We start from the raw sequence: 72,089 nt of genomic DNA, 5'->3' as shown, positions 1-72,089 counted from the left end.
ATTCTCTCCAGTGGTGATGATGTTCTTTGGTACAATCCCTTTTACAAAGAACATCACAAAATCATACGTTCCTTTGGTAGAAATGGGCAATTTTCTTTCTCATAGCTTCAGCCTTGCCATTCTGATGAGGCTTTCTCATTCTGATGATGCCTTAACAAAAATACCATTTCTTTTTTTCCCCCCCAAGCTATGAAAACCAGTGTTTCTCTGTTACACTCTGTTGCAACTAATTAATTTCCCTGCCATTGCAATTCTAACTAGTCCTGGTGAAAATCTTTTGGCTGATATAACATGCTGTGGTTTAGTTTGATGTTCTATGTTGTTTTAAGTCTCACTGTACAAAGGGATATTCAGCTGCACTGTCTATTTAGCTTGAATAAAGAGGGCTCATAACCACAGAAAATTTTATGGAATCTCTTAATAGCTATCTGGTCATCAAGTCTTGCTTCCAGCTCTGGACTCAGGAGGATCTGGCAGTATAGCAGAAGGAGGGAAGTACTTTGACTTGGGCTGGTCTCAGAGAAGGAACCCTGCTGCTTTTTTTCTGCAGATGAGCAGTTGGTGGGGGCTCAGTAGGTTCTACTAACCCACTCCTCCACTGTAGCATAACCACTTTTCTTTTAAGACACAGTTTGAACATTTCCTCAGGATTTTCTCCGAGGATGACCCTGCAGGCAAAGTCAGACTGGGACAATGTTTTGTACTAAATACAGTGCATGATATGTTAGGAATTTAGTGGCTGAAAGACTGCTTGTTCAGTTTTTACTGATGTGTGCTTCAGAGAAGTTGCTCTTGATTTATAGCTGGATAAGCAAAATCAGAACCAGACCCTTGCTGCTCATTTCCATGGGAGCAGGACTGGGCCTTACATGCTCTTGTGCTCATTATATACCTTAGTATCAAGTCTCACAGCTTTGATTCATAGAGTTCTCTTTAATTTGGTACATGCAGGCTTCCAGACTAGATCACATAGCAGCAGGATAACAATCCTCAGGAGAGCATTTCAGTTTGAGAAATTCATGAAGAGGGTGACTTTCCTGCTTACTTGCAATGACACTTGTGGAATAGGAAAGAGAAGTGAATGAAATGGAATTGCCAGCCTGTCTCAAAATGTATGCTCTATTATACAGCAGATGAAAAATAGCATCCTCAGTAACATAGTTCTGGTAGCTGTGCGAGTTTCTGTTGGGTGGTTGTTTTTTCCCCGCGCTACTCTGTCTTTTCACAATTAGGGCAAGGTTTTCTTACCTGTGTGCACTGCACACGGGGGCTCTGAAATGCCTTATGCCCCTTCTGCAGAGAAGGTATCCACAGGCCTCGCCTAGGGTGGAGGTAAGCAGGAGGAACAGAGCCTCTTTCTGCCATGCGTCAGGGAAAGACCTTGAATTTTCCCCTTTTCCCATCTCCAGCACTCTGAGCAGGAGAGAAGTCGTCACATTGTGAGATGGTACAGATCTAGGGCAGGTCACTTCCTCATGGAGCAAAACCAGGTTTCTTCCTGCTGCTTTTCTGAGCCATGAAAAATCATGTGTGCCTCCTTACACGGGAAGGATTGCAAAGCAATAACCTTGCCTTCTTTCAGCAGGAATAAGCCACTCTCTTACTGGCTAAGGCATTTTACTATCTATTTGGGTATATGGAAGCTGAGGAGAAAATATGCCCTTGACAGTAGCTACAGTGAATCATCAAGATATGTATATGTATAGAATGTCTGTAGGAGCTCTGCAGCAAGAGAGGATGAGAAAGTGTTCCTAAAAGAAAAATAATCAGCTTCCCACTTTGAGGACAGCAGGATTTTGCCCCTTTCCATGGAAGACTGGCTAGCTACACCAAGAGTACTGGGAACTGAACTCTTGATGCTTTTCACCCCATCCTAATTTCCACACAGATGCATATTTGCAAAGGGCAATATTGGCCTCTAATGGTAGCATGAACTGTCTTTGTATAAGAAAAATTACTTTCTTGTGACACTGAGTAAGGGATTTTGGTGGGGTTACCTGTTGAAAAGAGTTGGAGAAATGTGATTGACTGTATCCTAAGAATGGAACAAAGTGAAGGTACCTGACATACATCCTCCTCCTAGTCCATGGCAAAAGTGTCCCAGAGTATTCAGATCATGATGTAGGCTTTTAGCTGCAGTGAAGTAAAGAAGCTACAAGAAGCTACAAACTGAGGATCTATATATTGTAAGGGAGCGTGGAACACAAAAAGTGAAATGAATTGTAGGGTCCCATGTTCTTAATGCTATTGGGAGGTGTCCTTTAAATGTAATTTGCCTTTCAAAAATCCTGGGTTAGAATGCAATCACATGAGGGATGGGATGTATGTTAAGGAAAAATTGCAGTAATGTTTCTTCACTACTTCCAGTGAGATTGCATGACTGCTACCACATAAACCATGTTTGAATGGATATATATTTGGGCACTGCAGTCCAATAGATACCCAGGTACTAAGGCATCCTGATTTCAGAGTTAGTTCATTTGCTTTGGTGGGTTTTCATTCCATCCTCACTGCTTCTTTTAAAAGGGTTTTTTATTTTGTGCTGTATTTCATTTCAATGCCTCAAGCAATCCTGTATGTGTGTGTGCTCACACTGTTAGTGTCTGTGGGAGTATGCTTGAAAGTGGTGCTTTTAGTAACACAAAATAGTCATATGTGTGCAGATCCAATCATTTACTGCATTGTCCAAGAAATTACTTCGTTTCTGTTATCATCTGTTGCATCAGATGATCTTACAACAATTGTCATAAGTTATTCAATAGCAGTCATATTCATGCCTTTTACATATTTTCTTCCTGAAACTTTATAGCTCATTTGTGCTCAGAGAACTCATTTAGCAAACAGATCTCCAACAGAAATTTTTCAAAGCCTCCCTTAACCCTTTTTAGGGGCTTTATGTGTGTATATATTTATGTTTTGTGCTGTACTGTTGAGACTCAACAATGGATCATGAAGAATAATGATCTTGCTCAGCCATGCATAGTATGGAATATTATACATACAGTCACACTGAGACCAGTTATGCAGTAGTTCATGAGATACAAACAAATAAAAGTTGATTCAATAATAATAATGTGGACCATATTGGCCAAGTTCAATTTGTAATGCTTTGTACTGAGTAGAGAGTTACCTGATTAATCAGATAATTAAATCCAAGGTGAGACAGACAAATGACAATACTCCTAAAAGGGCAACTAATACTTGTTGCTCCCCACTTCCTTATTCCAAGGACAGGGATAGAAAAGCTTGTTATATGTACCTCAACAATGACCTGAATGAACTACAAGAGGTGAGAAAATAACCAGTCAATGACAACTCAGTTCTTGGATCCTCCTGTGAAGCCTGACAAAAATGCTGCTTGCAACAGTCACATACTGTCATTTGCTGGGACGTAAACTAAGATCCTGAACTTGTTTCTACAACCAACTGAACAATTAACTGTCAGATTATAACTTTTGGTCACTAGCCATCCTGACATCATGATAGCAGGGATGAAGATTTGATGCTACACTTCTACCTCGTGGGCTTCATAAATGTCTCTGTGTGCAGTAGCTTTTGGTCTTTTAGACTGTGATCCAAAGTCAATGGAAAGACCAACTGCTTTAGAACTTGTGTTCAGTAAATGTTAAACATCCTTTTCCAGAAAACTCTGTATTTAAATTCAGTGAAGTTCACGTCCATGAATCGTACACAGTCCTTCTAGCTCTATGTTGTCTGGACTTTGGTGACCTAGAAACTAACAACTGTCTCACCTCAGTAGCTCTGTGGAAGCCTGTTGCTAAGTACCATGCCCAGGTGTTCACACAGTGGTTTTTATCACAAGCATCTGTTTTAACACTTAATCCATCCTTATTGATGGGCAGCCTTTTGAGCAGGAAGCTTCAGGTGTTGTGCTTACTCTAGGATGGAAGCCAAGTTCTGTCATCCCTTGGCTGAAAGTGACTGCTTGTCCTAGGCGAGACTACAGGATTTGCCCCTTAACTTTATAACAGTTACATAATTAACTTGTAACAGAGTTAAGTGACTATCCCTAGTTTGAGGGTGTAGTTTTTTCCCATCCTTCTTTTCACTTTTCTCAGCTGTTAGCACTGCGCTGCATGACGCAGTCACTTCATTGCTTTCCCAGTCTACAGCAGCTAAAGCTAACGGCTGTTTAGCATCATAAATGAACCCCTTTATCTGTCCTGCATAATCTTATAACCCAAGGGCAGATCCTAGCCCCCTATATCTAAATAATGTATATGTTCACCGTTACTCTTAGTTCATGTTTTCTTTAAACCTTTCATGAAGTTACTTCAGTCATGTAATTTTGAATTTTCTAATGCACTGTTTCATTTTTAAGCTCTAAAAAGCCTCTCTGAAATTGTGCCCACTCTACTTTTGAAGCCAGTTCAGGGACTCTTATCAGTCCTTCTTACCACTCAGTATTCCCTCTATTCTTCCCATGACAAGGTAAATAAATTGATATTAATGCTACATAAAGGATGTCAAGGACACACTACAGTGGCCTGATTTGCCTGAATGTAGTCTTTCTGCTACTGGCCTTCCACAGAAGGTCCTGTTAAACTCTATGGACATTCCATTCAACCATGAGCATCAGTGCAGATTTCCTTCCTTTACTAAATTTTATTGAATAAACAAGCCACCTAGAAAGTTTCATGGCCTTTTACGATATGTTCAGAAACACGTAAGATATAGCTATTGCTTAATACTGATACTCACTTGAAGTACCATTCTTGCAGGAATGAGAGGTTGACTTGTTTCTTCCACTGCAATAGCCCTGACCCAAATCCCATTGAAGCCAACAGACTTCTTTTTCTAACTTGTGGGATATGGCTCACACTTAGCTTAAGTGGCTCACAAGGATTTAAATTATCTTTCTGATTTTGAAAAATAAGCCCAGTCACAAGTAGTGGCACCTTCTTTAAACCTGAATTTTCCCAGTGATGAAGAAGATTCATAGAGTGGATGTTGAAAGAGCAGGCCCTATCTACAGTTTAACTCTCACAAGTGTAGAGTGTGATAGCAGTGGCATATATTTCCTAAGAACTTTACCCTGCAACAACTAGAGATGACTTATCAGAATAAACATTGATGGGACAAAGTTTCCATCTAGTAAGTCTATGCCAGCCAGGAGCCATGACATCTCTTATAAAGCAACAAACTTATTTTTTCACTTCTGCACTTTTCTGCAATAGTTTTAACAAAGAATACTGGTTGGCTGCCTGTGCAAATTCATTGAAGAATCAAAGTTCATTGTATAACACTGGAAGGAAGGAAAATGGTATTGTACTGTAATGTCTTTCTGCAGAATGAATGGTGGTTAAAATGTACTAGCCAGGGCTTTTCTTAGAGTCTTTTATCAGTTTGATTTACCTATCAGCAATGATGGAGGATTAGGACAGGTTGTAATGAAATGTGGTTTAATTTCTCCGCTTTTATTGTGGCATCAATGCTGTAAATGTAGCATGCTTATTAAAAATAACATGAGTACTGCTATTTGATATTTTAACTGGAGGGGTAGCTATGTGTTCCAGTTTAGCTACATGCTTTGAAAGCATAAATGTCAGACCTGTCACAACACCTAAAAGTGGATATATATGCTTAAGTTTGCAATTGCATTAATGTCAATAATGTGTATATTTTGCATAAATTTAGACATGACCATAAGTCATTGCAAGATTCAGGCTTACGTTGGAGCAATAGTACAATTTTTTTAATTTACTGCTAGTTTAACAAGCAATAAGAGAGGGTGGTGGGAAGATTCAAAGGTTATACTGTGTACATGGTGAGGCCTGATTATGTACTGCACAACCTAGTGATGATTCCTTTTACATTTGTGGAAATACCTGAAAGAGACTACAGAGCGATTTCAGTAGAAGGAGTTCAGGTATCTATGGAAGCTCCTTGTGTTGGCCTTATGGACTGCGTGAGTTGAACTCTTCCCACACTGCTTAACTTCTTCCTTACAACCTGCAGGTATTGACTTATGCAATTCAGCATTGTTGGTTCTTGTGATCATGTTGCAAGTTCTTTGACATTTGATGTTTTTCCTGGAATCCAAATTCTTCAGGCAGGTAAATCTATGAGAATTTCTCTTGGTAATCCTTTGTGCTAATAGGGGAGGAGTGAGTTAAAAAATGTGGCCTGAGTACAGCCCTAAAGCTCAAGCCAACAGAACAGATAACACTGAGAAACAGTGCTCTCATTTAAAAAAGGAAAGTCCATTATATTTTCACTTACAGACTTTGCTTTTTCTAGACCTGATTTTTTCTTTTAAATTGGTTTTCTTCCTGAATCAGTTAGTTTGGTTTTAGCTTGTGTCAAAGGTTTGGCAACTGTTTCCCCTCATTTTTATTTTAATTAGACTCTTACAGATTTTTATATTCTCTATTAAAAGAATATTAAAAAACTGCAAATTCCACAAGGCCTACTTTCCTGGTCAGTACAGAGTACCTTCACATCACATTGCTCTTAATGGAAATTAATTGTATTGTGCCTATAGACCTTGGAGCAATTTTGTAGATATTAGACTCTTAGACGTCTGTGGTGTTTTATTATTGATTAAAGAATGAAAGGAAATCTGATGGCTTAAGAACTTGTGCTGGGATTTATGAATTACTTTTTTTCCTGTGTGTCCCTTGTCAGGTCATTGAATCTGTCTTTCAGTTTCTCATCCATGAAGCAGGGAATAACGATGATTTTCTGCTGCTGCTCTTTGTCCAGCATGCCTACTTAAATAGTTCACTCTTTGGAACAGGTCTTGTTACTTGCTAGTGCAAATAAATCTCATTCTGAGTTAGGATCTGGAGCTGTAATACAAGTAATTAATATCAGCATTAAACAGTCAAAGGTGTTACATCCAAGATGCATTTGGCTGAGGCCCACATAGTTCTTAAAATGATGGATTTTTAATTGATTATTTGGAATGAGACCTTTTCTCAGACTAGCTAAATTGCTTAAGACCCACGCACACTAGCTATATTTAGAGGCGAGGAGGTGGCAGAGTAATTCTTAAAGTGCTCTGTTTCTAATAACCCAGGTGAGTGACAGTCTGTGAGTGCTGCCTCTTTTAAAGATAAACATGACTCACAGCCCCCAGGTGGCAAGCATGTGCAGGTTAGAAATTGTATTGAACTGTCCACATTCAAGAAACAATGAAATACAGCCATAATCATAAACATTTAATTTAATAATTTCAGGTTAGTACAAGAGGGGAGGGCATGCTAATGGCTTGGCATCTGTGATAGCAAAATGCTAAAAGGCCATGTAAAATCTTTGTTAGGGGTTTAAGGTGAGTCTGGAGTAAACAAGGCACAATATTTTCATCCCACATCACAGCCTGATGCTTTTAGAAAGCAGAGATGTAACTGAACTATCAGGCATTGATATCAATTCTGCATAAACTACATCTTTACAAGAATAAGATTATCTCCAGTGTCCAAATCAAAGGCAAAATGTAAATGGCCTTCTAGATAAATTGATATTTAATTTTCATTGAAAAGGACCCCCACACATATGGCTGTTTCCCAGGTATTTCTTGTCCCAAACAGTTACTAACGCCCATGTATGATCTTGCTCAGAAAGCATACATGGTGAAATGAAGCTATGTCCTTAGAAACTGCCAGGGAAGCATGTGGGAAGAGTGTGTACTACCCTAGTGTTTTCACATCTCTGATGAATGTTAAAAATAAGCAGCAAAATAGGGAGAAGCTGGATTTCCAGTGGGAGAATACTGCTGTCTTCTTGAAAGATGCTTTATGTCACTCATGCTTCTGGGGACAATGAGCCCAAGTGATTCTTATTTTGTGTCCTTAGCTTGTCACTGACCTCGGCACCCAGCCACATGGCACTGTTTTCTGTGAGATTACCCAAGGCAAGTTCATCTCTGGGAATCTAAGACGGTATTGCCAGGAACTCCCACTGATGCAACAACTTTCTTTCATCACGAGCTGCAAAGTTAAAAGCATGCTTTCGTCTTAACTGCAGTAACAACACTCAGCCAGGCTCTGGAATAGCTGCATCTTTGTTCCAGCACATTCTTGGTAAAGAAGTTAATGGCTACACAGAAAATGAAGCTAGTTCTAACTACTTACTTTCCTAAGGTAGTTTCACTAGAAATTAGATATGGTCCTTCTTGTCCCAAATCATTGCCTCTTTTTTAATAGTTCCCATGTTTCGTTTCCAAGAATTTCAGTGAGCATGAAGTGACATTTTTGTGTAGTTTGCCAGTTAGTGCAGTACAGGTAACAACACTGAAAACAAGTTAGGTCGAAGACACAATGCAGAGACTTTGGTTCAGAATTTCTTCACCTCCTTGTTTCCTTTAGAGCAAAGAAAATATTGATTTTGTATTTGCTTCCTAGTTCTGTTTCTCGGCATTGAACTCAGTGACAGGTGAGAGCTAGGCATAATACCTGCTTAACAGCAAGTGCACACCCAGCTCTGCTATTGCTAATGAAAACTCCTCATGTCAAAAAGTCAGGTAAACATTGCTCAGTGGTTTTGCACCAGACTAGGAATCTGTGCATTTTAAAACATCTTCTTCACGTGGACTTGAGGGAGCCTGACAGCCCTGGAAAATAAAGACCCAGCACCATGTAGCAAGGGGTTGGTAGTGGAAGCTGTTCAGTGTCCTCCCGCCTATGTGCAAACATGCCTTTAACTCTGACCCGCTTTACTGGGTGGTGTCTCATGTACTCCTTTGTGTTTTTAAGATTTACATGTGTAAATAACTCTATAATGCTTATATATAATCTCTTCCATCAATGTAAATAGGCTGCCAAGCTCTGAAACTGCCAGGGCGTACTAGATACAAGGTTCACCTGGTTCCTGGGGGTGTTGTACAAGCTGAGATCAGCTTAATAAAAGTACAGGATGACTGAGAAGTAGTAATATCTGCGATGTGTAGTGTTTATGTAATATCACTTTAACTGGCAGTATTTCCTTCAAGTTATTGCCTAAGATTCAGATTCTGTTCTACTTTCAGGAGTTCCTTTATTTCCACACCACTACAGTTAACTATTTATTTGCGGCTAACCAAATAGAACTACTCATTGTCTTTGTCAGTTTGGACTGGTCAGTTTACAGTTGATAAATATCTGAAGTATAAAATTTAACATTTTTTCCAAACATTTCCTCCTCAGAATTAATAATTCCATTGTCTGCATAAATATCCAGTCCCTTTTTGTATCTTGTCAAGTTCTTGCCTTCCAAGAGAAATTAATTTTAAAGTCCAATTATGTGCTGGGTAAAAAGGTATTGTTTTTTCAGGGTTGGATTTTATTCTTCCTAATGGCATTGAATTGAATTTGTCTTCTGATTCTGTATTATGAGACAGTGAGAAAATAAGCTCCCTATATCTTAGTTACTGATACACACTTGCAGGATTATCCGTTTTGTAAAGGACAGTCTGATTATCCTTATTTAAATAAGAGACAATAATTTCAGGGATAGATGCTGTGATTAGCAGATGAATCATACTTACATTTCAAGTTAATATTCTCAGGGTTTTTTTTTTTCTTCCTTAATATTTGCTACTGTCACTACCAACTCCTAAGAAAGGCTTTCCATCTGCTGCTTGTGGAAGATGCCCCCCACTTTACCTGCTATACTGAACCTTTCTCTTCCAGCCACACTGGCTCCAAAGTCCAATAGAAACAGTGGAAGATTCCTATTGATTGCAAAAAGCTTGTAATTAGGTCATGGTGAAGTGCAGTGTTAAAGGGACAGTTTTCTTCCCCCCCACCCCCAACCCCCGCTAACTCACCCTGGGAAGATTTGGAACTGTTTCCAGACTGCTTTCTGCCTGGGATTTAGTTCTATTAATGTATGTAGAAAAAGTATAATATGCAAGGCTACCTTTTCCCCTAAACCTGTGACTCTTTCAGTGCCTGTTTATTCCCTTTCAGTTTCCACTTAATAGGCTGCTGTCCTGAGTTGTAGCTTCTGTTTCCAACATGAACTAACTTGCTTCATTTGTCTGTGGTACAGGACTTTTCTCCTGAAATCATATCCCATATAAGCCATTAATCTAATCAGTCCAACTCTTGAGGAAGCTGATAAATCAACAGTAATCTAAACCCCAACTTCCCTTCAAGTGCCAACCTATGTCAGAGGGCTGTGGAGTTCATGCCATTCTGTGCAATGAACTCTGCACTGGGAGGACAGAGAAAATATGGCTTGATAGCTGATGATTTCTCCTTCTGAGCAGGATTGTGATTTTCCTGCATTTCAGTAAAATGCTTAAAAGCTAATTTAGTCAGTGTGTTGGTGGTGGTTAGGTGTGGATGCTTGACCACTAAAAACTGAACTGGCAAGCTACATGCTCCTTTCTCCTTAAAGTCACTTAAGAGAAGGGGAAATGATTATCTAGAGTGAGCTGTCAACCTTTATGCCAGCTTTCCTCCTGATGTGATTTATAAAACAGCTAAGATAACCTCTTGGGGGGGAGCTTTGCAATGGAAATAGCAAGTGATTCTTATTCTAATGAACATAACTGTCACAAGTTTAAAGTTCAAATCTGAGGTACGAAGGTTTGGGGGAAAAAAAGAGCCCGTAAAATATGAATGTGACAGCATATGTGTTCATTGCCTGCACAGTATATGAAACAGGAGAAATAGGCAAACTTTATTTTTCTAATGAGGTTTAAAATATTTTTCAGTCTTTATCAGGCAGAAGTTCCTCAATACTAGTTGTTTTTTGTTGCGTTTTTTTTCTTGCTTCACACTCTCCCCAGTTGACACAACAAGGCATTTTTCTCAGGGCAAGTTGTGCGCCCTTTGGTCCTTCAGCATTGCAAAATGTACCGTCACAATTGGCACTCAGTAAATAAGGCTTTTTTGGTAGCTGTGGCCAACAGGCTGAAGGCTGAATGCACTACAGGAATTTAAACTCCTGGAGAGGGCTTGTCCTGACCAGCATTTAGAAACACCAAATGGGGGTTTATTGGAGAGCTTATTTCTTCCCATTTTGTTAAAAAAAAAACCCCAAGGAAAAGAAAGAATCCCATCACTGTCATTTGACAGCTTTCATTGATACCTAGCTTACTTCGGAACCGCTTTAAAAAATAAAAACAGACCCCTTTCTAGAAACTTTCATGCAAAAGCAAAAAACAATTAGGATGTTTATAAATCAATGGCAGGTTCAACCATCCCTGAACTTACCCAGCGTATTTCTTATGATGAGAGCTGTATGAATGCAATTTAGATAGTCAATGAACCATAGTATCTGCAGGTTTGCTGAGGCCGATAGTTTTTCACTGTCTGTCAGTATCTTTCTGTCCCAAGGCTAGAGTTGCACTAGATCCTTGCTATCAGCTGAAGTAGGAGGAGTCAGCTGAGTAGAAAAGGATAGTGAGCTAAAACTTTAACAAAGCTGTAAAAACACAGTAATTTTGCTTATTAGCCTCACTTTCTGAAGATCAATGTCACCTTGAAGCCTTGGGAGGCTTCAAAGGCTGCCAAGGGAGTAGGAAGCTCACGTGTTGTACTATCTTCTGGGTGCACTGCCCAGTTGGAAATGGTGTGGTAGTGTCTTGTGGGGTTCAAGAATTCTGTGTTGGTCTCTTCCTCAATGGTCCAGCTACCCCCATCCAGGTACAGGAGTGGACAACGAGCACGTGACAAACTCCAGCGCAGTGGAAGCATGGAACTTTTCATGGGGACATCAGTTGAATGCTTATGACCTGGAAGCAATATTGAATGTATCAGAAATCCAAAAAATCCCTTCTGCTGGTTTGGTATGGTTTGTGTTTGTTGTACAGAAGGTGTTAACAGCCAGTAGAAGTACATGCCACTGCCATGCACTTGATTGCTATGGAGTCCTGCTGTGATGAAGTTCCATAGCTAGCAGGAATATTAATTGGATCCCACTTATTTCTCCTTCTCACACATGTGCTGTATACTTACAAATAGGTACTTAATAGCCTGAAGACATAAAGAGTTAAAAATGAGGAAGTGTAGAGCTAAATTATATTCTCCAATGTGGCACGTGATTGCAGCTCACTTTATTGTGTTGTGAAAAGTAGAATGTAGTCTAAATTACTTTCGAAAAAACAAAAAATATGCTTGGGCAGTATTTTCTTAGGCCTTATCTGCTTAAGTAACTAACTGGTGGGACTACAGATGGCAGAGAAAAGAAAGCTGGAAACCCCAACATCCTCTCTGAATTTTTGAGGAAAGGGAAAACGAACAGATCCAGATGGAAAATATCACACACCAGCTGTTCCCAAATGGTAGACACTATCACAGCATTAGGAGGTTTGTATTTACTCTGGGAACCTGGTTGCATAAGGGACATACCTGACATTCAGGTAGCAGCAGCCCGGTGACAAGTACCCTGTCCCTCAGTGGCACAAAATGCACACTGAGTGGGGACAACATAGCTCAATATTTCTTTCCACAATAATGTCTCCTGAGATATGGTCAGTGCAGGTTTGGATTAGGGAATACAAAATATCACAACTTGCTGAAAAATCAAGAAAACACTGGAAATTCTTTCTCTTTGCTTTTCAGCAAAGTTTGCATTTCAACAGGGGAAATAAAAGCAGTAATTCCTGATAAGTACCAAGCTTAGTATCAAAAAAAAATTAAGGTAATAAAAATAAGCAGTCTTTCTATTTTCCATTAACAGGTGTCTGAAGCCTTGTTGGGTCTCTTACTGGCAGAGAGATGCTAAATGCAGTATTTTGCCACCATCATGGGATGATTTATCTATGGAATGTAATTTTTTATGCAGCTGTTATACCTCAAGTGGTAAATAAGGCTTTGTCTCTTCTCCAGAATTGTGCCACTTTAAATATACTACTGTAGTTAAAGTAATATAACACATTGGTTGTTGTTACAGCCCTGTAAAATAGCATTCAGTCATGTAGTTGTCCCTGTATAGCAAGGGGAACTATCTGTGGTGATTTTCTACTGCATTGCACTCTGAAGTTTTTATTGGTGTTATAGTAACAGCTGTTAGAAAAAACAAGAAAAGAAAGGCAAAAAAAAGAAAAAAAGAAGAAAAAAGACAACCAAAATGTTATGCTGGAAAGGTCTTGAGTGCAGACAAGGGCAAATCAGAAAGTTGTGAGTAGCTTCAGGTACAACCCACATTTTCCTGTGGTCAAGGATAATGGTAACACATTGTGGGCTGTATTAAATATCATTAACGGTGACAAGAGTGTGGCAAAAACATTTTGCTGGGCCAGGAAAGTAGGAGAGTTTTGACAATAGCATCAACAGCTTTAAAATTGAGAACAGAAGAATTTCTCAGGATCCATCTCTTGTGCAGAATGAGACCATTTTATGTCTGGTGACTATCAGAAGTCACAGTGTCACCACCACTGTTACGAAGCTGCTCCTAAGAACTCAATAGGAATCTGTGCCATTGTAAAAAAATGCTAAATATCTTGCAATACTTGGAGTATAGTATTTGTTTTCTGATTTCAAATAGACAGTGAAAAACAATTCTTGCCAAGGGATCCAATAAGAATTATAGCTACGTAAGGCTTATTTTAATGCCTGATTTTGGAAAAATCAGACTCACTTAAATTAATTGTTTTTTTGCAAGACAGAGCAATTTAGAGAATGTTTGCCTGGAAATATTCTGTGGGTTCAGGACAGAAGTTATTCTCCCAACAAGGCAGACATCAGCATAACGATCAGTACCAGTGACAGAAAGGCTTTATGCAGTGTGCCCCACACCATCAAGCCCATGATCTGATTGTTACACTGCTGGATATTTTCCCTCCCATGTTAAATTTGGAATGGCTTTGATTTCACCCTTGTATAAGTAGAGTCATTATTTAGGAACTTAGTTTCTCCTCTGATCTTATTTAGGATTCTTCATTTCTATATTTGGCCCTGCTGTTGATTTGCAAGGGGGCCACAAATTCTCTGTATCATAAATGACCCATCTCTAGTGTGGCAAATAACATTACCTGCCTAGCTGACAGAAACGTGCCAGACTTAATTAGCAACAGGCAATGTTTTCAAAGGTAACTACTTAGAGATATCCTGTGAAAATTGAGACTCTTGAAGACTATCAGGTTGAGCCTCTGGTTATGCATTCACACACAAAAATTCACAAATAAGTTGTCAAAAAACAGTTGGTCCTCTGGTAAGATGCATTTTAAACACACTACTATATGGCAAGTATGTTAATGGATACTTTAATATACATATTCTGAAACCTAGCTTTTACACTTTCCCTTATTCAGTACCAGAAACTTGAAATCCTACCGACTCTTGCTTGATATATTTCATTTTCTCTCACAGAGAAGGGCAAACTTTGCCAGATGTACTGAGGGTTACCTGCAAAATCCAGAGGTGAAACACACTACGGACTATAAGAAAGAAGTTTTAAAACTTAAGATTCAAGCTTAGATCTGCTCAGGATTTCACAACCCCATGAAAGTCAGGCAGTGTGACTGCCAAAATCTTTCACTGTGAAAAATACGTGTCATGATTTCATCACCAAACTGGAAGCAGTGGCCACTTGCACAGCACATACAAGTGCTATACAGCTGTTTTCATTATGGATCTCTTGCTTGCTGACCTGATTTCAACTGGTGTCAACTCAACACAACATTGTAAACTTCTTTAGATGATTAGAAAACATTCCTCTGAAGTATGTGAACAAACATGAGCTGCCAGCTCTGTATTGGAGATTATCTTACAAATGTAACATCTCTGCAGTGGTACTGTGTAACTATGCTATTTTTTTCTTCTGTCAGCTGCCTGAATATTAAGTTAGTTGCAATCATATTAAACATCTCCCTGACTTTTTTTCAGCAAGAAGCGTGATTCTTTTCCTTTGGAAAGAGCCAGATTAAGTTATGTGCTCTATCAACAATAAGTAACCAACATCTTCAGAAGATTCCCTTTGCACAGAGTATTCTCCATCCCCTCCCTGCTCCTAAGCGTGTGCCAGACTGCAGACAGCAACTGCATACAATTTTTCTGGTTTTAGTGCTTCTGGCCATCAGAAGCTGCTGGGGCTCTGGGCGCTGGAACAGAAGAGGAAAACACCATTGCCCAACTGTCCCAGCTAGCCCCCATGCAGTCTGCAGAGTGGAGAGGGCTAAAAAAATAATAATTCAACTTCATGGAGTTAATCAGTATTTCAAAATTGTTTTTGTGGCAGTTAGGAAGAATACCCAAACATTTTAAAGTTCTGGTGCGTTCCAGCTGTTGGCCTGAAGGTCCCAGCCCTGGTAGATAGTTAAAGAGATGTAGGCTCTGGAGCATCTGTCACTCCTGACTTGAAGGCAGTCCAGGCAGCAGGCTGCCATGGGAGTGGCAGACAGCAAGGCAGACAAGTTTTGCACAAGTCTGGCCTGACAAGCATGAATCTGCCAAATTTGTTGCTAATCTGGACCCGTGTAGTGTAATTGTTCAATTTTTAAAGAACTGCCATATTCTAAGAAAATAAATTCTCACCAACTTCTGGGTTTTTACGTCTCTTTTTACCTCTCTATCCCCTTCAAAGAAAAGGCAGCAAAACTGTAGAAAGGGAGAATGAAGAAAAAAGTTGTCATAATAAAAAGGAGTCTGGGAACAGGCTGAAGAGGAATAATACAGAAATCTCAGTTCCTGCTGCTCTCTGCAGAGGAATAATAAGAGTGTGCAGGGATAGAAAAAAGTAAATAAAGGCCGGGTTAAATGGGAGATAAGTAAAAATAGCAGCAGGGCAGAGAAATGGAGAGGATGTGGTGGAAATTATAGCAAAACTAAAAAGGTGGAGACTGGAAGGTAAAGGTGGAAGCCAACCTGATTGCCTTAGCTTAGCACTTGGGGTTAGTAGGTCTGTAGAGGTCCGTACCTCTACTTCATCCACTCCACACTTTCCACACAGTGCAAAAAGTAAAGACGAGTTTTACAGAAACTCTCATTTCATGGCAATTATGCCCAAAGTAAATCCATCTTGTGCTTTGAGATTATTAACAAATTTTATTTTTTAATTAAATACTTCTCACAATCCAGGAGAGAGAAAAAAAAAAGACTGAACAGATTTGCACAGATCATCCAAAGTTTAACACTTACTATTTTTAAAGTACTTAAGTCTTACTATTCTTTCAAGTATGTTTGTGGTGTTTTGTTTAGGAAAGGGGACTGAAGGGAATTGTGTATAGCAGATAGAGAGATACCATGGCAATAAAAACTAAATACAATCTTTACTAAAACTCTGCAAGGTGTTGAGGTGTCGTTCCTTTTACATGTGTGCAGACTGATTTCTTGGGCCACTTCCAGGCTTTTTTCTGTTGCAACCTGAGGTCTTCCCTCCAAAATTTATGCCCACTGTTACACACGGAGAAAGGCAAGCATTTTGGTGATATGGCGGTATCATTGTTAAACAGTGTAGCTCCTGTGGTCCCCTTGTGCATCACTTGGCACACAGGCCTCTCCTTCACCATTCCAACTCGGCCAGAGGAACCGGGTGAGGAAATTAGAGTGTCCCTTTGCTTTTCTTTTCCTGTCAGATCCTGGTGTGATAACCAAAACCTGGTTTGCATTCCTCCACCTTCATCTCTTCTGCCACAAATATAATTACTTGATGTATGTCTCGCTAAGAGATTTCAAACCTAAGATCTTCAAAAAGTCTGTCAAGGAGAAAGCAATAGGGAGGAAAGCTGAGAAACTCAAATGTGGTTTGAGGTCAATGTGTAGTATGAATGTGACAAAACTTTACTGATGTACAAATGCTTATGTATCTAATGTAAAATCTGAACACCTAATACCAAATTTATTTCATTATTATTCCCTCTCTGTCTTTCTTTTTGAGTTTAGCCTTTTTTCCTCTAACAGTATCAATTATTTTTCCATAGGGTCTTGCATCCCATTCTTTATCATCTCTTTTTCAGTACTACCCCTTCCTCTGCTAAATCATCAAAGATATTTTTGTTCTTTTACCTATTGTGGCAGAGTCTGTAAACACAATCTTACAAAGAGAATTTCTAAGTGTAAGCATTTGTGATGCATTTGCACTAAAAGCTTTGAATTGCTATCTTTGATAAAGCTATTTGGCCTGATTATATTATTTTGGAGTCACACATTCAAGCGCACCTCTCTGAAAAATTAATTTTTCAAAATGTATGTCTCAAAATGGGGGAGGATTATTTTTAAATACTGTGTAATCCATTTAAACAATTGTATTTCTATCCTGAAATTCACACGCCAGCAATTAAGAGTAAAATTTAAAGTCCATTGTTTAAAAACTAACAACTCCTAATCTTAAAGATGTATCAGATATAAACAAAGTTCATTTCAGTCTTATTCTCTTATTCTGGTTTTCAGTCTCTTAAGTTGCTTCTGTGCTTTGAAGACTGGACAGACAGATATTGCAGGTGATTCTTGTGTTGAACATGACAAGCATTCTGCATGAGCACAGAGTAGCAGGTGTAACAGCCATTGATGGTTGTAGTGTCTTTTTTAAGCAGGAATTGAAAATAGTATTTCCAAATACAAATTCAGATCCCATAGACTGGAATTTACCTGGGAGTAATTATACTTTTGGAAATTCAGTGATGTCTTTAAAATGCCATAAACAGTCAGGAAAAAGTGTATTCAAGTCATTAAATATCAGAGGCCCAGAAGTACAGGCAGCTATAAAGTTACACAATATATTGATCTCAGCATCTGAGGCATGGGCAGACATTCCCTTCATAAACCTCTGCAGCTGAAGACATCACTACCCTGGAACAGACATCACAGCACCCCCCAGTTCCATCAGTGGAAAGGATTATGTGAGCCTTCTTTAATCTGTTTCAGTCAAACTCAGTCAGGTTAAACAGTAACTGAAGTTGAAAAAAGTTAATCCACTATATTCAAGTTGAAGTTAATCACCAGGATTTTTTTTTTTACCTGCCATGTTCAATGGCAAGACATCTAGAGCAATTAAATATGGATGCTGCCCACACTTACATGTTAACAAAATCTATTTCCTTAGTCTCATACATCATCAGTGCAAGCCACTGAACACCTTCTGAGTCTATTGATTTTCAAAAGCGCCTTCCTGATGGAGCTGAGCACCCTCTACTGAGAGTGTCAGTGGGCCTTTAAAATCATTCTTCTGCAATGATGATTCCTTAGCCAGGTTCTCAAAAATCTTTTTTTTTATAGAAATGTACTGATTTCATTCTTTACTAAGTTGGTATCTGGTGTCCCTCTCCTTCTTCTATGTATTGATGGTTGTAAAACAAGGAACAGAACTGTTTTTAATTAAAAAGCATGCTTTGTTTGAGATGATAGCCAAATCACTTATAACATGACACTAGTCTGTCTTGTCTCCAGTAATAAATCAGTAACATACATGCTACCTTGTGATATTTAAAGATAACTCAGGGTAATAAACTGTACAGTGGTTTAATACTGTGTTTTACTCCAGCTAATTAATGAAAGTCAGAGAGAAAATGAGTGAATCCAAGGTTTCCTTCTCTTTTTGCCTATGTACAGTGTACTTAACCTCTCCATTGCATCTCTTTGAAAGACTGTAGGAAGAAAGTACTAGATGGATTCAGTGGCAGCATTTTAGTGCATCATTAATGAACCTTATAAGCAATCAACTGAGGAGCTGGGTTGTGTTGATATCTGGAGGTATAGGTGGCAGAAGACTGGTGTCTGAGTACATCCCATATCTCTCCTTAGGCACCAAGCAGCCATACCTTTTGTGGATTGACGTAAAGACTGGAGGTGCTGAGCACTTCTGATAAGGCAAGCCATCCTTACACTGAGACTTATATCTGGACCAAGGATTCTGCCCTTTGCTAAGGTTCCTGTGTGCTGCTGAACTAACATTTGGAGACTGTAAAAATCCTAGAGGCAAACTGGTGAGAGCTATGCCTCTGTGCAGCCCCTTTCTCAAGCTCTGGTACAAGGGTACTGGGAAAAGGAACAACAAAGAGAAGACAGAGAGTTTATGGCCCATACCACTGACTGAAAATTATATGCCATCCCAAGCACCAGCTGGCTTCTTTGGAAACTAAATAAAGCAGTTTATGTGATCTGCTGCTGCACAAAAGATTTTCAGAAGTGGTGCATGGAGTTCCCCAGAATTATTAGTAAAATATTGACTGCTTGTCACCTGCATTTGAAAATCAGCGTTCAGAAGAGCTGATTCAGGAACACAATGAGTACATGTATGTCTGCAGACCAATATGCTTCAAACAGCCATATGATGAGGGTGGCCTTTAGTCACTTTTATGGTCTCACTATGCCATACAGGGAGAAGGCAAGCAGAAAGAAGGCTGATGATTAGGATGTATATAGGTCTACATCTAAACACATGGAAATAACATGATAAAATCCTCCTCAGCAAGCAGGGAAACTCTTAATGACCTGCCTATTTCAAATTAGGCCTGAGCCTCATTTCCAGGTGTTTTAGATGTAGAATTCTTATTCAGGTTCATTTTTCTTCACAAAAGTTTCAAAAGACCAGAGAAAACGTAAGAGCTCCACGTGGATTGTATTGTCTGTAGTATCCTAAGAGACCTTTGGTTTCTTATTTCCACAATTAAAAGTACAACCACAGCTACATACTCATCTTTCCTTATGTTGGATTCGATCCTAGCAGTAGCATTTTGTACTACTTGTAGCTTGCTAATTCAGTGTGCTGGGACACCAGTCAAAGGTCATTAGAATAGTTAAATGCAGGTGACATAGAGGCCCTAATGTAGTTGTGTGCCAGAGAAAAAAAGAAGCAACATGTGGCTTCTCACTTTAGAAGATACATGTGGCTTCCACATTGAATGTCAAAGATAAGAGAAAGCTTAAAGAAGTGCCTGCACTTGGGCAATCACATCAGGATCCAAACTTGCCCAGACCTGTTCAGACTCATGGTTTCAGTTCAGTTCAGATCCACATCTAGAAGTTATATCCTGAAACTCTTCACAAACAAAAAATCTGGTTGGATCATGCTTGGTACAAGATTTCAACCAGTCTTTACTTCAAGAATAAGAGCTAATTTTGAAACAATTCTACTGTACATATACCTAGGTTAGGAGTGTAACTTCAGTTTCACTCCTTTTAGGCAAATTGCTGACAACAGAGGACATTGTACTCAGTATTCCAGACATCCCCTCATCAGTGCCAAACAGAGTGGAAGGATCACCTCCCTTGACCTGCTGGCAATGCTGACACCTTTCATAAAGACTCAAAACTCCATTTAAAAGCAATTTTAATGAGAAAATATTGGCCCTTACAACGAGAAGCATTTTCAGTCTGACAGTTTCTCGCTCAATCAAGCCACACATGATGTTGTAGACAGGGTCTGTAGTAACTCAAAAAGTTTTCAGCTTGTGGACATTCAAGTTTGCAGCTGAATATATTAAGTTATTTTACACTCTTTCCTGTACCAGTTTACAAGGCAGAAATGTGCATGAACAGATGAGGGAAATAAAAAGGTTTCAAGATGGCTATCTGAAACTTTCTGTTATCAACTTTTATGCGATCATCTGTTTATGAGAATTTTATATGGACAGATGATCTGGGTTTCTCTGCTGGGTTTGTGTGGCAGGGTTTTGGTGGTGGGGGGGCTGCAAGCATGGCTTCTGTGAGAAGCTGCTGGAAGCTTCCCCTATGGCCTATAGAGCCAATGCCAGCTAGCTCCAAGATGGACCTGCTGCTGGCCAAGGCTGAGCCAATCAGCAACAGTGGTAGCACCTCCGGAATAACATATTGAAGAAGGAGGAAAAGAAACTGCAACAGCAACTGCAGCCAGAGAGAGGAGCGAGAATGTGTGAGAGCCGCAGCCCTGCAGACCCCAGGTCAGGGCAGGAGGAGGGGCAAGAGGGGCTCCAGGTGCCGGAGCAGAGGTTCCCCGGCAGCCCTTGGGGAAGCCCATGGTGAGGCCGGCTGTGCCACTGCAGCCATGGAGCTCCGCACTGGAGCAGATCTCCACCTGCAGCCTGGGGAGGACCCCACACTGGAGCAGGTGGATGCACCCAAAGGAGGCTGTGACCCTGTGGGAAGCCTGTGCTGGCAGGACCTGTGGCCCCATGGAGAGAGGAGCCCAGGCTGAAGCAGGTTTGCTGGCAGGACTGGTGACCCCGTGGGGGACCCAGGCTGGAGCAGTCTGTTCCTGAAGGACGGCACCCCATGGAAGGGATCCAGGTTGGAGCAGTTTGTGAAGAACTGCAGCCCGTGGGAAGGACTCACATTGGAGAAGTTGGTCAACTGTCTCCTGTGGGAGGGACTCCATGCTGGAGCAGAGGAAGAGTGTGAGGAGTCCTCCCCCTGAGGAGGAAGGAGCAGCAGAGACAGCATGTGATGGACTGACCACAGCCCCCATTCCCCGTCCCCCTGCGCCACTCAGGGGGAGAGGTAGAAAAAATCGTGACTGAAGTTGAGCTTGAGAAGAAGGGAGGGATGGGGGCAAGGTGTTCTAAGATTTGGTTTTAGTTCCCATTACCCTGCTCTGACTTGATTGGTAATAAATTAAACTAATTTCTCCATGAGTCTATTGTGGCCATGACAGTAATTGCCAAATGATCTCTCCCTGTCCTTATCTTGACCCACAAGCTTTCAGTTGTATTTTCCTCTCCTCTGTCCAGCTGAGAAGGGGAGTGATAGAGTGGCTTTGGTAGGTACCTGGCATGCAGCCAGGGTCAACCCACCACAGTTTCATATGATCATTTGCCCATGCTATGAAAAATTGTGAGATTCCAAATATTATTTTGTGACAAAACTGAAAATTTTAAAGTATTTCTTTTCCCTTTGTAAAAGGATGCTCTGCTGGCTCTCTCATTTTCTACCATTCTCCTACATCCAATGTGCCAAACTGTGCTTTTCTCAGATAGTGCTTTCTCGCTTCTGTCTGTTGAGGACTATCTATGTTGTAGGCATAATTAACTATTCATTGACACAGAGCCTTGAATTTGCTTCTCTCCAAATTCCAGGAGAGCAGCCCTAATCTCTAGGTTACAAAGTCAGCTTCCCTATAGCTCATAAACCTTTACACAATGTGTTACAGCTCCAGCAGGAGATATTAAAAAACTATCTAGGCACTGCAGTGGTTGGAAAGCTCTTCAGTGAGGTGGGAGATCTACTGTCAATCCCCTGTTCTGATGAATATTTGCTTCTAAAAAAGATGCTGACATCTTTTCCTGGCTTCTCTGAAACCAGTTACATTGGATCAGGGATGAATTTAGAGCAGAAACTCTGCCATCACATAGTACTTATACGTGTATTTTAGAATACTAACCACAGCCTACTAAATGGACTTGAATATAAATGAACTGTGACTATGGGAGAATAGTTGAAATCATCTTGGATGTACAGATAATATTGTCTCAACTGTGAACCCTGCTTTAGAATCTCATTTCAGTCTCTACCTAAAAATCTATATGTCAAAAGAAAATATCCTGAGTGCCATCTACAAACTATAACATGACACAAAAAAAATCTTTCTATATGATAGAGCTACTTCTAATTTTCCCATTAGACCAAACGACATCATAAAGAATATCTGCCAACAATGTGATATAAAACCATACCATGCATCATGAAAAATAATTGCAATTCAATTACTCCTGAATTATAAAACCGTCAACTAGATGCAATAAGACAAAAGCCTTAGAACATATGAAAAACTGCTTAGCATAGATAATTATATATGTTTGAACAAAATCCCCAAAATAAAACATGTGTGGTTTGAAGGAACAGGGTAATCATGCCAAAATAATTCTCATTTATAGCAAAGGTTTGAGGATCAGCAATTTTAAAACCATCTCCCTGAAAAAAAAATTATAAAAGTAAATTAGCAAACCTTTCTCACTCATAGAGGGTATACCCAGCAACTGGGCAAAAAAATATTCTTTTTTCCTCTATCATCTTCTTGCTTAGATTCTGCTTTGGCAAAGTAGTTACTGTTGCTGCTCAGAATCACAGAATGGTTGAGTTTGGAAGGCACCTCTGGCAACTGTGTAGTCCACCCCATTTACTCAAAGCAGAGTGACCTACAGCACGTTGCTCAGTGCTCTGTCCAGTTGGGTTTTGAGTATCTCCAATGGAGACTCCACAACCTCTCTGGGGAACCTCTTCCAGTGTTTGACAACCCCAGAAATTTTTATTTATGTTTAAATTGAGTTCCCTGTGTTTCAGTGTGCACCCATTTTCTCTTTTCCTGTCACTGGGCACCACTGAAAAGAGCCTGGCTCTGTCTTCTTTATACCCTCCCTTCAGGTATTTTTATATATTAATAAGATCCCCCTGAGCCTTCTCTTCTCTACGTTGAACAGTCCCAGCTCTCTCAACCTTTGCTTATACGTGACATGCTTCAGTCCCCTCATCATCTTCATGGCCCTTCACTGGACTTATGCCAGTATGTCCATGTCATGTACTTTCTTGTACTTGCACTTGCTTAGGTACTGTGGAAAAAGCTATGGAAGTTTTGCTTCCTATCAGTTCTGTGGTTTAGTCACACTCTCTACTTGAATAGGAGAAAGAGAGAGAAAAAAAATACATTGGGGAAAAAGTAAGACTCGGGGAGAAAAGGCTACAGCAGTCTTTTGTAGGACAAGCAGAGAAGAGAAAGCTTTTTGCAGAAGAGGTCCTGTCTGTACTCTTCACCAGGACCTCTTGGGCATTCTTGGGAGAGGGATTTGATTCTCTTTCCTGGTATGGTACCTTTTGGCAGAATACAGAAGAAAATGGCTTTCCCACATCGTGTTTAATTATAACTACATGAGGGTAAATAAACATACACATCTTAAAATACAGCTTTTCCCTAAATTAAAAGCCTCACCCTCATCCTGGACTTTCACAGACAAAAGTTGCCATGGAACAAGGCAGGCATTACATCTGTTCTGCAGCAAAGCAGAACTGGGCTAAGGTTCCTGGTTACATCTGTCTAGAGTGTGGAAGGTTTTGCAAGAACACTACCAAAGAGAGAATAACATTATTCAAAGGCGATGTGGTACCATAGTCCCAGAACTTCCCAGAGAATTTCGTATATAATCAGTAATTTTAATAACTAGTTATTTCATAGATGCTGTTTTCCAGCTTTTAAAGTGTACTTGTATAACATTCAATAGGTCTTTATAAAATATAAAACAATTTTATTTGCATAGATTTGCTAATCTAATAGATTTCACAAATAAGCTTTATCAACCTCCTGATGACTACATTTCATTTTCTTAAATGACTTTTTACATGATTCACAGAGCACTTGTGTATTTTTGCTCTTCTGATATGTAGTCAGACAAATATTAGTCAGCATTTTTACTGATGTTGATGAAGTTCTTCAGAAGCATTAGATACAGGTTTCAAATGCTGTGATCTCCAAAAGAAGCACCATCATATTCTGTCCTACTTCTGATTCAAGGCTATCTGCGCAGCAGCCATAGTACTCTGAGACTTGTGTATTTTTGCTCTTCTGATATGTAGTCAGACAAATATTAGTCAGCATTTTTACTGATGTTGATGAAGTTCTTCAGAAGCATTAGATACAGGTTTCAAATGCTGTGATCTCCAAAAGAAGCACCATCATATTCTGTCCTACTTCTGATTCAAGGCTATCTGCGCAGCAGCCATAGTACTCTGAGACTGCAGTGACAGGCAGTGCAGAAATCACTAAAATGGTTGAGGTAACATTTTAAATAGAATAAGTTTCATTATTCATCTGTGAAATAGGGTATAGGACATAGAAAATAAAACACTGTCTGAAGTTACACCTAAAGTTGAAAAAAAGGGACAAAAACCAAAAAAACCTGACAGAAAAAGACAAAGAAAGTTCATACTAGAAGTTAAATCTATTTTTTTTAATATGAACCTTTGCTTTATCCCTTCTGTGATTGAACTCTGTCCTCACAGCTATTTTGAAGTCCTGTGAAACACATTCACAAGTGGCAGTTTATCTCCAACCTGTACAAGACCACAGCTTGTAGTGGTCTTCATATTTTTTATGCCTCAGAAGACTGGTAATTTGCATTTGTTGATTTCCCCCCTACTATCGATGTAACTGCAGGGAAGGAAAAAGTGAGAGAAGGACATACCTAATAGCAGAGTGCCTGACCCTTTCCCTGAGGCCACACATTGCCCTGTCTATGAGCAGCACTTGCAGAAAGCAATGGTTTCTTCAGCCTTCAGCCTTTGCTGGAGGACATCCTACAGGGATCAAACTTGGGCTGGTAACTGCTATTATGTGTTAAATTAAGCATTTCTCATACGCATCAGAGAAGTAAATTAAAGTGGTGATTTTGAAAAGCATGAAGTCTAGTCTTAGCCTGTGCTTTCACCACATCTCTTTTTTCTGTCACTAACCTTCTAACTCTTCTAATTAGTCACCTGGAGCTGTAGCAAGACACTTGGTGCCAGAAGCATTTCTCTAAACTTGTTTTGGCAGCATTTTCCTGCTTTCTCCCTTTCTGTCACCCAGCTTTGAGCTGTGTTTCTTTATTGTGGCTGCCTGCTCAACCTACCACCTTGGACCTGTTTTTACACCTAATGGTAAGGGCAGCAAACCCCAGGCATGTTTGTCCCTGTTTGGCAATGCTCTCGCCCAGAGGTTTTGCTCTGCCTGTCTTCTGACTTTGAAATGGCAGCCCTCAGGTCAGTGGTCATTGAGCCAACTTTGCAACCCATGCAAGGTAATGAGAGTCTTGGTGCTAACTAGAAAGATTTGACCCATGTAATTTTTTATTTACAGTGTCAAAACTGTTGTGTTGCATTGTCAGTCTTGTGCACATCAATTATGCTTCTAGCCCAGATATTTAGCAGGAACCACAGCTGCTACTATGATGAAGGGTAACACCTTTCACATGTTCTTTAAAAGAGTACGAGTAAAGCTGAATTAAATTTGCTAAAACATTAGAGAGACTGAACCTTCTAGAACATAAACAGTGGTCTAGAGCTACTACTGCCTTTTAGCCAGAGGAACTGTTGCACTGGACACTGAAGTTCTGCCTCTTCAATTTCAATAAACTACCCCCATAATAAAAACACTGACAACTGTCCCTTGTCAGAAAAAATTAGGAGAAAATTTCAGTTCCACCCTGTCCAACTTAATTCATTTGCCTAATGCTCATTTACAGGTTCCAGTATGAGTAGAAGTAACCTTCTACCTCAGGTGTTAGGCCACCAAATAGCCAGACCTCTAGTGAGCTGACACCATCATGTGAGAGCAAGTATTTTTATACACCTCTCTCCAAGATCTGACTGTTCCATTTTGAGAGCTCTACTTTAGAGAAGATTTGTTAAAAAAAAAAAAAATACAAATTCCTTACTGGCAGCCAGAGGTACTGCCAGACGGGCTGGATTTTGAACTAGTGATTTGGTGCAGCTAGTTTCTAGCTGTTTCAGTATATAAAAAGCTCTACATATGTTAATAGAAATAACAGATTTTTTTCATCAGGCATTATGCCGTCCTACTGCATTGTGTATTAAGAATAAGCCAAGTGAATGCCAGGTGATTCAACTAGAATTCAACTAAAACCATGCCAAGTAATTAGATAGCTGACCTATAATTGCTGCAGAAATGAGTAAAAAAATAAATGAATAAAGATTGTATTGTTATATGAGGTTGTACATTCTTGAGCTTATTAACTCATGAACTGATTGTGATCTGTGGCTATTGTAACCACCACACCCATATTAGTCACATGCAAAAGCAATTCAAAAGTAACAACAAAAATCACCCACCTCCTCCTTTCTATGGCATTTATAAGTCTCAGTCAATTATTTCTTTTCCCTAGCTTGTAAATCAAAATTAGGGTGAATGAAACCACATGTGAACTAAGATACAGTCATCCCAGGTAGTAACTCTGCTCTCTCCCACTTTCCATGATATGATTCACTTTGAGTTGCTAGTACCCATGAGAACAGGTAAACTTTGCACTCTTTAAAGAAAAATAATTTGTATGAAAACAAACTATTTTACATTGAAAAGCTTGTAGGAGCAAGAGTGTATTTATCCTGATGTTTTCTATCTGATTCTAAAATATAATTGTATTTCCTTTTAAAAAAATAAAAAGGTTAATTTTCTTTGTGAACAGTTAGGTAAGAGTAGCTTCATGTAAAGCAGGATATATGTGCCTTTTAGGTAAAATACTATGGTCTGTCCTATTTTGATTTGGGATTGGATTCATTAGGATTTGATAGCAAAGCTATCTAATAAGTTATAAGTGATTTCCAGTTTGGATTTCTCTGGTCAGTTTGTCCAAATGAAAGTCATTTTACCTATCATAGATCAGAAGACAGAAATAATTCTTGGCATGCTACAAGTCACAGCTGTTTTCATCCCCAACTGGATGTCTCTGAAAACTGTAAGTTCTTTGCTGTTGGAGTTCTTGCTTTAGACTCACACTAGATTAAAAAATACATGTTTCAGAATTATTTTAGGGAGCGATCTATTACTACTTAGATTTAAGATTCAGAGCTTCTAGGCTTTGTGTTTGAATCAAACTTGCTTTTTTTTTTTTTTGAGGTAATATTGGAATCTGTCTTTATCCATACTGGTTATATACTATTGCACATCTGTTCTGGGATGTAGTTCTCATATACTAAATAGACCTGAAGAGGTAAAATTTGAGTAGTTATATGGACAGATGGAAACAAAAAGCAGAGCCTATGTTTCAAAAAATGCCATCAGAGGCATTGAGAGCTCTATTTAGAGAAGCAGACCTGATTTACTACTGCCTTGTAACATGTGTATGCATTTATGTTTGTGCAAAATAAATGCAGAATGCTTCTCATTCTTAGTTGAGAGTATTTTGAATAGGTGTTAGTGAATTTAATGAGCTCCACAAAATGGAGGAACTGATCTGGGAATTCAGCAAAATTCTCTGTGGATCAGGTAGTGGGAGCATTATAAAGCACTGTAAGTTTGTCTCTTCCTAATCTCTTTTCAAGCTTTTAATTGCTTTTGGTTGGTATAAGAGAACACATCATCTGTGCCCTTGCCCCTCATGACGCATTGTAGCTGTGGTGCAATATCTGGCTAGAGAAACAGTTCTGGTTTAGGTTGCTTTTAGATGGCTTTTTTTTTCTTTGCTAATACATTCAACTTACTTTCTTTTAAAATTTTCTTTTCTAACTTAAATGTAGTAGCATTACTTATTTTTATAATTAACTTTATCTGAATTTCAACCAAAAATAACAAGAAATGTGATTATGATTAGATATTGTTAACCTTAAAAACAAAAAACCTTCTCTTTATCTTTGCTTGCAGTTTTTCACTTGTTGCCAAATTAAAGTATCAGATTATTTTAACCAAATTTTTTCTTGATCTATTATTTAAGCTCTGAAAACGTTAGCTTTCGTGTGTATTTAAAACTTTATCTTTAACATACAGATAAATTTGCACATACAGTATTGGATTCACATAATTTAATAGGTAATATAATTCTGGGGAAAAATCTTGTTCACCCTCAAATGGAATCATTAAATAAAGTGATCGAGTTCCTGAGTGTTGCTAAATTCAGAAGCTGAAGTGTTGATATAGCTCTTTGATTTTTTTTTTTTTTTAATACTCTCTGATCCTATATGTAATGTCACAAAAGTGACGGGTGCCCTAAGAAATTGTAGTACTGAAGTGTGGAATTCAAAGAGAGAGTCTTACCAGTTTGCTAATTACAGTGGAGGAGAACAGAAGTATACCTGTAACTTAAGCTGCTCTACTCAGTCGTACTCAAAGCAGACCAGTATGCCTGGTGCAGACAGAAGAGGTGTACAAGAGAAGCAACTTTTGAACCACACGGCTGACAAGGAGCAAAGACAGTTACCTGGGAGAGGCAACCATGCTGGAAACCTGTCTCAGCCTGAGAAGAAACTCCAAGAGGCTATTTGTGTGCTGCTGGTGGAGCTGTGCGAGCGATTCACGTTCTTTGGCATCGTCTGCAACATGATCCTCTTCTGCACTGTCAAACTCGGCTATCGCAACTACCAGGCGGCTATTGTCAATATGTGCTTTGTGGGCACCTCCATGTTGACGCCGGTATTGGTTGGCTGGCTTGCCGAATGCCTTGTGGGGAGGATCAAGCTTGTGTGCATCTGCATGTTTCTACACTTCCTAGGTAGGTGACAGCCTGCTCGCTCTTTCATGTTTTAGTAATTCTGTTGCAGAAGTGCATTACTGAGCATTGTGTTTGAAATCTAACACTTTTCCTCAACACCTTCTCTACCAGCTAATTACTTAGTTTCTCATCCACAAAATGCACTGCAGTATTTTTGCCTATGTGTTTTTGTGAGGCAGCGCTTTGAACAAGACTAAGGAACATTTCATTTGTGTCTTGTGGATAGTTGGTGCACAAACTTGACTCCTCTAAAGCCGCTTAGCTATTCGGAACACTGATGCTCAACTCTTTTAAAATTGGTCCCTTTAACAAGCATCTAAGGTTATTAATGTTTGGGGCAAATATGAGACTTTAGTCAGAGAGATAGTTTGAGAGAGGTTTTGGGAGCTGTTTCCCAGCTATTGATAATAAGATTTTATTGAATGTAAAGGTACGGGACTTTTGGATTTGGACAAGAGGGAAAGATGTATTTAAGCACATACCTATGTAAACAAACTTTGCCTTAAGTAGAGAGGACGTATCCTAATACCTGTATTGAGAATCTACTTTCTGTTAGCACATTCTGAATCTTCCCCATGCATTGTTCTGGATATCTTTTACATAAAAGCACTGTTCAAACTACTACATGTGACTGTTCTGTAGCAATTGGTGCATCTTACAGCTGGTGGTTATTCTGTCAAGTTAAACCAAGCTGATAGAAATACTTTTTACTTGGACCAGTTGTTGAGCATAAGCAAGTCTGATTTCTGCAATAGCCAGCCACGTTGTTATTTAGACATGCAACAAAATAAGGAAAAAAAATCAGAGTAATTCCTGAAATACTATTGAGCTGATTGCAAAATGATTGTACAAGCAGCTTGGAAAAATGATCGCTATTATATTCCACTGGTTCTCCCATGGGCTTCTGGTTTGGAATCTCCTTCTGCCACTTGTCCTTTCAATACATATCTTAAAATAGAAGTCTGGTGACAGAAGCAGAATTTGATGTATTTGGCTATTGTTTTAACCAGAACTTTTATTTTTTATAGATCGCTAAACACACCTGATGTGTTACGGTCTGATGCGCAATTGTAATCTTAGTCATGGCTAATGTTGGTGGTGTTGACACATCCATATATTTTGAGTTTAGTCTCCAATTACAACTTGGAGAATCTGTAGCTGATTAAATCTGAAAGACTTGCTTTGCAGACTAGAGGTGGTAAAAGCAATTCACCACAGTGCTTCTATAGGTGAAGTTTCTGAAAATCATGTATTTTCCATGAAGCTGCAGCACAACAAAAAAATTTTCCACAAAAGTTTTGATAATTTATTTGTTAAATTATGACTCCCATTACAATTCTCATGTTTAAAGAAGATGCAAAAAAGGCTACACAAAAACCACCATGGGGTGGTTTTTTTGGTTGATTGTGGTTCATCATGTGAAGTTACATGTTTTAACTGGTGCCTTCTGGCAAGTGGAGAGCTACTGCCCTCTATACTGCGTAGTATGGAGGCAATGGGGAAGGTCAGTGAGAAGAGCTATGTTTTCAAAGTGAACTCTTTGATTTATTGAAGAACTGGAATCCTTACAAGCATTTCAGAGGAAGATTGCTTTCTTGGAGGCCCTTATTATATAATAGCGACATCCAGAAAGGTTCTGCATCTCCACAGAACTAAGACTCTCCCTCTTTGTACTCCTTTGTTGTTTATCTTTGATTTTTCTTCTGTCTTTTGAACATAACTGCTTAAAAAATAGGTAGTTCTTATTCATCAGTCTAATTCTAATCCATTTCAAGTGAAAATTTTCTTTCCAATTCCAGGCACAGCACTATTACCTGTTGTGGCATTCCCCTTTGAAGATATTTACATTGACAGACGGCATATTCTTCATACACTAACCAAAAGGGAGCAGAAAATAGTATTCTACTTTGCACTGCTCACAGCCAGTCTGGGAATAGGAGGCATAAGAGCTATAGTTTGTCCATTAAGTGCATACAACCTTGAGGACTGTGGACCAAAGGAACTTCTTTCTTTTTTCAACTGGTTGGTAACTCAATGTCAGCTAAATATCTGTTGGGGATGATGGAGTATTGCCTTGAATTTCACTGCTGAAGGCAGATTCTTCAGTTTCACAAGGCAGATTCTGCAGATGGTGGTTTTCCTGTTGGTTTTTTTTTAACTGAAAAACATTTTGATTTTGGAAGAGTTTCCAAGAATTTCTGTAAAAAATTTTCCTAATAGGACCAATAGGTGATCATCTATTTTGGCCTCCTACAGAAATCTTCAGTCAGAATTAGGATGAACTGATTTGTCCAAATGCTCAAAGACTTGACAACCTAGTTGCTGTTAGAACAATATATTCCATTTGGTTTTCTACCTTATCCTAAAGGGATAGCCATGGTAATTTTGCTATCACTCTCTAACAGTGGAAAAAATCAATAATATATTAGAATTTACATCACAGTAAATTTTTAGCAATGGCAACAGTAGAGTCTAGTCTGCTGGAAGTGGAGATTGCTAGTAATCTCTAACTGCTAAGATCAGTAGTTGGGATCTGCTGTATTTTTTCAGCTCTGTTGCTGTGAAGTTTTGGCATCACATAAACCACTTGACATTTGTGTTTTGGTTTGAATATTTTAATTTTTTTAAGAAAACTTGGAAGACAAATTGCTCATAAAAAATCAAATTCTTTTCATATTAACTATTTCTCTCAGTGCATCAGAGGGGTCATTTTTGATTGTAAGCTTGCCTTTGTATAGTGCTACAGAAGTAGTAGAGTGCTATACACATTCACCTATACTTTCTGGTTAAACTATGGAGTCGTTTAACCAGAAGTCACAGTGGGAACCTCCAGATTCCTACTTCAAGGCAGGGTGAAATAAGCTCTAAACTGCCCCCCTTTCTCTCCTTTCCCTATACATGCACAGTGATTAAAATAAAAACTGAGTACATTTGCATATTAACAATGCAATGCTGAAGAATCAGTGAAGATCTTGGTGAATCAGATCTCACCTCCTTTGGGGATGGCTTTTCTGGCTATTCTTTTTTCCTCCAATTATGTTAATATCAAAGAGTTTTGAATTAAATCCAAACTTCAGTGAATAAGGCAGCTTTACCAAAGGTGGATGAGACTGTTTAGTTCCTTAGAACAGACTCTGCCTCCTTGACCTGCCCATAGGAGAGCAGGAAAAAAAAAAAAAATCCTTCCTTTTTACTTTATTCTGAGTTTTAATCCTTAATTAGCAACATCATTTTGATTAAAAAAGACTCTGGGGGATTAAGACTGGAGAGCAATCAGTTGCTCTGAAAGATAGCTCTGGAGAATTTATTGTACTGTGGTTCTTAGCCATTCAGAATTGTGTTTAATCAAAGTGACATTTCTCAGTGTTGATTACAAAGGAGATATAATATGAATAAAAAGTTCCTTGGGGGAATCCAAATGGGTCAGGTTTTGGAACTTTGGAAATATCAAGAAAGGCACATGTGCGATTAAAAAAAATGTAATTTTTGCAGTGGCATCCAAAGGGGGGCTGTTCGATTGCAATCTCAAGATTAAAAAAATGGGTGTTTCCTTCTTAGCATTCTTAATCTCATTAAAACCTCTCAGAATACAATCACTTTTTCTTGGTAGGCTGTTTTCACTTGGTAGAAGCTTGTCATAGGATTGAATATTAAAATAACATAAAGTGAGGTGGTTGCATACTCTTGATCAGTTTGAGTCTGTGTTCTTAGCCAAGTTCTATTTAAACAATCAGAATTATTGGGTTAAAGACTGGGTTGAAAGACCCTGTAATCACCTGTTTTCTAGTTCAATCCCTGAAGAAGACTACTTTGCACATCTGGAGTGTGGTTCACGACCATAGTGAACCTAGTATGAACTACGACCCTGGCCTTTTAAATAAACAGAATATACCAGTGCTAAGTGAAGAAGGGACTTGGATTCTGCTGGACTAAGTTTCCCTAAGGACTTCTGCTTTTCTAAGGTTAAGGTTATGGACTTGTACTATTTTTTTTGCAGCAGGAGAAGTAAATTCTGTCTATGGGAGCAGAGAATGATAGAAAAGGCTACAATCCAGACAGGGGATGAGGGTTAGCAGTATTGTGTCTTGTCTTACTGATCTGCTGTTAAAAAAAAAAAAAAAAAAAAAAAAGCCTTGAGTGCCTAAAGACTGCTTTCAGTGGAGAGGAAAAGTCCATGAATCTGAAGAGTATCATCTCCTGAAAATGTAAATTAATTAAAGGAAACAGTAATTGGTTTGGAACTTCAGACATGTCTTGGTGTGACTTCAGAGAAATGCATGAAGCAGGAGAGCTCACTGCTGTGCATGTCCTTGCTGGTTCCAGGAGAGCTGCTGCTGCGTGGCTGTCAGCAGCACTGACTTTGCCCTGGTGGAGTATATTATTTTACTTCTGCCACTTGCCCGGGGTCCTGTGAGGCAAGCTGCATAAGCGTGTTCCCATGCCTACTGCTGCACAGCCCTGTGGTCATTTCCCATCTGTGGGAGAAGGATGGACTCTATGAGAGTTATATTCCGAAGCCCTTATGGTCTTGTCTGACTCCAATATATATCATAATCTTTGTTTAGTCACTGCACACACACTCATGATTGGTTACAGCTTGTTACACATGTTATTGCAATTGGCTATATACAAAATATCATGCACTGTCCATGTGCCTCTCACACAGTCAGGATTCACTGCTTGCAGGTGTTCCTGTACTCCTTTGCTTCTTCTAAGTTGTTTACCACAGCTCTTTCTCCTCAAGGCTGAGCTGTGCAGGTGTCCAGCTGCTTACCAGCTTCTCAATGCTACAGCTCCTTCTCCTTAAGGTTGAGCCGTGCAGATCAACGCCACAGCTCCTTCTCCTTAAGGTTGAGCCATGCAGAGTGATCCCAACACCCATCCCTTAGCAGGGTGCGAGCGTTGTCTTTGTGAGTGAACAGACCTGAGTAGCATTACCAAGGTCCTCAATTCTGACAGGATAAACGTTTTGCTTTCTTGGCACTAGCTAGATGTGATGTAATGGGCAACGTCAGAACAAGTGGATGGAGTAGAACAGGCACTTCACTCCTGTAACTTGCAATATGACTATTGTTTGTCCTGGCAACTATGGCAGGCCACCTAGGAATAATTTTAGATTAATGAAATGGGGTTGAGGAAGTCTCCTAGGTGTCAAAAGAGACTTGCAATCCCCCTCTTAGGATTTTCAGCTCAAAACATTTTGCTGTGATTGTCGATACAGGGAGCTGCAACGGTAGGCTGATACTTCGCTCCTGCCCTACCCACTCATTTGCAGATGAGGAAGGATCAAGCTGGAAAGCTTGGGAGTTGGATAGTTGATGGGTAGCTAGTCTACTACATGTTAAGATTTTTCTTTTATTGTTAAGAAGGTGATTCTGAATGAATTAGGAGACATAAATGCTAAAGTCAAAGTAGCATACATGAAGCAGAAGTGGCACCAGACAAGAAAAAAAGCTTTGCTTCCTCAAGCAATATATATTAAGCTATATAATTATGTATCAATGTATATTTCACTTTTAAAGGGAACCATTTTTCTAATGTTCCAGCAAAGGTGAAGGAATCTCCTCTTGCAGTTCCTTACAAAATGTAATCTCTGATATATTGAGGTAGCACTATTCCATTATTGATCCCTTTTCTTTGTTTAAAATACAGTTGTCTTTAAAGCCAACATAGGACTTGAAAGCTTAGTCAAAGTTAAGAATTTTAACTTAAAATTTCAAAGGCTAGGTCTGCAAGCCAGAGGCAAATACGCAGCAAAAATTGCTGAATGACTGACTCTGACTCTTCAAATGTAGTATCATACTGATCCCCGACAGTATTTTTGGAAACTGTGACTCCAACAAAGTAGGTCTTCCCTAAATCTGATCTCTCTGCTCTGAGATGCTGAATATTCATCAAGTCTGCTCTGTAGACTCAAATCTCCATTTTGTTTGAGAGTTGTGGTTTAAGGGAGACCTTGGTTAAAGCTCTGCTGAAAGCAACAAGACAGCCCAAGTGGCCTGAAGAACAGTGTAAGGGGAGCACCTTCTAATTTAAAAGAAGTTAGAAGGGTTATAACTGAAACACTTGTAATTGTGAATGGTAGAGTAAAAACTGGTCGGTCATGTTGTGAGAAGAGGGCTATGCTATGGAAAATTAAGCAGTATGTTTTGTTTCATTTATGTTTCACTTTAAGAAATAGCTATACAGTTAATTAACTTCTTGAAAAAGCTGAATTTTAGAAAAACTCATGATTTAATGTGTTATGTAGGAGTCAGAATCCAAGGAAAAAAGTGTGGTGACAATATACCCCTAACTGTTTAGATATAAACTCATTTGTTAGGATTAAGAAAATAAGTAGTTATCCTTTTTCATCCTATCAGGGAAATGCATTGACTTGGCATTTTTCATTTTTTGGGGTTGCTTTTTGCTATCCTTATAATTCCTTAAAGCATATTTATTGTGCTATTGTCAGGGGTTCCAAACTGCAGTAGGCCTATCACTAGTGGTATGGCATCTGCTTCCAATAGTATGTGATTTTCATTTGAATATCTCCTGTGCATAGGAGGGGCTCAGCACTTACTTGGGAAGCACGTCTACTGCCAAAGGCAGACTCAGAGCAAATTATATTGGGAAACCTCCTTATCAAGATATTTCTGTAAGCCAACAAAAATTCAAGCTGAGCCTTGCAACTAATAGAATTTATCAGAAGGGATGGCTTTTCTGATATTTCTTAAACAAGGGATGGTGGCATTAAGACATTTATTTCTTAAGCTTAAAGTATGTAATTTGATGATATGGCATACACAAAACTTATGTTATTAGATATTAAATGCGTAAATGGTAAATGTTGATGTATTTAATTAGTCTGATCCACAAGAATATTTCCAGTACTAGATTGATAATTTGTTCAGATCTACTGCCTTAGTACAGTTACTTTAATCATACACCTCTTGGAGCTGAGACATGCAAGTGAAATTTGATGTGAAATGCTGCGTCAGTTTGTGCATGGTACTGATGCTGTCCATGTTTACTGTACTTACCATGCCTTTAATATAATGTTTTAATCTTCTGTAAGCCCTTATATTATTCAGCCTCTCTTCTCTCCCTTGTCTGTGTGTATTAGGTTTTACTGGCTGGTTAACTTAAATTCAGCAGTTGTCTTTGTCAGCATTTCTTATATCCAGAAGTCTGTTGCCAGGAACCTTGGTTTTCTTATCCCATTTGTGTCCGTGCTTATGGCTATGATCACAATTCACATGGTGCGGGGTGAAATGATTTACAAACCCAAAACAGGTAAGAGGCAACTGTATCTTAAGAAATATCTTTAGAGATTATTTTCACAGAAGAGATCAACTTGCATGTTTAAATAAATTCTTCCACAACACTGCCCTGATTGGTTGGAGATATTTGGGTTTTAGCTCTACAAGGTCTGTGTGTAGGAGACATCATCTATCCTCGGTAAAGATAGATCTGGAGATTCTGGATGGGCTGAAAAAGTGGAAAGCAGTCTCTGGTAAATTTATGTACATTTTCTGTCATGTCAAGGCATGTGTCAGCATTTGCCTGTGTTGGAAAAGGTATAATATGCATGCTGCTGGTGGACTCTATTTTGTCATGTTTGGTTCAACCTATGCCCAGTGTGTTTGGGTCAATTGCAGACAAGTTTGAGCCTATGCTAAGGCACCAAACACATTTGTGTTTTCTCCCTTAAGTGTGCTCAATTGCTTCACCTGAACTTGCACCTGGGCAGCCAGACAGTGTGGTTAGTCAGCTACACAGGAGTATGCACTAGTAGCAAAGTAGTTTTATAGTGCCTTTATCTTGCAGAACATCTGATGCTTATTGTTATTTCAACGTGCTTGCTTATACAACATCAACTGTTTTTATACATTTGAAAATAACTAGAAATACTGAATAGCTCTAAATAGTTCCTGTGCAGACTGTGCAGATATTTTAAAACTGAGGAAGTTCTTACACTTCTGTGGCCTCACCAGTTAGTACCTGAGCTCTACAAAATCCTTTGATGGCTGCTACCCCTCTCCATTGACCAAGCACAGAAATGTAAGTAGAGCCTAGGTGACTTAAATAAGTCTGCAAATGCCCAAACCTTGCTCTTCTTTTTTCCACTAGAACCCAGAAACTGAAAGCAAGTTGTTATTTCAGTATTTTGTTATGAATATAATCTAAGCCAAAATATATTAGTAGTGAGGGAATGAATGCATAAATTAAGTGCCTGGGGATATTGTAGTGAGGATGTCACTAGAGAGGTTTATTCAAAACAAACAGAGCCAAAAAGATGCAACCCCTCCACAGTGACCCAGAAAACTCATGATGAGGTCTGCAAAGACTAACATCAAATTAGCAAGCTTCTGATGGAGAGAATGGTGGCTGGCTGGCTTGCTGGGGCTCACTACAGGTTTTACAACCTGAGAAGGTAAAAACATTCTTTAGTATCCATTCCTGGGCTGGACTATTTCATATGGACTAAACCTGCAGTTTAACATCTAACTAGTTTAATTATACTAAGTGGAATAACAGATGTAATCTACAAATTTATATCTTGGCCACCAACAAAACTAGCAGAGTATGTATATTCTTTATCAAGTGTTTTTCCCTGTAAGTGTTGTTTGGTTTATCATATATTTTCCAAATCTTTGCAGAATGCCAATCTCTATACTAACAGCTGCAATGTTTTTTATCTCTTTAGTCAAATAAAAGATAATATACTTCATACCTTCCAGTGAGATGATGAAATTGGAAATCCTTCAGAACTGTAATTCAAATCTATAGGTGACCTTAAATGATTTTTATATATGCTGCCTTTGTTATTTTGAGGTAACTCTTCAAATATGGATCATGCATTCAATTATGTTTAGCTGTCAAGCATGGACTTCATTTGCATTTCTTCACACTGCTATAATTTTGAGGACTGGCAGGTGACCAGAGATGAGGAAAAATATGTACCTACCATCTAGGGTGCAATGTAGGCTTTTTATTGTAATTAGGTAGCATAGATATTCATGATTAGATCAAGGTCAAAGTAGTCGAACATTGGAGCCAAGGGCTGAAGTATAAAGGAGAATGAAAATCACTTTCTGAATGTTGCAGTTTAATATCTATACAGATAGATTCTATGTTGGTTTTTTTAAGAAAACATTAGAAATACATATAGGATGTTGATCTGCACAATGTGCACTGATATAAATATTTATGCTTTTAAACATGTCTCTTACTAGATGATCGGATTTGTAATCTGAAGAATTCACCACTATGGAGTTCTGTGGGTTGACTTCTTTTAAAGAAGTGATGAGATACTTATTCTAACTACATAATTTGCAAAATCCTCTTGATATTGATTAGGTCTATGTATCATTCAAGTTGCTTTTTGAACTACAACTTCACGCAGCTTTGTCTTCCTAGTTTACTAGATCTTATAATCTGCTGGAATTCCATGCTGAAAAATACAGCTAAATAATGTATTTCTCTGTTTTGCCTCATACAAAACAATAGTTGAATGAAACTACATTAAAGAGTGCCTCAGCTGATCGATTAGGAAAGGCAAGGAAGTGTCAGGATTTGTTGTCTATTTTAGTCCCTTTTTTTTTTTTTTCTTCAGTGAGAGTAAGAAAGAAGAGTCTGTCCAACAACTTCCGTTCTGCCAATGAGTTGAGCCGATACTGACTTTTCTACTACCTTTTTTTTATTTCTGAAAAGAACTCTGCTTTGACAAGAGCCCCAAGTCCCACTTGTTTTCTGGTTAGCTTCTTTGTCAGGTCACTCTGGAAGCCTGTAGATTTTTATTTTAATGTTTAGATTTGGTCTTGAAATAGTCTAAATCTTAAACTTAAACATCACTTACAATGAGTGGTAAGAATAATTGCCTAGTACAGTCATACAGAACAATAAAAACTGTACCAATTCTCTGTGTTTGTAAGCTTTGATATGCTATTTCACATTTTATTTGATAGTGCCAACAGTCTACAGGTCAATGCTAAACAGCAAGAGAGTTTTAAATGTTAGGTTATCTAATAAAATGCCCTTTCTTAGCACTCTAGGGCAAGTGCTTCCAATAGGTGTCAATGGATATTTCTAGAAAATAATTTCCATACCAGAGATAGTAGGGAGACATTTTCCCTCTGCAATCTTAGTTCACCTTAGTTTTTGGAAAGTATTTATTTATAGATACCCAAGTTAATTTAGTGCTTCAACACTCCCAGAAAAGAAGTGATATAACCCCTGTTTGCATGGATGGCAACTTACCAAAGGTAAATGAATCTGCATTCCCAAGCCTGAAACAAACAGTTTTGTCCTCATTTTACTTCCATTTCCTCTGAGTCTGAGAACCAAGTTAGCAATTGCTGAACCCAGTAATCCAGTAACTTACCCAGTGGTTAAGTTTCAGTATGCCAAATACTAGATTGGAAACATCTCCTCTGCCACAGCATGCTACTTGGAAGTCCTGAGATAATGTTTCTGGCTTTGAAATGCATCCATGAAAATTCTCTTATCTCATCAGCCCTCTTTTGAGCTCCATTTCCTTCTCACTTCTTTACCTCTACCCTTCCCTTGCTGCTGGACTCCAGCAGATATACAATATTTCAGTACTGTTGAATTGAAAACTAATCTCATTCCATCAACAGAAAGCAAAAGCAAAGGGAAGTAATAATCTACCTGCTCAACCAAAGCAACAAATTGTGGTGTATTAAATAACCGGTAGCAAAAGGAACTTTTCTCTGTGGATGTTGAACTGGATTGCTTTTATAACAATTAGGTTGTGAACCAACTGGCTTCCAAAAAAGAATGTTTTGGAACAAATCCAGACTTTTATTGCCTTCCCCCTCCCCAAAAAGACATAAAAGTGAATATATCGGGTCGTATTTTCCCTTCCAAAGTGTTTTGTCTTGTCTTGTTTATTTTGGCAGCAAGTAAAAACATACCAATGGTTAATGTCTCTGATTGTTTGCAGGTGGTTCCCTTCTGACGACTTTTGGGGTAATTGCTAGTGCACTGAAAACGTGCTGCGTGCGGTATCGCTACTTTAGCGGAGGCATGACAAACTGGATAGATCATGCCAAGGAAAACTATGGTGGTCAGTACAGTGAGACTCAGGTGGAAAGCACAAAGTCACTTGCCAGGCTCTTCCCATTGTTTGCTTTCCAAATTCTATACAGAACATGTATTATGCAGGTGGGTTTTAAACAAAAATCTTGAAATATACTGTGACGTGTTTACTACTATGTCTCTAGGCATGGTTTTGTTTTTTAACTGTTGCTTTACCAGTGGAGCAATCTCAGAGCAGTTTTAATTACCTGAGAATATACCTTGCTATATGCTCTCATCTCATCAAATAAGTAAAATTGACTTGGTCAAGCCTCATTAAGGAGCTTGTGCAGCTGCTTGCTACTCACTTCTCTGAACCCTTACTGGCTGAAACATCTTGTGCTAGAGTCCCGTCTCCTCACGCTGCCATGTTGCAGTTATCAGAGACTCAGGCTTAGCATTCTGTTGAAAAAATGTAATTTTCCAATTTCTTTAATGTTCATTTACTTTTGGGGGGAAGTACAAAAATCTTTATTTGCTCTTTTGGTTGCATATTTCTTCTGCTGTTTTGATGGGATTATGTGGCTGGTGTACCTACACTGGAAATGGGTGGCTTTCCATTTGGGGAAAGAAGCAGTCCTTTCACAGCCTCTTTATCAGGCTATGTGGTTCTTTCCACTTCTGAGTGCATATGTGTTACATAAATGTAAATGTGTCAAGAATCTACTTAAGCTGACATGATTCCTTCAGATTCATTTCTGTCTGGATGAACAGGAGTTTGAGGTAGCTTACCCTTTGGCAACTGGAATAACAAATTATGAGCTGTCTCAGAAATTAATTTTTACTTACTGGTGTTAAAATGCTGCTTAAAGAAATTCTTACAAATATGTAGCGTATACTGCTTTATTGACACTCTGTCTTGCCATCATCCTACATTCCCATCCATCTTCCTTATTCTTTCTCCTCTTTCCTGCCCCCCTCCCAAAGCACAAAAAATCCCAAGCAAACAAAACAAAAAACCTGAAACCAACATATACACACACATATGGCCAAGGCTATGCATTAATGACCAGATAGAAATGAAACAGATGGCATTAATCAGAGTTGTAATAATCAGGTATATATCTAGAAAAGACAAAAGTATTTTCACTGCTGAAAGAGATGACTTTTATTCCTTTGGCAGAATTTTCAATAAGTTTAAGGCTCTTTCTTAGACTAGGCAATAGACCAGTATCTTTTTTGTGAAGATTAATACTATTGTCTCCATATCATTAAGTTAACAGCTTTCAGTGCCTGTGATTCATGTTGATGATATTTTAATTCCTATTAAGAAGTCAATTCTGATTTGCAATAGGCAGTGGAAAGAAGGAACCAACAAAATTTGGCTCAATTCTGATCTTTCATAGTTCTGCTGCCATTTATTCACCCTTTTACAATTTATATCTTCTTTTGGAGGTGGAATGTAGGTGAAAAATATTTTTATTAAGAGCTAGCCTTTGAGTAATGCTTTAGCACTGAACAGACTCCCAGTGAGTCTGGGTTGACTACAACCGCTGATGGGAAACACTACATGAGCTCAGTTACTAACTATACATTAATTTTCAGATAACTATAAAGCAGTAATATTCTACCTGGATTTGGCATTACCAGTCATATTGAAGAGCCATGCAAAATGCTACAAGAATCCAGAACTCTCTAAAAACAAATAGAGTAAAGAAACTAATTCTTTATCCAGCTGTCATGACTATACTCTGTGAGTTGCCTGAGTTACCTCTTTCTTTTTCCCATCAGTCTGTAAAATGGAGTGGATTATAAGTCTCTGCTGCACATGAAATTGCAATGCTTAGTTAATCAAGCTTTCTCAAAAAAACAGACTGAAAAATCTGTTCATAGAAGCCATTGTGATTTTATTCTTTCTTTAAATAAACTCAATGGATCCTCTGTAGAGCCTCACACAAGCAGGAGGAATTATTTGCTTTTGAAGTGAGAGAGACTCTTACAAATCTACTTAATTTCATACCCGGATGATTGCCATTGGTGGGTTCCTTATCTGGTTATTCATTTCCTCCTGTTTTCAATTCCCAGAAGTAGATGGAAGTCCTCTGTATAGCTGCTATGTCTGTCAGTTACATTTGGCCACAGTTCTAGAACCAGCTTAATCTTCATTCCCTGTAGCTTTTAAAGTCACGTGCTGGCAAGAGTGTCTTAAAAATTACTTCTACTTTGAGCACGCATTGAGAGGTTCAAAATAACTCTGCATCTTGCTGTTCTAATATTCTGTTTTGTTAAACACTGTCTATGAGAAGTGACTAAAATATTAGACAGAACCATTTAGTAGATTGGTTGATAGCTCTAGTTAGGGATGATCAAATAAACTCATGGACTGCTGCTTATAAATTCAGGAGCAAATGAAATAGAAGGAAAAAGTTATGTTCTGGCAGAGAATGAGAATGTCACTATCTGAAAGGCTTTCATAATGAATGGTCATTTCATTTGGCCAGCAGGTATTTGGTTTACTGTGACTTCTGAAGAAGGAAAAGAGTTGGAGAAGTTTCCAAATATAGTAAAAATCTTATGAAAGGTACCTGGTATACTATGGAGTGGGTTTTTATTCTTCAATACAGATTCCTTCAGCATATTATCTGCAAACCATGAATTCCAACTTGCACTTCAGTGGATTTGTCTTGCCGGTTGCAGCAATGAATGTGATAAGCATTGTGCCACTACTGATTCTTGTTCCTATTCTGGAATGCATTAACTCATGTCTCTTTAGTTCCAAGGACACTGGGCATTCTCCAACAATTTACATTGGTACGTATAAAATACATGTGTTTATACAGTTTTTATATGTATTCTGTTTTTGAAAGACAAACTTCAGTAGTCTATGGCTGATCCTATACAATTATTTCTGAGTATAAATGTTAAGATGGATTTGTTTCGGGATAAGAGGTGAATATGTTTCAAAGGAATTGTTGAAAAGATGGTCCTGAAAAAACATACTAGATATCAAGAAAAAATGCATAGCTTTTGTGTAGGACAGACATTGAGACTCTTCTGACCAATTAAAAATTTTCAGGCATACTCATGAATAACTAGGAGTCATCCTGAGGAATTGGTACTAACCATTAGGACTGAGATTTATTCTGACGTGGTTATCTTATATATGTTTGTTTATCCATTAAATTTGGAAAGTTAATGTACTTTGAAAGTCTTTTTTAGGGATGGGAGAGTCCTTCAGTTAGTTGCACTCTGGTACTGGAGAAATGTTCCTTGCTCAAATAGTGAGTCTGGATTTAAATAACTATGTTATGAACAAAGGCTTTGTTTTTCTGATATTTTTGCGCTATAACTGCGTTGACTAGTACAGTTTATTCCAGACTTTGCAGTCGCATTACAAGCAAAATAGAAGTATCTAGTCTAATTCTGTGTTTGCAATAGGTGTTTTCAGAACCAGTGAGCAAAAGAAAACATGCAGACAGCTACATAAAATAAATGGATGTGTATCACTGGACTGCTGTTCCCATTGAACAGGCTGAACATTTCACAGGTGGAAGGTTACTTGGAGAGGTACAGCTTTCCTCTCTAGTACTACAATTTTCATTTGAATATCTAGTATGGGATAACTGTCCAGGTGTCTAGTAATTTTATTTATTAAAATCCTAAAGTGAAACGTACCTTATTGTACACTCGGTAAAGTAAAGCAAAGAGGGATCTCCAGAGGCCAAGTATTATCTCTGTCTGGCAGAAGTGGTACAAAGTCTTTTCTGTTATGAGTCCCTATGTTTTCAATACTAAGCATTGTAAGCTCAGGCTTGCAGATTGGCACACATTTCAGAGAAATTAATAGCCTAGAAGTAATGATGGCTTTAGCAGGGGTTGGGCCTCCTTCTGTTGACACTGCTGTGTTTTTTGTTTTGCTTTTTCAGTGTTTTTTTTAATTATTCCCTACCCCCAAACCTTTTATGTTCTAGGATCTGGAGAGATCCTCTGCAACCCTCTTCTGGTATCAGCTACATCTAGTACCACCAGAAAAGCAGCTTCCATTCTGTATTCACTTAAAACTATTCCCTTTTGTAGGGAATAGTTTTCTCATTAAACTTCCTACTTTTTTTTTATCTTCCCGCCTGCATTACAAAACTCAGAAAAAAATATTTATAAATGACTATTTTCTCAGTGTGCTACTATTAATTCAGTGCCCCATGGCAAGCAGCACAGTGAGTACTGACACACACAGAGGCATTAATCTGACTAAATTAGCCTAATTAAGAGTGTTATTAAGTTTTATACAAACCAGATGCATATAACACAGCAGGTTGCAATTACCCTAGTTTTTAAAATAACATCTGCATTAAAACACAAAAAGCACGTTTAGATAATAATTTTCCTTAAAACCATGGAAATTTCAAGTTAGTATTAATGTTTTATCCTGTTATGTTGAACAGCAGTAGAATATATGCAGTGGTTTATTCTTAATAGCTTCATTTATTAAAATAGCCTCCTGTTAGGACTGATAAATTACCTGAGGCATAAAAATACCACTGAGTACAGGCAATGGCTTTAGATATCCAAGTATATGACTGCACCTGCAAATATGGTAGACCTCTAAGTGCCAATATTTTTGCCAACAGTTAATTAGGTTCACAGTTATTTTCAGGAACAAAATTGGAAGTATAAATAGGCTGTTGGTGTTAAGCCAGCCTATAACTATATTTTAATTCACGTCTTTGTAAGAGGAAGAAATTTAAATAGTTTTCTGGATATTTTCAGTGTGTTAAGAAGAATAGTTTTCAAGGACGAACCATATAGACAATGTTGAACTGAAATATCTGATTGCTCTATAATAAGGATCTATATGAAAACTATAGTAACTAATCTATGTTACTTTCTCTGTAGTTGTTGGTTTATTTGTACATTAGGTATGATCTAAAAACATTAAAATCTTAACATGAGTTTAGATTGTGTCCCAAATATGTTGAGTATCTGGACCTCTTTATGAAAAATGTGAGTATTTGGTAAACTTAGAGTTTTTCCAGTTTAATAGTAGCTTGTTTGTGTTGTTTTGTTTTTAATATTTTATGCTGCTTGATTTAGTCAGTAGTATAGAAGATTCAGCAGAGGCCTGAAGGTGTGTGTCTGCTGGATAGTTGTCCATCACTTACAGGCAAAAGGCTCTAGCAGAAGTACCTCAGTCATAGAAGTTCTTGCCTGATTATACTGAAATGTCTTATTAGTCTTGAGTATACTCCATCCAAGAGTGATGTGGAGAATAGCTCTCTGTACAGTACACAAAAGCAAGCCTCCAGTCCAATGTCTATCTGAGGTGATTTGGGGGTTGGTGATGACCATTTCTCCCTAAAAGATGCTCTAGTTTGAACAAGTATTAATTCCAAGAAAGCTTTTTGATCTGTTTTACTCAGGATATGAGATCAGGAATCACAAAGGTCCAATACAACCTTAGTCTCTAGGTAATACAAGCAACCTTGTCCTACAATCAGCCCCAAATGTTCCTATAACAGCCTGTTCTATAAAACTGAGGCCTCAGATGGTAATTCCAAACTCTGTGTTTTAGAGGACTGAAGGGAGAAGAGATAGGAAGAAAACCAGGTCTCCAAGGCTCTCAGTTTTTTCCTCTGCCACATAATGTGTTAAAAGAAATGTTATAATTGTTGGACATTCAGAGGTTACTTTTTTCTGAAATGTTTTGGCTTTTAGTAAAGAAAATGCTTAAAATACAGCACTGTGTAGTAATATTGAACTGCTTGAGGTTTCTTTAGTACTAACATAATTTTTCACTAGAACTCTTGCTTTGGTAGATTACAAGAAGCTCCTTGAGGGCTTTTATACCTGGCCTTGATAAGGTGCATTGGCTAGAAAATGCTGTTGAATTCCCTCCTGACATCAATTTTCAAGCAATAATTCATTGATGTTCTTATTAAGCACTAGAGGGGCCTTAACAGCAAAACAGCTTCCAAGCCTTAGGTTAGGTGGTGGGGAGGGTATTTAAAGTTGTGAAAATGCAGGAAAACTGTGCTGGTGGAAAGGTTTGAGAGTTTGCCACTGAGAGAAGAAAAACAGATGCGTGCAAAACCGTAACAAGGCTAAGGCCACTTAGTTTTCTGCCTCTTCTGCTCTGACACCCAAAAGAGACAAACTTTATAAGCATAATACGGAACAAAAGCCTTTGACTGTCAACATAAAATCTAATAAGTGTAACGATTTCCAGTCATGAAGTGAGATGAGTCTTTATAAGACAAATGGAAAAATATAGTCTAGGTATTTGAGCCAAAGCTGTCAAAAGAAACCAAATTCTTACACTTTTACTTCCATTATAGCTTAGAAATGCTGGGGAATCACAAACACAAAATCAATGGGAGCTCAAAACATCAGAAGTATAAGTGTTTCAAGTTCAAGAGACTTACTTGAATACTTTGCTTTCTTTGTGCTTTTCTGTTCTGAGAAGCTACAACTATTTCATACCTTCAACATCAAGAAATATAAAATAATACATTTAGATAGCATCCTCTATGCAATGTGTGGTGAAGTGTGAGGTGTTTAAAATAAATCTGAGTTTATTAGAAGTTTTTATCTTGCATTATGAGGCTAAACATATAGGAGTTTTTTCCTGCCCTGTGTGCTTGTGCAATACTTGCACTTGTGCCTTACCACGTGAGGCAGGCAGTAGGACTCCATGTGTTGCATGTGCAGTAATATATTGAAATGTATTGAGAATCCATTGTATTATGGATCATGCAGTGATACTTCTTCAGGACAACTGAAGAAGGCAGGAGGCAACTGTAGTCCAACAGTTTATGTGTAAACACTTCAAAAGCTGGAGATCATCTCTTTAGTCATGCAGCTCATCTCATCCTAAAATGTTAAACAGTCCAACAAATACACTATCCAACAAACTTTCAAAAGTAGTTCAAGGAAACTATAGTGGAGGGAAAGGGGAAAATGTAGGAATGCTTGATCTCCTGAGGTGTGGTATGCACTGCTGATCTTTTTCGCTTCTACCATGGCCTGCAGCCTTAGAAATCCAGTACTTCAACTGCCTGCACTACTTATTTTTGTACAGCAAACAAATGGGTAAAGCATACAGTGTATGTGTATATTTCAGAATCTTATTACTGCTTGAATAGGAGAATTTGGCCCTGTTTGGTAGTCTTGTTCCTACCCAGTCTCTTGTGATATCTGGAAGGGCTTCTGCCTTTTCTTTCTCTCCTCCTTTCTTACCTCTCCCAGTCTTCCAAAGAAGTTCTTCTTTGTGACTTTGCTCTTCAGAAGTGTTTTTCCCCTCTCTTTCATTCTGCATCCCTAAATTCTTTCTGTGCTGAGCTGGTGTCCCTTTGCTATAAAGAGTTAGGCTTGTGGTGTGGCAAGTACTCTTTATTCATGTTTATGTGTCCAGAGAAGATGGGGCGGGGGGGTAGGGGAGGGAGCCTCTTTTGCATCTCCTAGGACTACATTTTATTCTAAATACAGGATGATCCTGTAACTACAATCTTGGTGAATGCTCTCTGTGTTCTTTACCCAGTTGTAGGTCAGTTATCTGCTGCGCTTTCTGTGATGGTTGCTGGCTTCTCTGAAATACACCGAAAGCATTTCCCTCAGGTGGAGCAGACTCTTTCCGAGGAGGTTCTCCTGGTCTCCTCCATGTCTTGCTTCCACTTAGCTCCTCAGTACATCCTACTTGGAGTGGCTGAAGCCTTAGTAACTCCCTCCTGTAAGTAAAATCTCACAGGCTAAAGCAAGAGTGTCCTGATTCACAGAGAATGATATCAGCTTCCTAAAAATAATTACTGTCATCTGATATTTTATCCCTGGCTCTCTTCCATGGGCTTAATGAGCAGATCTGTGCTTTACCTGCTTCAGAGTAGCATAATTTATCTTGCTGGCTGTAACTCAGTGTGATCAATGACATTGTTCCAGATTAACTGGAAGGTAACACAGCCTGGTCAGGTCCTTGGGGTGCGTAATCCACCGTTCGGCGGGGAGGTGATCAGGGTGGTGGGACTCTGGGCTCAGATGCATGACTGGTCTTGAAGATGAACCTGCTTCAGGTGGGGGATGGACCAGATGAGCTCCCGAGGTCCCTTCTCACCTGAACACTTTTGTGATGATTTTCTTGAGATGGAACAAGTACGCACATGACAGCTGAGCTGTGGTTATGATCTATGAGCACTTTTTAGGCCACAGTCAAAGCAAGGTGAAGCAATTTAGCTTAACCTTTTTCATTTGTGGACCCAGGTGACAGAATTATTACGTGGTTTTCACTGTCACCAAGCATATACAGGCAGGCAACACAATCCAACTGGCAGGATAACTTGGAGAATATTGTAGGCAGGTGTAAAATTTTTTGTTTGTGCTCCAGTTGGGAGTCATGTGTACATGCCTGCACAGAGCATCATGCTTTAGCTTGTGGCATGGAGCCAGAGATAAACACTCCTGTTTTGCAGAGCACAGGCAGAGCTTAGCTCACACCTGCCATCCGTAAATTATGTAGACTTGCTCTTGATTGTGAGTCTGAACCTTCTCTCCCTTCCATAATTTACCTTTCCACATCTACACTGACATTCCTGAGGCTTATCTTCTGAGGAGCACACAGAGTGCTTACCAGTGTTTTACCTTGTAGAGCTTAAAAAAATGTTAGTATTACAAAAATAATCTAATCAACATTCACTTAGAGACACAGGTAAAGTAATTGATTAGCTGATTTCTGCAGGCATTTAATTCTACAGGTTGAGTATCTACTGTTCCAGTAAAACCCCAGAAATCTTCATATTTTTATTTAAGAGCAGGAAAATAACTTCAGTGTTTCAGCTTCATTCTTACACTATAAGACTACTGAGAGCTGTGGGTCATGGTCTGTAACTAAAAAGGTAATTTTCCCTAGTTTTAAATACTTAGCACTTTCATAACGCCTCTTCATCTGATAGCTCTCAAGTACTTAACTGAGACAGGTTTCTAGGCAGGTAATGTGGTTTCTAGGTTACAGGCTAAATGTAACTGAAAACTGTGACCTTCTCTGTTTAGCTTAACAAAAAAAAGGTTAGGAGGTGGTTTGCTTACAGTCTTCTCATGCAGAAGCATGAGAAGAGTATTACTGGTAGAATAAGGCTTTTTAATCTAGCACAGTGAAACACAACACAAGCCCAGTGACTAGAAGATGACATTAGCCTTTAGAAAAGAAATAAAGCTCTGTCTTGGGATTTTTTTTTTTTAATCTTTTTAAAGGATTGTGATTAGAATTCCTTAGGAAGAAAAGTGGTCTTCTCCATTTAAATAAAGATTAAGCATCTTGTTAAGAGCTGCTGTTAGAGGTGTGATTTGATAACCCAGGCAAATGGGACTTCTGAATTTGAGACTTGCGTGTAGAAAACTAAAGGTAGGTACCTAAAATAGTGCTGTAGTCAATGTAGATGCAGGCCTCCATTCGCTTGCCCACACACAGGTGTCTGGCACCGTTTGTCACAAAGTACCTAGGCTGTGCACGCAGGGCAAGCAGGCTCTTCATGGTACCTGCATGGCCTCCGGCGGCTGCTGGAGAAGAGCATGGTTTTTCCCCAGGCCTTGCACCTTATCGGGCAGCCCCATGGAGATGGCGAAGGTGAACTAGAGCATTTCAGGCAGCGCTGGGCATCTGTATTCAGGTTACTGAACTGAACTCTAGATTTCTACTTCAATTTGAACTGAATTGCTGTTCAGGAGCTATTCAGTGGATCTCCATGGATGGTAATGACAGCCTAGACACTTAAATAATTGTTTCACCTTTCCTGACATTTTAGTGCCTTTGTTATGCAGAAGGTCAAATTCAATTATCATAATAATTTACTTGGCATGAAAGTACATGATCCAAGTTGAAGACAGAAATATTCACACTTGTAATCAGAGGGAAGAGAGGAGATATCTCATTTCTGAACTGCTTGGTTAGAGGAGTTAGATTTGGCATATTGAACTCTTTATCTACATTTGTGCCCTGATACTTATAGTTGTGTTTATACAATATGTTTCATTATCTTGTTATAGGAGTTTTACATAATCATCTGCTTCATGTGGCATGAGCATCTTTTAGAATAATATCAGTATTTACTGTTTCCCTCGCACTGAGTCTTTAAAAAATAAAACAAAACAATGATAAAATAATTGTTCTTCTCTACAATGTTAGAATGTAAGACCTCACAAGCCTCTGACAGCTTGAATTTGTAACCCTAGCTTGGTTTAAACTAGGAAATTACCCTTTTAAAGCCCAATGATTTAAAAGGAAAAAAAAAAGCAAAAACACACCAAAAAAACCCACAAAAAAAACCCCACACCAAAAAAAACCCCAAACCCACAAACCCAACAAAACGAAACAAAAAAACCCCACAACAAAAAAACAGCAAACCAAACCAACTCCATCCTGTGGGACAGTACTAACAGGCATTTGCCCCCACAGCACATGAGATTGCTGGTGATGGGAAGCCAGCCTGCTGGCCACAGCAGCTGTGTTACACTGCCAGTGTCCAGGCTGTAACTGCTTTGCCCTACAAAGGGTTAGCAGATTTGCAGCGTTTGCTGAAGTGCTACAAGAATATCATCTGCCCATCAACAAATCTCAAAGCACTTAGAAATGGGAAGCCTTGTAACAAACAGCTCTGTTAGTTAAAGGATATACTGGGGATCATTTCACCCACCGATGAAATGCAATAGTCTCCAGGGTGAAATGCAGCAGCTGCTTAATAGTTCACAGCAGCACCGTGGGAGAAGCGAGGAACAGAGTATGCAATGGAAACAGCAGGGGTAATTTAGGTAAGTAGGATGCAATTACCCAAGCTGAATTTGGCCAACATGCGTATTTTGCACCCTTGCTTTTAGAAGGGAGGAATAACCAAAAACTTTTTAGGCTCTTAGTGATTCAAATTAGCTAGGACACTGACTGTATGATGTTTCAGACTGTACTGTTGCATCTACAGATGGTGTCCTGGGCTCACCTGCTTTCTCCTGCCCTCAGGCTTTTGATTCCTATTGTGAATGAGGAAAACACACTGCCCATGGTGGTTTTTTTCTTTTCTTTAATATGTTTCCAAAGCTCTCATTTGGACATCCAAATTAAAAAGCCTGGAAGATAGTGATTACAAAGTTTCATTTGTATTCAGAGATGCTTCAGGCAACTCAGCATCCAAATAGGATCCTCTGCTGACAAGTTTCTCAAGCTGGAGGTCATTCAAACTCAACTAAGCAGGTTTGGGAGACACTGGGGCTTGGAGGAAAGTCTGGATGAGTGCTAGAGGTATGAAATTAGGAAACAAGAGGCTTTGATAATCAGGGAAAGTTACTCAAAAAGAACAGTTATCATAAAGACCTATGGTAACCTAGTTCAGCCAAATTACAACTGGTGGGATTATTTATAGTCATCCATGCTACAACGGCATGCTACAGCTCCCCCTCGCCACCAAAGCTGTTGCTTCTTCTGGTCTAGTAATCTGGCAAGAAAGTGAAGAACAAGGTCTTAAAACTTAGCTGGTGACTCTGGGGGTTGCTCTGTGGGGAAGAGGAGCATTGTCCAGCCTTAAGTTAAAGCAAGGTATCTGTCCAAGTTAAGGTAGAGCTCTGGATTCTGGAGGTATTTATTAGTGGCCATGTTGTATTGGCTCTGGCATAGGAGGTCCCACTGTCCTGCAGTTAAATATCACATCTTCTGTCTTCGTGCTTGCTGACTGTGGTTGTGTTTCTCTTGTCTTGCTATGCCTGAGGTTTTAAAAGGTGAAAGCAACTGTCAGGGTGAAAGATCTTTATGTACTTGTGCGATATTGATAGTTGTATGTGGGATGGCTTGTTATGGAGATTTATTTAAACAGTTTGTATAATCCTTTGTTAATAGGGTACATACTAACACATCTGATTGCTTTCTGCAGCAAGTACATTCTCTGTGTAAGACACAGAAAGTCCCTGTTAGAGACATTTTGGATTTTTTTCTCTTGTCTATCTTCTACCATAATTTACTTTTTCTTTTTTCTTTTTTAACCTGTAACTGTATCTGCTTCCTTTCTAAGGTTCCTTACTTTCATTTCGGCTTGTGCCAGAAAGAATTAGAGGGATATCCATGCATTTTTTAACTCTCTTTAATGGAGCTGGCTGCTTTATGGGAGCTTTTTTTGTTCAGACAGCCCACGCAGGCACTCAAGGTAAGAATATGCTCATGACTGGTGTTCCTGAGCAGTTTTCTAATACTATTGATTTGGAGAATTAGGCAGCAGAATTAAAGGGGATGCCAAAGTTTCATTGATTTGCTCTCACAATTAAGATGGAATTAAGATAGGAAATAGCCTTCCAGCTGTATTCATCCAATTTTAATGAGTCATCTTAGTTTTGATAGGTGGAGTAATTAGACAATGGCATCTTGCAGGAAGCCCTCACCTCCAATCTCTATACTTCCATTCTGGAAGACAAGAAAATAAATTGTCTAGGAAGCACCTTTTTATCTTCATGAAGAAGTACATTCATGTTAGCCACGCTTGCGTAGAAGCCTCTGGCCATGAGAGCAAGATTAGTGCCTCAAAGAATGGAGAACATGCCTTTCTTTCTGTTCCACAGTGTCATAGGGGGAAGGAGGTTGGGTTGAGTGTTTCAAAGCTTTCTAGGGAATTCGTTTCCCTAGACCCACTACTTTTCTCTTGCCTGCTTTACACCTCTCCCTTTGCCCAGCTACTGGAAGAACCAGATTCTGTGACAATATGGTCTCACTGTGGTTTTATCCTTTTGCAGTTGAATACTGCATTTCCCAGAGAGCTTACTGTTTCAGAAGGGTTTATTTCAGATTCAGCCTTTTGAGGAGTATTTAGTGTGAGCCCTGAAGTGGAGATTTTTCCGAGTTGCTGACTTTCAAGATAGGCCAAGAGTTTCTTAACATGTTTTTTTGCCTTTGCTGATGAATCTTTGTTCAATACAGAAAAGACTTGTTTCATAAGTAAATTTAAAAAGTAAAACATTTGAGATCTTGAACTGAAGGACAGGGATCCCTCTGTTCACACACCTGAAATAGTTCTACTTGCTGAAGCAGTACTTCCAAAGATGTGTTCCACTGATGAGCTTCTTTGTTACTGTGTTATAGAGAACTGTTGTCTTATAGAGCACAACTTCTGGCCCTAATGCATGATACCATTGCAATTACCATGGCTGCAGAATTTTGTAACTGCTGATGGCTAAGTTTTGGGTTCTTCTCTTTCCCACATAAAGAACCATGTAACTTGAAAATAAGGGGAAATGGGTTTTCTTGAAAGTATGACAAGAAATTTTAATGCCTGCTTGCAAGAGCTGAACAAATGACTGGTTCTTTGACATGCAGTGCTGTTTTTAAGTTAACAATTCAGCTAAAATTTTATTATCAGGTCTAAAAGCAACACCTAGAGATGAGTAAAAACAGGAATGCTTACCCAAATGAATCAGGCAAAGAACAGTTAAGTATTTCCATGAATTTCCCTCAGTGGAATAGATTTTTCTTTTTTTCATTGTGTAATATGGGTTCAATGAAATTAACACTTCTGAAGGACTGTGGTGCTGACTTTTTTTCTTCCCCTGCCCCCAAAAGTATGGAAATTGTTAATTTTGATAAGGTTGAGATATTTTGTTTTAGTGAAATTGACATTTTACTGCAATTAGACTTTGGGTATAATTGAATATTTATAAAATAATTAAGCATAATGTCAGCATCAAAACATTTTGACTATGTCATGCCACTATATATGTAATTTATTCCTTTATAGAATATTTTTATACAGAGCAATAGAGGAAATTTTTGCATTTGGTTTGCAATTCAGTAGATTTTTGTCTAATTGTGTATCAAAATGATTTATTCTTTTTCTGTAAGTCTGTATGAAAACATTTAATTGATTCAAAAAAGAAAATGTTCATTTCTTGCCAGAAATTCTATTTTATTAAATTCTTATCCTGGCTGGGACCAAAAAGCCTGAACTCTCCAAATTCTCCAGAGACTGCAGTTGCCATGTTCTAACCCTTTTTGCTCAAGATTTTTGAGCAAACTGAAAAAGTTCCCTGGCTAAAATACTCCTCATTTTTATGCAATTGGGTGGCAAACTTCTTTACTTGGCTTTGGAAAAAAAAAAAAAAGGTATAACTTAGGTCTTTATTTAACTTTGTCAGATCCACAATTCCTGTAGATGGAATTGACTGCACCATTATCCTGAGCAAAAGTTACTCTTAAATTTCCAAGGGATTCAGTGACAGTCTGTATTCAGATTAAGATGTTGTACTGGGACTGAATAAGCCCCTAAATAGGGGAAGTCCTCTGTGAAACTTGAAAAGCTTTAGAGAAAATTTAATGGAAAACCGTTTAACGTTTGCTCTGTTGCTCTAGTTAAAAGTGTTAGAGATTACTTTCCCTATTTGTATGTAAACAACATATTATTGGGCTCTCACATTTTATTTCTAAAACTAAGTGGAATCTCACTGGGTTTCTCTTTCCCAGTGTTCCCTGCTTGAATGAGATTAATTATTCCAAGTTACCACAATTCATGCAATTCACAGCTTGTAAATAATTGAGATACTTCTGTATCTTTATTTGTGATATAACGCTTCAGACCGAAGACTTAAGAGTATTCCTCTACTCATCTCAGATAGACTTTTGCCCTCCTGACACATAAATCAAAGTAGGCTTGGGATCAAACTTCTGGAGCTGGGTATAGACTATAACAAAACCTAAGAGGCATTTAGGCTTGGTTTTGGTTTTTTCCTAGTTTGATAGGAAATGTTATATACAAAATTCTCTTGTTCCATCTGGATTTTTTCCAAACTCTTCCATTGTGCTTCTTATAGTGTTTGGTGCTTGTGATTAAAAGCTTCAGCTCAGCAAAATAATATTTTTTTTTCCACTTATAAAATCTAATGATTACCTATTGAACCTTCTAAAGATGACAGTGCTTCAGAGAATAAAATTGTGACCTCTCTTAATTCAAATGACACAAATTAAGCTCTCATTACTCACATTCAGTATTTTTTCAGCTCTGTTTAAAGAGCTTGTAAAACATTCAGTATCTGGGCAATTTATGGAACTGGGGGTAAAGCAAACCAACTGGAACTTTTTTTTTCCCTAAAAACCTGAAGTAATTTATTTATATTGGAAGACCAAAGGTCTTTCTCTTTTTCTGAAGGAAGATGCTAGTATTTATGCAATGGTTTTCTAAGATTTAACAAGGTTCATTGTGTGACTCTTGGGCTATGGGTGCTTTTGTCTTGTCCCATGATTCTTGTTTCACTCAAACCTGAGCCAAGATTATTTCTGGTTCTGCCATATCTAAGCAATGAGATCATGTTTGCTATGAAGCAATTCAGAATACAGTGAAGTAGATCCTCCAGTGTGTATTTTGAAGTGCTGAAGCACAGAGGGTGTTGACAAAATTTAAACATTTTTTTATATCCTATTTCATGTCACTAGTTTAGAATTTTATTTGGGTTTTTATTGGCAAAGTTGATCAGATATCAGTCACAGTCAAAGCTGCATTAATCATTTTTAACGCATCTATGGAGGATGGTGTGAATATGATAAAATAAGACTTTTTTTAAAAATCTGACGAGTGCAAACAGATGACGGGTGACAGTGATATTTTCAGTACAAGCTGGGAAACTGCTTTCTTTTGGATCTCTTACCTCTCATAACATTTTAACGGAAGAAGATGCAAGACAAAACCTGTCCTCCTATGCCAATCATTTCAGAATACATTCCTCTAAAAATATTAATGTAAATATGTAGGAAAAAAAAAGGTCAGAGGAAGGAAACTGCCCCAGACACAATTTTCCTGTTGTATTTAGAGAACCAGGGTTTTTTGGGGGGCTTTTTTTTCCCCCCCTCAGTTTTGGAGCCTTGTGTGATTCAAAATACAAAAGATGAAAAAACTAAAGGATATTTCTTGCAGTCCAGATGGTGGTGTCCACTGGTGCCTACTTAGCTAATAAGGATTAGAGGCAGACTGAGACTTTAATTTGGATATGATTAAACACTAAGTATATGCCCACTAACTTGAAATGATGGAAGACGATACAATCCTTTTCTAAGTTACCAATTAAATTTTTCTATAATCATAGTCTAGGTTGCAGGATAGCTGTAAAAATGCAGGAATCATACAGAATAGACTAACTTCTGGCATGTGGCTGTTTTGCTTTGTCTTCTGTGTTTTCCCAGTACTAAAATATGATGGTGGTGTTCATCAAACAAACTGAATGTCTTCCTATGCAACTTTAGGCTTTGTAAGTCCAAGGGTGCCATCATAGTAACAGATACTTTGTGTGTACTAGTATACGTCAAAGGTTGGCTCACAGCCCTCTCCACATCTTTCATGGCTAGTATTGCCAGCAGTTTGTCACTCTGTCATCCACCAGAAGCAGCACAGGGAAGTGGTTTTTGTCAATATCCTAACCCCTCCTTCACCGACTTTTCTGCCTGTGTTGGTAGGATTGGGTGTTTTCTCTTGCTGTTGTATAATATTCCCTGTTCTTGTACTACCTGAACGTTTTTGATGCAAAATCGATAGGACTGCAAAATGTCAGTGAAAGTTTACCAGACACTTTATTTCAACTATGTATGGTATAGCAGGCTTGAGGAGCTGACTCCGCCTAGACTTGATCTTCTCATTTGTTCTAAATTTGCCATGAAATACATAACTGATTCACCTCCAACCAACAAGAAAAGGCTCTTTAAAATATACACGGTTAAGGAAACTTCTGATTCTCTGTGGTGATTCATGCTACAAAGTATTTCCATTGTTGGAATAAAAATGGAAATTGGGAGCTTGATGTAGAAAGTTAATTCCCGGTGAGCAATTATCTATGTGACAAACCAACCTTGTAATTGGCACTTCTGTTGGCAATCTCCATAGAAAAGTAAAGGATCGACAGAACCCAAAGGCAGTGTCTTTTGAGGAACGTGAATTGTTAGCATATTGGATGCTGACTGAAGGATGAGAAAGTGCTGAGCTCTTCAAACACAGGAGTGCCCAGGGCATCTTACTCCAGCAAAACCCAACAAACTGTCCGAATAAGTTCACAGTGTTCATGGCTGAGAGAAAAATCCTGAAAGTATGACCCCTAAACCCAGTCAGAAGAAGAGCTGGAGTCTGAAGATGGCTTGTGGAAGGTTTTAGTGGGGTAAGGGGTGAGAGTGTCTAAATGGAGTTTTGCTGCCTGAAACACATGGCTGACGTTTTAGTACCGACGATTCTTCTCCCAAGGTTTCCTGCCAGCAGAGGATTCTCTGTGCAGTGAATGTAAGTAGAAGAAAATGTAGTTCAGGTCTATCCCCTCTTCCATGAAAAAACAACTTCCATGTAAAAAGAAAAAGAAAAAAAAGTAGTAGTAAATATTTTTTGCTGAAAGTAGGAAGTGGTTAAACTAGTCTTTGCTGTACCCACTGATGAAAATGCATATTGGCAGTAGGATGAGTCTGGATACCTTCAGGACTGCTGCCACCTGTTTCTCTGTAGAGGAAGGCACCCCTGACAAAGCTTGTTGCCCCTCACTGAAAGGAAAAGACCCTGCTCCTACCTCTTGCTTTGGATAGAGGAGTAAACTAGAGAGCAAGCTATGGGAGCTGGAGTCCTACCATGCCCAATCTAATTTTGGCCCTGCCTATGCTGTTGCTCATTTGCAATACAGGATTTTCCAAAGTCTTTGTGCCATTATCCTGGCCTCACTGATTAAACGCTGGCGATTACTGAAGCAAGCAGAGAGGAGACAGAGCGATGATCTTTGACCTGGACCAAGGAGGAGTCTGGTGGTGTAGTGGGGGTAGAACCCAATCTCCTGCTTGCCAGGCTGTTCTCCCACCTTGATAAAACCAGCCATTCCCACTTTCAGTGCTTCAATATGGTGCCTTTGCTAGTGTTAAGACAGTTTCGAATGTCCATTTTACTCCATTCTCTTCGAAGCTGCTAAATTCCTCTTTTTTTCTTTTTTTTTTTTTTTAATCACTCAGTGCTATTTTTAAGTACATATTTGCTGTTCAGGTTCCATTGTAAACACCATTCCATTAGGAAGCTCCTGCTGCTCCTATAGCTAGCCTAGCTGATGTAAATAACCTAGCAGACAGCGCGAACTCTGCTTTGACAAGCTGTAGCGCCAAACCCCACGCGTGCTTTCTCTTTGATCAGATACCCGCGCGCTCTCTGTGATTTCTATTGGCCGCTGGGGGATGTGAGGTGAAAAACTACCTGATTGTGAATTATGACAGTAAAAGTTTATAAGCTGCTAAACTGAAGTTATAGCACCTAGGAGCTCAGTCAACTGGCAACGTTAAATGATACGTTTTAAAACTTGCTTTGAGATAATGCTACAAAAGGAACTGCGCACGCAGAGGTGAGGTGCTGCTGCTCGGTGACAGGCAGAAAGGTAACATGGCATGGAGCAAACTGCAGAGGAATTGGGAAAAACTGCTGCACTGATGGCAGTTGTTCCTTGTTAATCCCAGGAGAGCTAAAGGTAACTGCTTTGAAAAGCAATGTGTTTACAACTCTAAGACGTGAAGGAAAGAGAAAAATGTAAATATATGTGTGGGTGGGTGGGGTGTAATCCTTTGACTGCTGGCTCTCCTGGGCTGTGGAACTGGTTTTCCTCTCTAATTAGAAAACTTTGACAAACTAAGAATGGCATTGGGTGGCTAAAGATGGCACTAGCGATCAAAAGATCAGTTAAGGCTATCAGGTTTGTACACCACAACTATGATAAAAGCTATTTTTCCTCCTCTCCCTTCTGAATAGCTACTCTATTTAGATGGGTGGGATTTGATACCAGACTTCGAGGGAGCAAAAAAAATGTGACTTGAGCATGTTGATGCTGGTGGTTTAGTTCAGATCGGGAATGTGCTTTTCATCTAAATCTCCTGATCATCTCTGATCTGATCCGATCCTGGAGCGCGAAAAAAATGCATTCCTTTTGGATGGAACTGAAGAAAAAAAAAATGCTCATGCCTGATGTGTTCCAGCTGTTAGTGGGAACCAGTCTGATGTGAACCGCCCTGAGCGGCGCATAGTGTGGGCATCACGTTCTCAGCACCAGCTGTTTCACACTCTGTATTTGCTCTTATTGCACTTCACTACTTGCTAATGAAGACAGTCTCTCTTTCTTCTTCAAAGACAATAAACACCGTGTATTCCCAAATAATGTAAAAGGTTGTTACAGCACTGTAGAGCTCTCTCTGATGTTCTGTGTTTCCTACCATTTCTTTTCACCTTGGTTTTATGTTTTTGCTGTAATTTATTACGGTACTTCAAATACTGATTGTCTTCAAATGCAGACTGACTGGGGCTTACTTTCTTTTTAAGCATCTTGATTTCCATAGTTATCATTTATCACCTGAGCTTGTTTGCAGACTGGTTGTGATGGACAGCATCAAAAGCAATACATCTGTAGGGTAAAGCACACAAGAATACAGGCAGGGAAGATTCTGGTGTATATACGTGGCAGTGTCCTCTGCTGGATGGAGTTTAAGGTCCCAAAATGTCCCAGACACTATTGCCGAAAGCCTTGGCAGAAAAAGGTCTGAGTTGTGTAAATAAATGCTGTGTGCAAGACTAGGACGTGCTGCAGACTCACAGCTAAAGGCAGCTCTGAAGAAAGGTAAAGTAAAATGTCAGGTAGTATCTTGGTAATGGAGATTATGGTAAATGAGAGATGTGAATAAGGATTTCTACAGACCACCTTAATTCCAGTTTTTCCTAAAATGTTCACACTTAACATTCCTTTAGCTGTGTGCACAGGATAATATAGAGGGAAGATGGCCTGACCGTTACAGTAGTAGCTGTGCAAAGTTCTGTTTACCAGTGCACTTCAGATTTGTTAGGAAAGTTCTTTAGTTTCTCTAGATCTCTATTGCCTGTCTGCAAAGCAGGAGCAAAGGTACGCTGTAGACTCAAAAAACATAGATGCTGTGAGAATGAAGTCTGTATAAATAGCTACAGGGGGAGTTCAAAGCACCTGCTGTGATTGTGTCTTACACAGTTATCTCATCCTGCAAGGTAAACTAATTCTGCTTCAAATGTCTGCTTTGCCAGGCAACTGGTTTCCACACTTGCTGCATGAAGGTAAATTGGAGAGATTCTTCTTCTTCTTGGCTTCTTTAATGATGGTGAACACCCTGGGGTTCTGGACCATTGCGCACAGGTATGCGTGGGGAAATGAAAGCTTGATGTTTCATTTGTAGATAAGGTTAGAAATTCTTGCAAAACCTGTAAGCTACTGTGTAATAAAGAATTGGTAGTGATAGATCATATGTTATTGTTCAGGGTTCAGACTTCAGTATCTTTCATCTGCCTTGAGGAGATAAATTTCACAGTAAAAATTATGTGGTAAGGTGGGAAAAAAACCACCACACCAAACCTGATGTAATTAGCCTTAAATATTTAAGGGGTCTTATTAATATAAAAATGCCTTGACGAATGAAGAGCAGAAGATGTAAATATGTTGTCATGGAGTTTAGATCACAGCACCAAGATATCTCGGTCATGGAACTGACCTCCACTGTACTTGGCTTTTTACCAATACAGAAAAGGTTGCTGTTGTCTCAATGAGCTTACATCTTTAGTATAGGACAGTAGGCAGAGGGGTTGCAAGAAAAAAGTAAACAGCTACTGGTTAATGATGTATGCAGTGGTTTCAACAGAATAACCCTAAAATATTTTCTGATACTTTACCGGGCAATGAGATAAATGCACTTTCTGCTCGAGTCAATGGATTGCTCAATAGCCCCCACACAGGAAGCAATTTTATGCCACCTGTAGAGCCTAGGTTTAATGCCTGTATATTGCCTGTAAAATGCAAGGAACTCACAGTTGCAATCCCCTTTTACATCCAGGGTGGTCTGAGAGTTGGTCTGCCTCCTGTATTCTGGAATATTTAATCACAGTTAACTTCCTGTTGTTGATGTTATAATTAATACTTCTAGTCAAGAATAGGGAGGGAAACAACCTGTGTCACCATGAGGGGGAAGGGGCACGTGCAAGTGTCATTCTCTCTTCAACACTGGGCTGCAGTTCTGTGGAAATCCTTCCAAAACCTTGGTGAAGTTGTGATTTGATAATGGCAATAATAGAAAATTTCCACGGGCAGTGTACCTCTAGAATTCTTGAGGAAAAAATACTGCTTTTTCTAGGCTACATATAGCCCTAACTTTGCAGCACCAAAGATTACCATAGCATCTTGTCAATCATTTCCACGGAACATGAGACACAAGCATCCATTTATTCCTGTGGCTAGTTCTTGATTTTCTTCTTTCTACATGTGACATCACTCATGATTAGAAATCCTTCTCCTACATGTACTTTGTCTTCCTTTTATAAAACGGGGTTTTATTCTTCTGTAAAATAAAATTTTCATTTGTGACACTTACTGCTGAAAACTAAAAGGTTTTGGTTGTCAAAAAGTGGCCATAAAATTGGGTTGAACTCAACAAATAATTTTGCCACAAATTAACATATCTTAATGATGAAATTTGTTGACATTCAGTCTTCCTAAAAAAAAAAAAAATGTTATTACAATTTTGTTTCAAATTGGTATTTCACTTCAAAATGAAGGTACCTCATTTTTCAATAAGGCAACCAAAACCTACATGAAATATTTTTTTTGAGGTCAAATGTCATTGTTTCATTTTGTGCTGAATAAGAATTATCCCAGAGGGGAGAAAAAACGGTGATGACCATTCAGATAAACACTAATTTAGGGATGGGGAGAAATGAGGCTTTAAAACTAAATTAGAAAAAATGTACTAAAATTTCTCTGAGGAAAAAAGCATGTTTCTTTTTAAAATTTGTTAAAATGACACAGTACAGCTAGTATTAACACCTGCATCCTGTTTGACATTTCTTATCCTGAAGTTCTGAAAGTTCTAGGAAAGTGCGTATTACTATCCTATTTTTTTGGCTGCTTATATGTCCAGGACTCAGAATACACTGGAACTTGCAAAATATTACTTAATAAACAATGGGTGAAACTAATCTCAGAAAGCATGATTATTTTAGAGTTTTCCTTCCCTATCCTCCCTCCTAGATACAACAGTCTGAATCAGGAATACACCAATGAGTTCAGAGGAAGTCTTCCTGAAGAAAAACTTTTGAAGCATGAAAAAGCCATCAAGCATTATGATAGTGTCCTGGTACATTCTCCCATTTTGTCTCCTATGGAGAAAACCTGATAAAATTTCACCCTTGTTTGACTAAATTTTGACTGTGTTACTAATAAGCTTTCTAATGGTAAATTACCTTGCATGGTTAAGTGGAACTGCCAGTGTGTTTATGAATAACCTTAGGAATAATAATGTTATTTATAAGTTTACAAAATAGCAGTCATCATAGGATTTGGCCTTGTAGGATGCTGCACTGTCATAATGCATGTCAAGGACAATGAGAGCTCACTGCTTGGCATGGTTGGTGGAAAGAGTCTTTTAATCTGTATAGGGAAATAGATAGGTTCCCACATGTATTTGTACTTAGTAATGGTTCAAAATTAAACTCATGTATGCATTTGTTTAGCAAATTACTTTGACAGTATCATTTAAAAATAATTTTGGAGGCTGGTATTGTCTGGTTGATAATTGCGAAGATGGGAGACCTGTGTCCTGTGCTTGGCTCTGCTACTTATCTGCTACCCAGCCTTCAACAAATTCCTTCTTTACCTTAGTTTCCCCTTCAGTAAAATGGACACAGTTATAATAACCTTCTTTGCAAATTGCTTTGAGATCTACCAGATACTAGAAACTATGTACCAGTAATAAACCCATAAAGTCTGTCATGAAACATTGATACTGAGGCATCTAGTCTTTTATTTGGCAGAAGCACTGTAGGATTAGTCATTCCTAAAGGGTGGTGTACAGAAAATTGCTAGTAGGAGAATTGGAGACTAGAATTGGTCTATGTCCAAATTACTAATTGTAGCCCAGTTGCAGGGGGTGAAGGGAATTAGGAAGAAGAGTGGGGAAAGGGTAGATGCAGTTGGAAGTGGGGGAAGAAATGATTAGCAAAATGCATTCCATTTTACAGATCTAAACAATATTTAACACTCCCAAAATTGGCAAACTTGGGCATTGTGAGCGATGCTAATCTAGCACTTAATTATTTTTAAAGTCATATTACAAAAAAAGAGAGTGAGGATACAAGTGGAGTCTTTATGTGAAAAGGAAACCTATTGAACCCAAAAACTGAAGGAACACTTTGATATCTAGATGTTCATATTGGAAGTGGTAGTCAAGCCAGGATGCTTGTTAGGTATGAGGAATGTTCTACCACAGGAGAAACTACATTGCAGGCATATAATGCACTGAAGTGACACAGAGGGTAATCTGTGATCTGAAACTATGAAAGAGCTGGTAAAGGAAATCGCCTCTCCACTGTTAATCGTATTTAATGCTGCAATTTTGGGTTGGACGTTGCAGGAGGGAGATGTAGTAACTACATCTAAGAAGTAGGAAGGCAAGGAGGCAGAAGCTGTTAAATTTGATCTCACTAGTATTTAAGTTTTGCTTGTTTTTAAATTAAAAGAGAATACTTGAAGTCATGAGATAAAAGGAAAATTGAATAAAATGCAATACAGATGTATCAAAGATAGATTTGCCAGACTACCTTAATGTCTGTGTGTAATGAGAATTCATTTTCTAAACAAAAAAATAGTAGACATGATCTGTCTTGATTTCAGTAAAGCATTTGACATATGTCCCATGGGAAATAACTTGTAAAGATGGAGATCAGGGTCAGCAGAAGAGCTACAAGGTGGCCGAGGGACCTGTTAAAGCCCAGATGGAAACAGATATTGTAGAAACAGGAGGTACCCATCTGGAAGCGAGTTTTTTGTGGAATTTTGTTTATTTTTTTACCATGAGGGAAGATATTAATGTAATTCTAGGGTGCACAGGTGGAGATGGAAGAAGTAAGTATACCTTCGTACAAGTTCATCTGAAATGGTCATCCATGTCAAAGATGTGCTTTCTGACTAGTGTGGGGTGTCATGCCTTGATGGCAGAGCTGAGTGTACAAACTCCCTGTTTGCTCTGTGAGAAGTGGTGTGGGAAGGAGAAAGGATGCCTGCTTGCCTTGCCCTGGCTCTTGCCCTGCCAACAAGAGACAGCCTCTTTCTCCAAAAGTGACTGTGTAAACTGAGCTGGTGCTGGGGCTGAAAGGGACAGGCAGCATAAGACTGAAGAACCTAGTCTCCAAGGTCACCAGAGAATAGGAGGCAGACTAATTTCCGCATATTTGAATAAATCTGTCCATCTCACCTGACAGATATTTGCTTGTAAGGTATTATTTTCTAAATGGTATTTGTATTGCAATAAACCCAGCTTTAAGCCATAGAAAATCCTCATTTCTTTCCATAAAGAAAAAGTGAGAATACTTGAATACTTACTTGGCTTGACCTTTGTCTTGGCACAGAAAAGCTGCAAAGATGCTGACTGGAGTCTGCTGACAAGAGGTATGTGGTTGCTGTCAATGCATTTGAGAGTTCTACACAAAAGGAGAAAAGCTAGGTAATAGAAGGGTAAAATCTAAGATTTGAGCCAGTGAGTATAATTGGGCTGGAGATGCTTTTAACACCTAATGATAATTTTTTTTTTTTTTAAACTGCAAAAATAGCAGCAGTTTGGAACCATTTACATCAAGAACAGAAGGACAAGAAACCTAACTTTCTTTTAAGATAAAGTGTTTCCTCTGGTGCATGCTCAGGCTGAATGACCTCAAACTTCCTAAGCCCTTTTTCTTTTTTTCCTCAGAAATCAAAATGTGAGAATAGATGACAGCAGAGAATGGAATGCAGCTATTGCAGTTTTGTTGTCTGACTAAGATCATCCTGCAAGAAAAAGAGTATTAGTTGACTCCCTCGACAGGACCTCTCTGTCATGCAATCATGCAAGAAAGGCTTTCAGCAATGGAGAGGGAAGCAGTTGGGGAGCTTTCATAAAGAGGTACTCTGGAAGATATTGGTTAGAATGGGCTTTGGGATGAATAGTTGACTGCTGAAAACTCTCTGCCTTCTTTTACATGGACTAGAGGAAGGCTTTTTCTATCAGATTTAGTTAAGAATTTGGCCTCTTGGATGGATCACAAAAGGAAAGGAGTACCGATTGCTGAGTTTGGACTTGTTTCAGCTGGTGGTGCAGAGGAAGCTATATGAAGAAGTCTAGCATGCTTGCTGTTATAAAAGAGCAATTTAGCAGTTATACTCAATAGATGGAGATTCTTCTTGAACTGCAGCATCTGGGACTCCATACAAAGCTGATGGAATCCTTTGTACTTTCAGAGCCCTGCCTAAATTTTATAAATCTTATACCAGCACACAGTGAAATTAGTATAAAGGATTCTATAGGTTTGGTCTTGACTTTGAAAGAAGCTGCTTTTCACGTCTGGTTTAATACATTAGACAAAATGAGGGGACAGAAAAAAAAGGAGATGTGTGTGCATATGAAATTATGTAATAAGCAGCTGGAAAATGTTAGAATAGCCTTCTTTTGTTCAGCATTTTGATCTATGGTTGTTTTCATGGGAAATAACAAAACATTTGGATCTGATTGCCTGTGTTTGAGGTCACCTGGTGATGTTGCTTTGCACAAAGTAAATCTAAGATATGCATATTTTAATCCTTGTCATAAAGGATTAAAATTTTGAAAATTATTGTGGAAAAAGTTGCCTCCTAAGTGAGGTTAGGAGTGACAAGAAACATCTGAGTTTAGTTTTGTAGTTTGAGTACTGCCTAAATTTTCTAAATCTTGTCCCAGCACACAGTGAAATTAGTGTAAAGACTCTGTAGATTCAGTCTTGACTTTGAAAGAAGCTGCTTTTGTGCAGTCTACCAGCTCCAGTTACAACTGTCTGACTAGGTGTTGTGCACAAGAGAGGTCATTACTAACCTTGAATAGCTGTATGTATTGCTGGTTACTGCTGGTACAGTTTTGGGTTTTTTTAAGGATTAAATGTGTGTTTTATACTGCATTCCTGTATGCGCATACAAAAAATACAAGTTCTGTCCCAGACAGTTCACTGAGCACCTCAGTTAAGTCTAAATGCATGGGACACCATTTTGAGTGAGGGAGGGTGAAGAAAGCTCACTGGAGAGGATTAAGATCTCCATCTGTTAAGTTTGCACTGATGATAAAACACATGCTCCCAGTTGGAACAAGATGCATTAAAAGAGCAATTTCACTTCTACTGCCTAGCAACAATGTCATTGAGCACCTGCAATAGTTTAAACATTAAGCATAATTGGCTTTGCTTGACATAAATCTGTAGTTTTGTAAATAAGAGCAGTTGAGTTTCCATGTAATACCAATTAGCAATAAGGAATGCTTTGTTTGCTGAAGCCTGCAGCTTTGCAGAGGAAAGAGGGAGTTGTTAAGACTCAGCAGTAGTAGTCAGAAGGTAGAACCCAGATCAGACATTACATAGGCTTTGAGTGTCCTTGTGCAAGTTGTTTAATCTGTTTCAGTCAGGTTCCTCAGGTATGAAAGGAAGAATAACATTCAGTAGTCTTTTTTTGGTAAAGAACCCTGAGTGTGCCTGTTTAAAATACTTTGGAGGTAGTTTTACAGCATTAAACTGAGCTGTTTGGCTTGGTGTTGGATTTCTTTTCCCTTCTTTTAGTTGGAGCTACTATTGCATCTTGAAAGTTCTTGTAAATTTTGTAGAATTGCTTGCTTTCTACCAGTGATGGAAGAAAGAGGTGTGTGACCCACTTGGTATGAAAATCAGTCTTGCTCTGCTTCTGTGGGAACTCTGAGTTGGAAAGATGAGGTAGGAGAACTCCTTCCTCGTGGCCCTAGAACAGAGCTGCAGAACAGAACTAAAGCTTTTAGACTTCAGCTTGGTGTCTGCTATAACATGTACTAGATTTGCCTTGGCAAGGGCAAATACAACTACCTTCCAGAGGATATTTTGAAAGTCTACTTTTATTTAAACTTTAAAAAAAACCCAAAAACCAAACAAACAAACAAAAATCCAAAAATTCACAAATCTCATCATGTCTCTGTTCTGAATAGAATAAAAATTACCTTTTCCTTTCTCTCTGCCTGGTCTCTGTATAAAGTCCTACCATAGGAGTAATATTCTCTTGGTGTAGTATTTTAAATTATTCTAGATTCAGTCTCTGTTTCTAATCATTAATATAGATTTCCTTGATTCACAGAAGGTTGAGGTCTGAACCTTATGCAGTCTACTAGTACTAGTACTGACTCTTTAAAGTTAGTTAATCAGTTCTAATACTCAGTGGTAATAAGACTAAAAGGAACTGCTATGGCAATGATTTTCAGTGTTTTGAAGATACTTCATCTCTGCAGAGTACTGGGTAATGTACCCTAAGGCTATCAAATTGTAGATACAGTCTACACATTTTGTTGGATATATGCTCTCCAAAAGAAAATTAGCAGAAACTTTTTTGAAAATATTGTATGACCACCATCTCTTCCTACTTTTATTTTTTGTTGTTGTTTTTTGGCTTTTTGTGGGTTTTTGGGGGGGTACTTTGTTTTGGGGTTGTTTTTTGTTGGGTTTTTTTTGGTGTTGTTTGGGGTTTTTTTTTCCAAATTAAATAAAAAATGTGGAGTAGGTATATCTACAGTTTGGCTGGTGGGTAGTCCACCACCTTTTCAAACACCAGGATTTTGTGTATAGCCAAAATGTGCTCATTCCAATTATCTAATACACCTCTGAGAAAATGCACATGTCTAGAAAATCTTGCAGGTATTAACTTTACATTTTGAGGGTTAGGCTTCTTTCCTCTTAATATGGGAAGGTCCTGTTCAAATGCTTGCTCTATCACATCTGGAACAGCTTAGCTTAGGACAGAGATTTTGAAACTCTCTTGTGTACCCAGCTGAGTGTGTTGACTGGATGGAGACTCAATGTAGGTGTGCATGTTTTATATATTCTGGATACTCCTTTTATTATTTAAATCTCTCTATATATTATTTTTCCTTTCAGATCAGAGGAAATGTTTTGAAATCTGAAGCACTTAACAAACAAACCAAAAAACCCAACCACTGCAGGGGGGAGGGTATGGAACCAACAAAAAGAACCTTAAAGCAGTCGATATTCATCCTACCTGCTTTGTAGCCTGGTAAAAAAACATCTTTTGAAACCAGATCCTGAATACTTTCATTGTCATGTCATGTGAACTTCAGAAGCAAGATTGCTGATGAGGTCGGGGATAGTAGTTACAGTAGCATTTACTGAAAAGGCACAGCAAGTTATCTTAGCTGTGTTTTTTTGGATGGTCAATGAATATGATATGAAGATGCTGTCTGTTTAGCTGGCAGAAAGATGCAATCTTTGATACCAAGCAAAATCAGAAATTCAAAACAAATGTTGAATAGTAAACCAAAGGTTGCAAGAGGATGCTGCTTGAAAGCGAATCCAGCATTACATACAGTCTTGAATTTCCTTACCTTTGCTCATAGAGTTTTCCTATTGTCTTGAAATTGTTCCTTTTTAAAATATTCTGGTGAAAAACCTGAGATATTTTAATATCATGCTGACAGATGATAACCCCCTCAAGCTTTGTCACAGTAAAGGACTGTCATTCAGTGGAAATGCTCTTTAAGCTTAAGCTATTTGTAAACTAAACTTTGATGGTGACAATATTGTGTAAAACCTGAAGCAGCAAAAAGTTCTGCCGTACATATTCTGTGAAAAAGAGCTAGAGAATGTCTGTGACTTTAAGGGAGAAACTTCACTGCAGAGATCCAAGTACAGAAATTATGCAGGTCTTGCAAAAATAAGCAAATAGTTGCAAGAACAGAGAGGCCAGCAAACTGTACCAAGAGGGGAGGAAGGCGGTTATTACCTATTTGAAAATGTTGTTGCTTCATTATAGAAGAGCTTTTGATTGCTGCTCCTTGCTTGGGATAGGAAATTCATGTTTATGAGAATGAAGGTGTCTCGTCTGTTAGATTGCATAGATGTTAAAAAGACTAAATAAAGTGGCAGTGAGGGCACACCTAAAGTACATATTGCTTGTAATTTTTAAATAACTGACCAGAAAGAGGGTACTCTTGCAGTTCTGGCTGAAATAGTTGAAGGATATAACTTACTTAGTAAATCCAGTGCTGCTTTTCTTTTCAGTTCCAATGCAAATTACCAGTAAATTGATTCTCGCCTTTGCAAAGTTTGTTCATCTGATTAATGGCTAAAGTGGACTATTCTCTGCTCAGTTATTTAAAATAACAGCCCCTGTTTTAGCAAGGGTTAACTAAATCAAGGAGATTTTGTTTTTATTCTTTCCCCCAGTTAGCATTTTCAAACTATCTTCCTATGCACTCAGTGATTGTTACGCCTACCTTTCAACATTCTTTAGAAAACAGTATTTTCACTTTCTTCGAGCCTTTTTAAGATGCAGTGAGTTCCAAATAATCACTTGCACAGATGCTCATAAATGTTTTTTTCTGAGATACTTGTGCAGTTCTGACACAGGCTCAGGCATGTAGATCCTTCAGAAATGCTCAGAGAGAGTGGCCCAATTTAAATTCTCTATTGAATGCTGAAACACAAATTGCACATGAAATCCCCAAGCTTCAAGGGTCTCTGGCAGGTCACATCCTACCAGTCACTCAAACATTTAGTCAGTGCTACCCCCATGCACCTATGAAACTGAGGCTGTTTGACACCTCTGAGAATATTTCTCATGTTAGATCTGTTGTAAATGAGCACATGGTCCAGAATAATTAATGGTAACACTTCAGTCCTTTTTTGACAGAGTTGTGTTTCTCATGCAGTTTGTGCTGGTCTGTCTGTTTAACTGCAATCAGCCATGCCTGAAAGACAGGGAAGAACAAGACGGACAAGTGTGTCAGTGAGTGAACCTCTTTTCTGTAATTAGAAATGCACAGGGGATAAATTATTCTCTAATTCAAGCTGTCCAGCTCACACTAATAACAACAACCCAAGAAGCAATCTGTTTATAAAAATTTAAACTGAATTTGTGAGATTCCTTAGTGCAAGACAGGATTTACTGTGTAGTCTCGTTCTAGTTTATCATGCTTAAAGGGCTCTATCAAGGCATTATGATTGTTTCAAGCTGGACTACACAGCAATTTCATGCATGCATTTTCTATCACACAAGATTACCTAAAACTTAATCAGAGATAACTGTGACAACTCTGGGCCAAATTCTTCTCTGCTGAATTAACGGCTGGTAAGGAACAAATGCCAGAGAATAAAGGTATGAGCAAACTTGGCCTAAGCCTTTTTTCCCCGGCCCCCTTCTGTGGACACTTTTTAATACTTCTCCATTCAGTTGTCCTCCAGCTTGCATAGGTAAAACCTTTTCTGTGGGGACACTGGGGAGGACCCTAGCAATGGCTCGATACTTTTGTATTGTTTACCTAAGTATAATTCCTATGAGTCTGGTAATTCTTTGTAAACACTAATGGGGCTTAGTTTTAGCTCTAATGACTAAAGATTTAATTTAAATTACTCTGTAGTGGGCCTGACAATTTTCAAACCACGATAATATTAAAATTGGAGGAATCAAACTGATTCTGAAGGGTCTATCTTACTATCACAGCCAAAAGACTACAGGCTAAACTGTTCCTTCTCTGGGCTCTAGAGCAAAGAGAGAGGATGGGATCTTGAATTTTTGGACCCAAAATGTTTGGCTCAATGGATTTTAACTGTCTCTTGATATTTTTTTCTGTTGTTTTTTTTCTTAAACTTACATAGGCCTTAATTATGGCTAACTTATAACTGTAGCACCTGATTAAGATGCAAAAAGTTGAGTGCTGGAGAGTGCAGAGCACTCTTACTTGACTTCAGCTTGGAGTGAAGTGGAGATATGACGTCTTGAGAGTGGAGGATGTGCCAGTGAAGTAGCTTTCCAACAACCAGTCTGAAAATGAGAGTGCACGGTCTCCATTTTAAACCTGGGAAAGTAATCAGGTCTTGGGATTAGGTGTTACTTATCCTTCTTTAGAGCCAAAAGCTTATAAAGAAACTGCTCAGAATTTGAACAGCTGTCATAAAGCATCCCTGATGCTTTTAAGCAATCTCAGATCTTTGGATGAAGATTCATGGTAGTAACTCTTATTTTTGGAAGGCTGAAACATACGCAATGAATTCTCTGTCAGACAACATGCTGCAAAAGAGTGTTGACTAGGAGAAGTCACTCTAACAGGTAACAATTTTTTATTATTATTGTGAAATCTCAGCAAATCACTTTATCCATTTAATTCTTCATACAAAGAACATACATTATGGTCAGTTGCTGATCTGAAAGTATAGATGAGATCCAGTGGAGAGAACGAAAGTTATCTAGGTTTTCTGTTGCATTTGTGTATATACATCACTTCAAACAGTGTAGAACAAGCTTGAAGAGTCACTGACCAGTAATTCAGAGTACCTAATTAATTTAATTGCCAACCATGAAACTCTCAATTTATTATTCAAATATATTCATGCACTTTCCTTCCCCAGGGCTCTCCCCCTAAAAAAGCCCTGCCTTTTCAGTGCACCTCTGTTTTGTGAACATCTGAAATCTGAACAGAAGAATATCCACAGTGTGTCAGAGCAGTGATCCTTCTAATGGTGTGTGAGGTGGGGGAAAAGACAGAACAAAATATGAAATCCTTCTGGTAAACCTTTCCAGACATCCAGGCTGAAAGATTAAGCTATCCTTAGTTCTGTGTTTCTGTTCAACCCAACGGATTATGTAAGTAATCAGAATACTAATAATAACCAAACGTAATACTAATTGCCAGTTTAGCATGTTCTAGGGAAATGTGCAATTTAGGTACTTGTTTGCAGTTTATATTTGTTTTTAGCATATCTCTGCTAGTGTGTGTGCTCTTGCAGGTTTTCCATGGCTTGCTTTTCGAATTCCAAGGTGAAGTCAGTCATGGCCCAGACCTTTGACTGATCAGGCTTCTACAAGTGGTGGGAAGGGGAGAAAGGATGGAGGAGAGAGAATAAATTCACAGAGTGCAAACTCTTCAAATATGATTTTGTATGAGCAACTGCTGCCCTTCCCATAGCTTTGTAGTTCAACATCTAACATTGGTGAGCTGTGCTAACAAAAGGAGGTGAGGACAGAGGAGGGATCTGGTGCATTTTGTGGTGTAACCTCT

General features: G+C 38.7%; 1 protein-coding gene across 1 annotated transcript; it reads left to right on the top strand.

Annotated features, from left to right (window-relative positions):
- Positions 1–27,005: 27,005 nt before the first annotated feature.
- SLC15A5 (solute carrier family 15 member 5) lies at positions 27,006–62,186 on the top strand (the record flags this gene model as incomplete). The annotated part of the gene is made up of 9 exons (XM_082014273.1): positions 27,006–28,993; positions 30,793–31,015; positions 36,099–36,268; positions 39,942–40,162; positions 42,640–42,826; positions 47,550–47,738; positions 52,048–52,179; positions 60,052–60,160; positions 62,042–62,186. The coding sequence occupies exons 1-9, from the start codon at positions 28,624–28,626 to the stop codon at positions 62,184–62,186; spliced, it is 1,746 nt and encodes a 581-aa protein (XP_081870399.1). The 5' UTR covers positions 27,006–28,623.
- Between the last annotated feature and the right edge of the window lie 9,903 nt (positions 62,187–72,089).

The sequence above is a fragment of the Phaethon aethereus genome (genome assembly GCF_964289735.1).
Source record: "Phaethon aethereus genome assembly, chromosome: 1".
In the NCBI taxonomy this organism is placed as follows: domain Eukaryota; kingdom Metazoa; phylum Chordata; class Aves; order Phaethontiformes; family Phaethontidae; genus Phaethon; species Phaethon aethereus.
This window is presented reverse-complemented; position numbering and strand designations above follow the sequence as displayed.